Source organism: Cavia porcellus, unplaced genomic scaffold, assembly GCF_034190915.1.
Source record: "Cavia porcellus strain 051 isolate PalLab524CR breed Dunkin Hartley unplaced genomic scaffold, mCavPor4.1 scaffold_18, whole genome shotgun sequence".
In the NCBI taxonomy this organism is placed as follows: Eukaryota; Metazoa; Chordata; class Mammalia; order Rodentia; family Caviidae; genus Cavia; species Cavia porcellus.
Window position 1 is genome coordinate 29,233,227 of NW_026947501.1, and position 72,089 is coordinate 29,305,315.

At 41.5% G+C, this 72,089-nt stretch overlaps 1 protein-coding gene across 1 annotated transcript; it reads right to left on the bottom strand.

Moving 5' to 3' along the window:
* Positions 1-23,579: 23,579 nt before the first annotated feature.
* Positions 23,580-38,750, bottom strand: Eva1a (eva-1 homolog A, regulator of programmed cell death). The gene is made up of 3 exons (XM_063229634.1): positions 38,727-38,750; positions 38,381-38,551; positions 23,580-24,882 (listed from the first exon to the last, which is right to left on the bottom strand). The coding sequence occupies exons 2-3, from the start codon at positions 38,478-38,480 to the stop codon at positions 24,509-24,511; spliced, it is 474 nt and encodes a 157-aa protein (XP_063085704.1). The 5' UTR covers positions 38,481-38,551; positions 38,727-38,750; the 3' UTR covers positions 23,580-24,508.
* Between the last annotated feature and the right edge of the window lie 33,339 nt (positions 38,751-72,089).

The following is a 72,089-nucleotide window of genomic DNA, read 5'->3' on the forward strand; positions in this document are numbered from 1 at the left end:
GGGAACCAGAGAGAAATAGGGACAGCTCATCCAGCAGCTGTAGATAGGTTGGAAAGCCATGACACTTTTGTGCAGCTGCACAAAAACTGCTCAGAACTACTCAGCTATAAGGAAGGAAAACCTTGAGCTTTAGCAGGTGAAGGAATACAGCTCAAGATCAAGCTCAGGTGTAAAAAGGTCCAGCACCACTTAGGTAGATAGCTGATTGCCCCCCCAATCTAAAAACTAAAGGAGTTAGTAGGACCCAAAATATACAGAGAAAAAGGGAAAGGGGAGGAATTGTCTAAAAAAAGGAAGCAGAGGACATTGTTTATAGTGTATCAGGATTTAAAAGCCACATGAGTCTTATCATTCTATTTAGTTTGATTTTATTCTGTTCCAGTCTGTCTATTCATACTAGATTTGAGGGCACAGACAGCTATTCCCAAAATAGCAGGATATACTACAGTAACTATCCTTAATTTCCTATTAACATAACCTAAAGCCCTGTATTACTTACAGTGTCTATGACCGATCTTATTTGAATCTGGTTTGTTAGATTGCTGTTTGTCTTGACTGATTTTATTCGAATTTGGTATGCTTGATAGTATCAAGTCTAAGAGCAGAGGCAACTACTGTGAAGATGACAAGATGCAATAGGATCCCTATTCTGGTTTGATTATTGTTATAGTCAAGGGTTGTGCAGAGAACAATTAGAATCAGAACATGGAGTTTATGATATTATTTTTATAATGGTCACTGGGAGTTAATACAAGAAAATGCATGAAATCTATCCGCAACACCAAAGACATAGAATATTTAGTCAAGGGCCTACATCCCCCAGCTATGTCCCACATGAGTCCAGATAAAACCCAGAGTTCATGACAATACCTCCCACGAGTCCAACTGGAGGTCCAGAGCCCACAAGAAGAATTCACACCAGTCTCTTATGGATCCATCCAGGAAGGCCCAAAGGCCAGCAGCGGTGGAAGCCAGAAAGTCCATGCCAGTGGGGTGAAGGAGCTGTGCTGGTGGGATGAGGGTTCTATCCTAGAGCCGAGAAGTCACACTCACAACAAAGACTAGGGCTAGCCTGAAAGGCACCACAGCCACCCTCAGTGGAGGCCCTGAACTCCTCCAATGACAGGCACAATCGGGTCCATGCTAGGAAGCCAGCATGAGGAGTACATCCTGGAGACCACATCTTCCCCTCTGGAGCCAGGAAGCAATGCTCGATGTGAGGACCAAATCTTCTCCAGGAGAACCAACAGCTCAAACAGCAACTCATGGGGCTGGGGATTTAGCTCAGTGGCATAAGCATCTGCCTTGCAAGCAGGTGTTCGGGAGTTCGATCCTCAGTACCGATAAAACAAAAACAAACAAACAAAACAGCAACTCATAGGAGAACCCACAATGCCTCAATGCAATAGCTTCTCCTTCTTCAAGTCTCTATTTATGCTGGCAGTTTTCCTCAGGTGGGATGTCTATGCTCAGTGCCATGCTGATGTAATCCAGCTGGCATTAAGTTGACCACCAGTGCTTAATCCATAATAATTATTAACTGCTTTTGAAGTCCTATAATGTCTCCAATGTTTTGTTTGTATTAATATTGCTATGTAGTGCTATGTGCAATTATATTATGCCTGATGATATAGACAATTCTACTGAAAATAACAAGATACATCATAGTAACTACTTCACCTACTATTGTGGTTTTTTAATGTCTTTTTCATTTCATGTTTTTCTAGGAATTTGTTTTGTTGTCTTGTTCTGATTTGTTTTTCCCTCTAATACATAAAGGATAGGTATACATGTAGAGATTCACGCATGTGTAGAACTTCTAAACAGTGTATGAGAATAGATTATATAATGTACGATGTAATGAACAGATACTCTGAAGAAAAAGAGACACTAAGACACCCAGTGTTAATTCCATAGCTTCGTTATATAAAATCTAGCAATACTATTATTCTCTGCCCAGAGTGATATTAGTCTGTTTTCTTTTGTTTAATTTCAACATACTTAAAGATATGGACAGCTATTTTGAAGAGAATGAGAGACATTATGTCAACCACTGCTGACTTCTCTATTGTCTGGTCTTGAAGATCTAAAATGCCTTCATCATCCTGTTCTGATCAGTTTAGTACTATTTTGTTTGGTATGAATTCACTGTGTGGAGATATGGACACTATTTGGAAGAAAACAAGAAACAATATGATAGACAGTGAAGATCTCCGGTGATCTTGCTTTGAAATCTGTGTTTCATAAATTGTTTTCTTATGATCTGTTTTGTTATGCTTAATTTTACCCTCTTTAAAAATGGGGAAAAAAAGACTGTAATGGAGAAAATTTGAAAAAAAAAGAAAAAAGAAATGCAGTCTTTCTTCTAGTGAAGGATAAGTCAGTCCACTAAGGATTAGGACAAAATAGAGCTGCTTTCTATAATATTTTTCCTCAAAAAAAGAAAGAAAGGATACAGAAAAACAATTATAGGGCGGGCAGTGTGACACCGTGGAAGAGCACTCATCAGGTTTAATCCCCAGCCTGGAGAAGAGGTAGAAGAAGGAAAAAGCAGAGGAGGAGCAGAAGGAGGAGGAAGAGGAGAAAATGAAGTTTGACATCTATGTATGAGTTGACACTGACTCCCCAGTTTGGTCAGTGTGTTTGCAGTCATGCATCATAAGCAATACCTGAAGTTTCCTGAGGAAAAAGTGCAAATTCTACACCATGAGTGACCAGAGGGAGGGACCCTCATGCATACACTTATTCTCAATGAACTGCACAAAGAAGACACCAATGCCAGGAAGTGCCAAAAGTATTGAAGAAGGAAGGATGCTTATCCACTGCACCGCAGAACTCATTATAAAGTTAAAGATTGTACTAAAGGTGCAAGGATGGACAAACGTGGCAATGTGATGAATTAAAATTACAAAACATACCAGATAAGTAAGACAGACGACCCTAAAGAGAGGAGGGAGGATGGATCGAATATTTTAAAAAATGATTATGGAACAACTGGTTCTCCTGGAGAAATATGTGACATTAGACCCTTTATTTATCAGTAAAAATTAATTCTAATATAAGTAAAGTATGAAGAGCAAAAGTTTTAAACATTTAGAAGGAATAGAGGCTAACAATTTGATTTCAAATTGGGTAGGATTACTTCAACCAGGCAGAAGAAAGCATGGACCATAACAAGGGGAAAGACTGATGAATCTGACGTCTCTAAACACAAACACAAACAACTTTATTCAAAAAGACACACCGTGAAGGAAACTGCAGTTCAGGCCATGAACCAGGGGATTTACAAAACATATACCCAGCAGAAGATTGCAGCAGGAATTTGTAAACAACTACTATAAATCAGTCAAATCAATCAGAACAAAACAACCTAGCAAGAAAAAAGGGCAAAGAATACAAATGTGTAGCTCGTAGAAGGGCCCTAGATTCCTAGCAAACATGAGAAAAGATGCTGAAATCATTAGTAGTCTGGGGAATCCAGTTTACAATAACAAGGTACCATTTCACAGAGCAGAAAGCAAGTTAGCTGATTATACCAAGATTTCTCTGCTGTAATTGAGAGTGTATACTGATACAATCATTTTAGAGAGAAGTTTATCAATATTTCATAAAATTGACAAGGCATAAACCTACAACTCTTAAATTCAACCAAAGACTTTCACACATGCTCCAAAAGAAGACGTATAGAATTTTCATATTAGCATTGTTTGTGACAGAAAATAGTTGGATAAGCATAAACAAATAGAATAGAAGAGTAAATTGATCACAATTTTACACCATGGTGACCAGATGGAGAGACCTTCACCCGTGCACTTTTATGCATTGCTTAAAGTGAATACCATCTGACTAAATCTCTAACAACATGTTAGTGAGAAAGGGTAAGTTGCAGAGTATACATAGTTTTAAAGCAAAGAGAACAGTGCCACACATTAGACACTTACGATTTGTGTGTATGTAAAAAAGTATAAAAAATATACAAGGTTATAATAAATTCAACAGTGATAATTCAGGATGATTCTCTGAGAAGACAAGAAAAGATGAAATGGAGATGGAATATAATGAGTCCTACCTGAAGATACCACTACCTGCTAGATATCCACTAAGGCCAGCTATTATTTGCCATGTAATTTTGTATATTTAACAGTACAAGTGAAATATGTCATAAGAAAATTTAAAAGAAAGAGCTTGTCAGATACAAAACTTCAATAATCAAAGCTCTTGTAGCAGATGGTGAGAAGAAAATTTTGGATAGATTTTTGCTACCATTTGTTATTATTTGGATCTGGAATATTCCCCAAAAGACTCACATATTCATGGGCTGGGGTTTGGATGGTGATTGGATCATGAGAACACTGTACTTATCAGTGGATCCATACATAGATTAATCCATAACTGAATAGGCTGTTAGGTGGGATCTGGTGAAGAGGCTGGGTCCTAGAGGAGTGATGTGGAAGGGTGTGACCCTCACCTGCTCCTGCCCTTGCTGTTCCTGGGTACCACAATGTGAGCAACTTTCCTCTGCCAGACCCTTACACTGTGCCCTTCCTGCCTTCAAGTCCGCAGACTATGGACTGAATCTGCTAAAATTCATGAGGAAAGGTAAAGCTCTCCACAACTTAAAGTTGTGAGTGTCAGGTGCTTTGTCCTAGAGATAAGAAAGGAATAGGGGCCTCTGGTTAATGCTTAGAAAGAAATAATGGTGTCGACATACGCAGTATGATCAAATACATGGTGAATGTTTACATTCAAACAATGTGGTATAGGAAAAGACACATTGCCACTAATTCCCCTTAAAGTACTCCCCCTCACTTCACATGTGCTTATCCCCCCCATTCTTGCCACTGTCTGAAGCAGTTCTAGAAGTCTTCAGTGAGTGTCTTCAGTTGCACTGTACCAATGTCCTGAATCCATCCAAACCATTATCGTTAGTGGTCATCTTGACTTTGGGGAAGAGCCATAAGTCAAATGATCCAACCAGAGCCAGTGAATCTGTGTTTATAATCTTCTGTGTCTTAGAAAAAAGGACTTCCAGAACCACTGTAGAAAGTTGCAGCAATGGGGCTGGGGATTTAGTTCAGCGGCATAAGCACCTGCCTTGCAAGCAGGAAGTTGTGAGTTCAATTCCCGGTACCAATAAAAAGAAAAGAAAAAAAAAATTGCCAGAAAGTTGTAGCAACAATGGGCTAACTATGTTCAAAGTGAGAGGGAGTATTTTGAGTTGGGTTAATGACAATGTGTCTTTTACTATGATAATATTTTTTAATTGTAAGTATGCCCTGTGCTTTTGGATTGCCCCATATACATTCTGATTTGTATTTTTTGATCCCCCCTTGTACATCCCATTTGTCCACAGATATTTCCAATTTATGTCCATTGTATGATGTGATTATGAATATGTTGTATACCCTTTGACTTTCAGAGATACCTGAGCTTGGAAGATTAATGATACGGTTCCCTAGCAACAAAGAACCTTCAGCTCATGTACCTGATGAGGTCGGCTATGGGGAAATGGAGCCAGGAGCTCACCTGGTAAGGCCAGAGGGCTAATTACACAAATGAAGACCTAGACATGACAGAAGTTCGGAAGAGTAGTAACAATAGCCAGTCTTTAATAGGTATTTGAAGGTCCTGGGGCTACCACCTTTTCTTTAGAGTCACATCAGTTTGCAACACAGGTCTGTGGTCTTTTAATCTTCCTAAAGAGAGAGATGATTGAATAAATAGGCTACAGGTTAAGCCTGAAGAGCCAAGGGACCAAAACCAACTGTGGTGCTTTGGAAAATGGAAATCTTTGGACAACAATATCAGATTATTGATTGGAAATCTGTAGAGTTGTGGGCACAGGATCCATGTTTTATTGTCCAAGATATTCTGATGCCAGGATCCAGGGAATCTTGAAATAAAAACAGATCTCTAACAGTTGTGCTATGTTAAACAGTAACTATAACTGAGCACCAGTGTCTCATATATTAAATTTAACTCCTCAGATATCTGACACAACCTACCTTCATACCCTAATGTAATGAGTTTCTAGCCTCATATATATCTTGTGGCCAGTTTTTCATGTGACTGGGTCAAAGTAGACAGGTAACCACTATTGAGTAAAAGAGAAGACTGGGCCCAGATCTGGACCATCTTTACCAGGTTCTTCTTTAACAGCCTGACAATGAGGTAACCATGAACACAGAGAGGACAATGCCAGGTCAAGAAACCATGAACACAGAGAGGACAATGCCAGGTCAAGAAACACTGGACTAGTGACCTGCCCCAACTCTATGTGATTTGGATATTGGCTCTGAATATTGGCCTCCTGGACACAAGATGGTTCCCACTTTCTGAATGGGGCATCCCATAGGATATGTCTTTTCTGGAGGTCTCATGCTGTTTCCTGAGAGAATAAACTAAAAATTAGAGAAAAATCATTCCCTCAAATAAGTTATTGAGAAACAATAAAGGATTTTTTTTTTGCAGTTTTTGTTCTTCAAATATTTTTGCTTGGTTTATCTTTGTCCTTTTGTTTTATATTTTGCTTAATTCTTCTGCTTCAAAGCATCCTCCATTCGGCCAAAGGTTGCTGTATGTACTTTGCCATGTCCCGAGAGCACTCTGAATGCATGGAAATGTGAATCCAAGGCCGAATGTGTGCAGCCAGTGATAAAGCATGCACATCACTGGGCACACCTGAGCCTGGTTAATGCCTTTTCAGTGTGAATTAATCCACTGACATTAGATTCCTAAGGAATAAGATAATATAGGGTAAGAGTCATGACTGCAAGATACTGTTCTCATCTAATTTTCTGGAGAACTGTCTAAGTACAATGTTACTGAATCTCTGTGATGATTTCAGATATTTGATCTAATTACAACTTCCTTGTTTGCCTCTTTTTATCTTTTGAGGTTTGGAAGAGCATTAAACCATAAGTGCCTTCATTTTCCAAAGGCCTCTGAGAAATTGGGGTCAGGCTACAAAAAACTAGCAGAAATATATCTCATCATATCCTAATAAAAATCTTTAGTCACAGGCCTGATTCAAGGTAATTATCTTGTATCAGATAGTTTTAAACCTTGCTGTGAATCAGAACTTCCTGTGAGAACTCTTAAATGATGCTGATGTCCGGTTCCTACCCAGAACAGTGAAAATATAATATCTATAGAGGGCATGGACATGAACTTTTCAGTGTTTTTATAGAGATTCTAGGTGTGAGGTGACTAACCACCCAATATGACAGGGACTGAAAGGTTTAAGCACTAAAACAAGGGATGTTCTGAACAATCATGGTCCCTCTCAGTGGGCAAGGTTCTCTTTGGGACAGTTACCTGCTGGCTCCTTTTCCCTGTCTTACCTTACCCCGAAAATCCTGGATCCTGTACCTACTGCACAGATATTTCTATTGAGTCTCACCAATGCAGTTCACAACAACTGTGGAATAGAAGAGAGCACACTTACCTGGAATTTCCTAATGCCATTGACTGTAGTCTAACAAAAAGATGTAAGCAAAATGTTAGAAAAATAAGGAACCAAGAATATAACTCAGTAGCACAGCACCTGTCTGGTAAGCTTGAGATAAAAAAAGATGTTAGAAAAATAAACCTAACCTAAGAAGATAGGGGAAAAAAATCCAGTGGACCTACTCTGCCATGACGGGGGGAGGATAGCAAAATTTTGAGATGATGTGAAAGGAAATAAGGAGGGAATTTATGCTCATACTAATTTTTCTTATTCTTGTTTTTTCTCAGAGCTTTTTATGAAGAGGTCAGGACTCTGCAGTATTGAGTACTTTGCTACTTCTCATTTTAGGACAGTCAGCTTTTGTTTTCTTTTAGATGTTCTATCTCATAGCAAGCCTGAAGGAAGGAGAAAGGGGAAGGAAGGTTGATAGAAGGTTAAGCCTGCAGAGCCCAGGGACCAAAATCAGCTTGGTGCTTTGAAAAATGGAAATCTTTGGACATCAATATCAGATTGTTGATTAGAAATCTGTAGAGGGGTCAGGATGACCACTAACGATAGAAGGAGATCTAGCCACTACTGGTTAGAAAAGGTTATGAGGCAGCCCTGGAGAGCTAGGGTTTTTAGAAGGACCAGTCTGCATACTTGGGTAAATTTTGGTGTTAGGCAGTAACACATATGTTGGAACGAAGAGCAAGTTGATGTCTCTAGACCATCTACGGCCAGATGGCACAAAGATAGGATCCTTAATGCCAGAATGGAGGATGTTTTTGAAGTACAGTGAGAGGTTTGGAGAATATAGAACCCACCTGGCCGTGTGCTTTGTGTCATTTGGGTGAAAGGGACACCTCCAGCCCAGAGGGCTATAGAAAGAAGCAGCCTTTCTACAATCCAGCAAGAAATCAGGTTTCTGTTACTAAAGGTTGTAGAACTAGAAGTAGAAAATTAGTTTTTACCTTAAAATGGTGTTTCTAAAGAGTTCAGAAGACGTATGTCTTTTTATTTTGTGTTGCTATAACAGAATACCTGAGACAGGATAGTTTATAAAAAAGCAGAAACACATTCTCACTGTTCTGAAGAGCTGAAAGTCCAGGACTGAAGTACTAGCTGGTCTCATTTTCTGGGGAGATTAGCATCATCAGGAGGAGGGCAACGCTATTATTGCATCTTCTTCTAATAAATTATAGAAGAGCACTGGGTCCATGGTCTTTCATAAAGGCCTTAATTCCATTTTGAAGGAGGAGCCATAGAGGCCTAGCCACTGTCACTGCAGGTCACACCTTGAACTCTTTGGAAGGGCTACATTCAAACCACAGCACTTGGAAGAGAAGAGGCAAGAAGCAATGGGATTGAGAGCCCAGGAGCAGAAGGACCACCAGGGAGCTTGTGTTATGGGCATTAGACAAGTTGGGTGGGGTAGGGACATTCATCCTACAGGTCCCAGTGGGACTGGCACACAGGTAGAGCTTATTTAAGCCAGGTTCAGGGATGCTGATATTCAGTGTTCAGATGCCAAGGCAGAGGAAGGCTAGGGCCAAGGGGAGTGGTCTCTCCCTAATATGCATGGTTAAGGACATACAGTGGGTTGGGGAAGTTGTGTGGAGCAGAGAGAGCAGGGGGAAAAATGGTGCCTTCAGGCCACTCAGCCACATGCATCAGTTCCAAAGAGTCTGAGCAGGGAAAGAGACAGGTCCTCTCCCTGCTGCCGTACACACAAAGGTAGGAAGCAGAAGATTTGAACCAGAAACTGGTATGGACCAGGGACCTCTCCATAAGAGGTGGCACAAGTCTTTTTCCTGAGCTACAGGGAGACTTGTCTGACATAGGAGTGTTTATGCCAGGGCGGACTGATGGTGTGGTCCAGGTGCTGCCTGATTCCTCAGTGCGGGAGTTCCAGTGGTTTAGGGTGAAAGGCAGCCAGAGCCTTTCCACTTGTGATAGAAGACGGCCTTACCTGCTTTTGTTGTATTTATTTATTTTTTAACTTTCACAAGCCAGTGCACTCTAGGTCAGTTTTTTTGACCTGAGTGTGAAACCCGATCCTCTTCATCAATATTCTCCTCCCAATCCTCCCCCAGCAGAAGCCAAGCATGGTTTGTTGGAGGGCCAGTTTCTCCAAGTGTGGTCTGAGGACCACCCACAGGAAGGAGGCCTTGCCTGGTGCCTCATCATTTTCAAGCTCCTTGAAATGCTCTCAGTCACATTCCAGTTTGAAATAAAAGACTGGAATGCCCTTTCCTGTCACCTCTCTTTGCTTTTTAATTGATTACTCATGGTTTCCTCCCTGACCTTTAGTCATTCACTTACCAAAGCCTTTGAGAAAGTGAGCTCTGTCAGGACAAGGAGATTTGTCTCTATAATTCACTGATGCGCCCCAAGTTCTTACCACAGTGTCACACATCTGGTGGTTACTTAATAAATATTGCTTAAATAAATGAAATGGTTCTGGAGGGCTTACTCTGTGGCAGCTGGGGGGGCCAAGCACCTGTAGGTGACACAACAAGCTGGTCAGGCACAGGTGACCCTCTCAGCATACGGTTTCTGGTACTTGCAGGGAAGGAACAGCAGACAGATTGCAGGACTACATACACAATTTTAATGAAGTGCAAAGCGTAGCATGAGAAGGTGTAGTAAAATAATATCAGGCCATGAGGATTGAAACTAGGAAGCGATTAGAGAGAGGGGCATGGGCGTACCCCATCTTTACTGAGATGAGGATGGGAAGTCTGGGATGATTTTCTTTTCAGTCTAGCAACAGATACAAAACTTTCCAAAAGATTTGTGGCCTCACCCAATGTAACATATAGTAAAAAACAGAAAATAAAAAAAGAGTGTGGGCCCATATACAGCATAGCAGAAAGGGGATCCAGAGGGGCTTACATGACACAGTGCAACAAGCAGCCAGACCAGTGGAAAAAAGACAGACAGACAGACTGTGTGGCCAGAAATGAATGTGCAGTGAGCCAAGTTGAGGAGCAGAGCTCGGCCCACAGGCAGGGCCATTTCCCATTCGGCTTCTCCCATTTTTGCCACATGCTGGTTCCCTTCAGCAAGGTTCTCCATCTCTTCCTCCTGACAGATACCATTCTGGTCACTTTGCAAAAGAAAAGTTTCGTTTCATCCTGCAGCTTTCTTTTCTTGGCTTGCAAGATATCAAAAGCCACCCCCTACCCCGGGCTACTAGGAATTTCAAAGCTAAAGTCAATGTCCAGTTAAAATAATGAGGTCTCCCTAGGAAATGAGTCACTTTTGTTACTGTTTCTTCTCATTTAAAAAAATCTTTCTATTTTAACAGCTGCAGAGCAATTGTTTCTGTTCTCCAGAGCTGCCATAACTCGGGGATGTTTTATGCGGATATAAATTATGATGACATAAAACACATGTGTCCATTTTGTCCTGCTCACTGAGTCCTTAATTCTTCCCCAGGGCAGGCATATTGTCAAGGGATTGGCTCCTCTTATTGCTTTTTCCCAATCTCCATGACAATTTTTGTTGCTGTTCACTGCAGACACCCACATATCTGGGGAGTTTCTGTGCACCCTTCAGTTCTCCCTGATTTCTACTTCTGGCTTGGCCGGAGGTACCCACCCCTCCCCTGACCCTTAAAGATTAATGCTCATTTCTCTTCCTTGACACTGAAGGCCCTCTGTCTCCCAGATCCTGGCCACCATAAGACACATGCCACTTGAGTGTAATTGGGGTCACCTCTTTCCAAAACAGATCCCTCCAGAAAAATCAAGCATTCTTTAAGGTGGGAATTAAGTGAAACTCAGCTCAATGATCCCTACACCCTGTCCCTAGTCTCTGTGAGCAGTGAAATAAACTCAGAGTTCTTCCTTTGTGTATTTCTGTCCTTCTGCTTGGTAAATGCATGCACCCTTGTTCATAACAAAGGCTTCTAAGCCCAGCATTGCTCATCCTGCATTTGACAGTTGTGCCTCCCAAACCCTTTGAATCTTAAATTAGTGTCACTAAATGTTATGATTCATTGCCCTAACTTTTCCTCTTTTGACATGGGTATTTCTTTTAAACAGCTCTTCCATTAAGGTAGAAGAGCCAGCATAGAACACACACATATGTTATCCCAAATCTCCTACTCTGTGGGTGGTCCCATCATTTTTGTTCTAAATACAGTCTCTAGCAGAGAAAAGGAAGGAGAGTTGGGCTTGTTTGCCTGCTCCTAAAACTTAATTTTCAGTGGATATCAGAACTTCTGCACAGAATGAAAAGGATTCTACTCTCCTCTTACTAAAAGTCAATAAGAAATAACTTTTAAAATGCATGTACCTGGCTGTATGCTGTAATATCTCTGAGTTCTGCAATCTCAAAGATGAACTTTAGCTTAGCCTATTTTGGCTAATACAGAGCATAGTGACCACTCATCCATTTAACAAATGCTTGTTGAAGAGGTTCTGTTTTGGTGCTGGGATACCACAGTAAGCTCCTTGTTGAACTTAAAAGTGCAAAGGAGACGAACAGTAAAACTTCTTTACATAGTATAATGTTGGATCATGCTGTGTGTTATGAAAACAAAAACCAAGAAGATAATTTTGGATACAATGAGGAAAGGCTCCTGAGAAAAGTCCTATTTGAACAGAGATCTTCATAGAATGAGAGCTCTTTCTCTGTTCCTTTACCCACAACAAACATTGATTCTTTTCTACAGAATAGTTAACAATCCCCCATTCAGAACTCCAGGTCCTCAGTGACATTTGGGCAGTGTTAACATGCATAACAAACCCACTTTCGATCCTGCTCCGAAAATGTCTGTCTTGTCTGCCGCCAAGTGAAGAATGTAACACAGAGAATGAATATACAGAACAGCTTTTACCCATTATTCAAGAGTCTAGTGATGTAGGATCAATTGTCTTCTCTTGTCACAAATACATGGCGTTTCTATCTCTTTGTGATGCCTGCTTTATGTGAGTTTATAACATCTCTTGAGTAGTTAATGATTCACTTATAGTAATAGATCTCTGCAGCTACCTAAGCTGGTCAGTCCTAACTATGAACTTTAAATAGTGGGTGTTATTATGCCACGTATGCATGCTCAGATTTCAGGTTTTCTTGGATAAAATACATTTTCATAAATAAAAACTCTGTGCACATCCTTCAGTCTTTCTTTCTTTCTTTCATTTTTGGTTTGTCTATTTTATTTTGTACTGAGACAGATTCTTACTGTATTTCCCAAGCTGGCCTAAAACTCAGAAACCTCTTGCCTAAATCTCTCAAGACCTGGAGCTCCTCTCTCTCTCTCTCTCTCTCTCTCTCTCTCTCTCTCTCTCTCTCTTTCTCTCTCATACTTTCTCTCTTTGTGTGTGTGTCTCTGTCTCTGTCTGTGTCTCTCTATGTCTCTCTCTTCTCTATGTCTCTCTGTCTCTGTTTCTATCTCTCTGTCTCTGTTTCCTTCTGTCTCTGCCCTTGTGTCTTTTTCTCATCTGTGTGTGTGTGTGTGTGTGTGTGTGTGTGTGTGTGTGTGTGTGCTGACTTTCTATGTCAGCATTCCATATTGTAGCATGCGTAAGCATCAGGCTTGTCTTCACTGGCTTAGTAAGCCTAGAAGAAAGAAACAACTTGTCTTTCCCAGTAGTTCCATCAAAATCCCACAACTGAATTTAATTGTGCTCATTTGGGATGCTGGTCATTCTGTAACCTATCATGTGACTGAAATGTGAAAAAAATCATTGAAGTCTAAATCCTTGGAAGCTATGGATAAGTTTCAGTTATTAAATTGAGAATGGGGAGCTGAGCCCTCTGTAGAAAACCTGAGTAAAGGGGAAAATTAAGCTAAATAGGTAAAACCCACAGATACCAACTAAAATACACCTTGTAAAAATCAATGCCATAGATGTTATTTACTTTAGTACTATAATTTTAATGATATTACACATGTAAATGATTCAGGCTTCAACCTACAGTTTTTATTGGCAGCCTCTTGTTCCTTGTTCTTTACCAACATGGAATCCATGGTCAGAATGCGAAAGTCTTCTACCTCAATCTCTTTCCACCAAATGCCACACTTTTAAATTCATATGAACTTATTTTGAAGCACAGCACTCACTGTACTCTGGTTCATAAAACTTCCATGTTCTCCCTGCCTAAGGACAAGTGACCATTATTAGCCATTTCTCAAAGTTCAAACCTCCAGAAACCAGCTCCAGCCACCTTTCTGGATGTGCTCCTCACCACGTCTCCAAATGAACCTTATGGCTCTAGCTGATAGGATCTACCTTCCGCTCTGGAATCACTCTACCTTTGAAGCTTTCTCTGGCTACTTCCTACATGGATCATTGCTTAGTTCTCTGCCAGTGTCCTGCCATTCTTTGGACTCAACTCTAGCATCTCTTGTAGATGTTTCATAAATGATTGTTATACAGTCTTCTAAATTTTTTCAAATGAACTGAAAGTCTGTATTGGACACATATTTTCTACTAATCCGAGAGAGTGCATTTCTGTTTTAGAATCTTCTGTGTCTAGATGTGGTGGTGCAGGCCTAGAATCTCATCTACCCACTGAGGCTGAGGTAGGATGACCCCAAGTTCAAGGCTAGCCTAAATAACCAAGCAAAATCTCATCTCAAAATAAAATTGAAAAAGAGCTAAGAATCTAGTTCAATGATGGAGTGTTTGTCTAACGCATAAAACCCTTAGTTTAATTCCAACTAACAGAAAGTTTCTCTAAATTATGAGGTTACCCACAGAAGGCTTTGGTAAGCAATAGAGTAAGTTGAATTTTGAAGCTCTGTTTCATGCTTAACCAAGATCTCACACATCTCACACAGCCAACCAATGATCTCACACATCTGGCACATTAAGGAAGCGTTTAGCAACATTTACTGCTTTCCTGGTGTCTAAAGAAGTCAGGCTTATGCTCCCATCACCTAAAGGACCTGCGTATGGTGACTTGGGAAAGGGACATTACTCTTCGCTGTACCCGCACATAAATTGGATTACAAACTTCAAAACCTATTCAAGGATTTGGAGAGAATTTCTGAAAGTGGATTTGGATTTTCATTGACACCATTCATTAATAATTCAAAGGCATTTATTAGTATAGAATAAAATTTCTAAGAAAGCCTTAAGGAATCCTACATGTTATAATCTCTCAAAACCTATAACACAAAATAAGAATGCACTCCACATCTCACTTTTAACCTCCATTCTGCAATCAAAATGTTTTTGTAAGGCATTTCCCTAACTTTGTCCTATGGATCTTTACTTCCAAGGGATGAAAACTGGTGATTTGGAGGACATCATCTGAGAAACATTGTCTTAAGAAATGCTAGCCTATTTAGTAAATAATTTCTAGAAATGGACATGATTTTAAATTCTAAATGTTGCATCTACCACAAATAACTGGTTGCCAAAGATACCACTATGTGCAAATTACAAAAATATTATGAGCTGATGAATTCTTGGTTGAAGGCAGGATAATTTATTTGAATTTAAGAGGAAGATGGAAAAAAATATTCTCATTGGAAAGGAAGTCTCGAAATTTATGTGGCTCTAATATCAAAATAAAATTTAAGAAGAGCTGGGAATATAGCTCAATATAGCTCAACACACATTTATACGCTGAAGGGCATTTTCTATCTAGGCCTTTTGCCAGTGCAGACACCATTAGGTTTCAGCTGAATGCCTGGGTGAAGGCAAGTTGGCACCGATAATGTAACACTCACCTCCCTTGGATTTCACCCACACTCCACTCTGTAGTTTTTCTCTGTGCATCTGACCTTACAAGTGAGTTCTTCCATAGGTGAACTTTCTAAGTGCTTTTTATAACCACCGTTCTGTTCTACACTCTGAGCTTACCTCTCTCTTTACCCAGCTTGCCTATCAGAAGAACTCTCTGGACTTTTGGAGATGGTGGTGAAGCCTATGATCCTCCCCCATGTAGGAGCATAGAGCTCATAAAAGTATTCACTGCCTTACACTGCTGTAGGTTTACAACAGGGGACTGGGGCCCTAGGGATCTCCTGTGGCATGATCCCCACCCCGCCCTGCTTCTCCAGTTCTTGCTGTCACACTCAGAGTAGGAATGCATGAGTGGAGCCAGGCTGACTTAAGCCCAAAGGTCCCTCTGATGCAGAATAAGAAACTCAAAGAACAAACGTAGTATGAAGCAGAGGTTTACTGACAGTATTGCAATATTGTGAAGGTTGGGACGAAGCCGTCAAACGAGTTTGCTCAGTAGAGCTCAAAAGCGAGCTTCTTAGGAAAGTGTCCTTAGGAAAGTGTCCACCCATTTTTATAGGGTTTTTAAGCCAATCTTGGTTTTAGCCTTTAATACTGGATTGAGGTTGTTGCTAGGGTCAGCTAAGGTTTATGGTGTTTTAGGAAATTTCCAGTGTAGCAGGTGTCTAAGAATACTGCTCTATAGCTGTAAAGGTTTCACAAATGGCAATTCCCAGTAACCAGGTGATCATTTCTATAGCCATCTGCCACATCAGCCATGCCACACTAGTGTCCTAGGTCTCTGCCTATCTCCCCTCCTCGCTGCCTCTATGTTCTCCTCTTTGACTGATCATCATTCTGCCATAGGATGGAGAAGAGGTGGAGGTCTTGACTTTACTCCCGGAAATTGATCGGATATTGATATTGGTCTTGTGGGCTAACAAGGGGAATTGGGGTAAGGGCAGTGCTGCCTGCATAGAGGCAGGCAGTAACACCCAGACTGTCAGCTCTAACTGCAAAGCTGCTCAAAAATTGCCTATTGCTGATAGCCACAGAAAGCCTGCATTTTCTACCCTTCAAAAAGGGTTTTGATCTTTTCAACTCCCCCAGGGCTCCTGTCTGACCCCACATGGCTGTAACAAATCACCATAAGTTTAGTATCTTAAAGTTAATTATTTTCTTACGGGTCTGAATTGAGTCTTGTGAAATTAAAATAAATATTTCCACTGGCTGTATATTACTTCTTGTGATACTAGAATAGAATCTTGGTTTTTGTTTGTTTGTTTTTGTTTTGTTTTGTTTTGTTTTGTTTTTGCCTATTCCAACTTCCAAAGGCCACCTGCATTCCTTGGCTCATGGCTACTTCACTTCAACCTCTCTTCTGCTGCCATATTCCCTTTTCTGACCCAGGCCATCCTGCTGCCTACATGTAAGGACTACCCAGAAAATCTGATCATCTGCCTACTTCAACATCCTTAGCTTAATTTAAAAAACATAGGTTTTTCTTCTTCAATTATAATGGCTGTTCCTTTGCCATATAATATACTCACAGATTTTCAAGATTCAAATATGAATGTTTTCAGGAAAAAGGCATCATTATTCCTTAGTCACAACTGGGGACAAGGGAGATAAAGTTTTGCCTTAGTGTTGTTTCTATCGATCTCCTCAGATCATTATTCTATAGCAGGTATCTGCAAACTTTGTCTCTAAGTGTCTGTATAGTAAATATTGTAGCCTTTGTAGGCCAAAAGGTAAAAATCAAGGATAGGTGTTTATATAATCACTTAAAATGTTGCAAGTACTTTGATAATCATTTTCAATGTAACTATTTAGAAATATAAGGGCTATTTTTTAATTGATTAGCAGTACATAAAGAAGTGGTAGCTGGATTTGGCCTATCGGTAGTAAATTGTTGAATTTTCCTCTTTCTTATGAAATACGTCTTCAGAAGCTCATTTTATTTAGCTAACCTCTTAGGCTTTATTTTGCCTTTGTCACTTAGGAACATCCAGTCACTCTTCCACACATATTAAGGAGGAATCACCCACTGGAAGAAGTATCCAAAAAAGCAGAAAAATTTTCCTGGGTTGTGGATAGACTTTTCATTAATCCACAAAGTGGGAATAACATATTAAAGAAAAAAATACATTTCTATCCATGCATCTCTTTTCTAACAAAATTTCTGATTCAAGAATGTGCTATTCTCATTTAATAAATTCATTTGAAAATATCAAGACGTTGTGCTGAGAAGCCTTTACAAACATTTGATGTGATACAGGGAATATGGCATCAGATACTCTGTATAAAAAGGCTAGAAACTATAACCACAGACACAAATTTTTAGGATTATAAAGAGAAATTTTTAATCACTTTTTTGCTATATGGATCTGGATTTATGATTCTAAGTCTGAATGTGTCCTGACCTTGGGCCCAGAGAAATTTATCTTCTTAGAACCTCAGGAGATCCTTGTGCCTTTCAAATGATAGCTGGAAGTGAAGGTTATTTTTAATTTCACTGTCACCAGCAGTAAAGCCTAAGACTCTCTACTACTGAAAAAAAGAAAACCAAATGGGAAAAACGGCTAGAAAGAGACTTTCATACAGCAGTTTCTCCTCCCAGGGACAGAATGATGGTTCTTCCTATAAAAAAGAGAATGTGTCTGAGGGTCAAGTGTCTCAGACCAGATGAATGAGTCTTTAAAACAGGAGTAATAAAAGATATAAGAAGTAGCTATTTTGGAGACACAGAAGAACTCACAGGAATTAAGTTTAGAAGTTCCCTTTTAAAAAGTTCCCTTTTATTTGTTCAACCCTTGAAGGACTAGAAAACTGGTCATTAGTAAGGTCAAGAACAACTATTACATTCTGGGGATATAGCTCACCTGCACAGTGCCTGCTTGGCGAGTATGAGATTGTAAGTTCGATTCCTGGTACCAGAGGCTGGAGGTGGTGGTGGAACAGCCATTATAATTCAAGAAGAAAAACTTACGGTTTTTAAGCTGTATGAAAATTAGAAAATGCATCAAAATTACATGTTCATGGTTCAGTTAAAGTAGAGGAAGATGGGAAAGACCTTAAAGCTGAAAAAATAGGAACAAAGGAACAAGAAAAAAATAGAGAGTTGAAGGAAGCATAGGTTTTGTAAATGAAGTGAAGGAGGGGGGTTAAAGGGAGGGGAGGGAAAAAAAAGGAAGCACAATATATCATACAAATTCCCTGTGATGAATGCAATCATTATATATATCTAAAATACCAATAAAAGAAGAAGAGACAGGAAAATGGTTAATGGTAAGGGAAAGAATAAATAAAAGCAGATAAAACAAATATTGATAAGCTTGAGAAGTCATCCTTTTCACAAAAAATTCAAGCGTTGGGACTCTGTGGTGTAACACACTGCAGCAGGTTCTACCGCATTCTGTAGCTTTATTTGTTGCTTTTATTAAGTAAAATACATTTAGTTGGATTCAGTGGCACATACTTGTGGTCTCAGCTAATCAGGAGGTTGAGGGAGGAGGATCATTTGAACCCAAGAGTTCAAAGCCAACCTGGGCACCAGTGAAACCTCATCTCAAAAAACAAAGATAGATAGCAAGAAAAAATATTTAAGGAGATGTTAGTGGGAGACAGACAGGTCTTGGATGCATGCTGGAAATACAGAGGTAAATAAAATATAGGACACTGTTAGAGGCTCAGACTCTAGAACAAAAGCCAGCTGCAGAAAAATGACACATGGAAGTAGTGTACCAGAAATGTAGGGACACCATGGAAGCATTGGATTGTATCTGAAAAAAGAAAAGTATTCTTATTCCAGCATAGAAAAGCAACTCATGATTTTCAAACTTTTTAAAAAAGTCATAGATTTTCAAATCTACATTTGACAAAGCAAAGTCATGGTACAGATTTTCAAAAACAAACCTGGCAAAACCATCTATCACCTATAAAGCTGTATTTACAGTGTTCAACCCAAAATTTAGAGCAATGAATTAATGTATCCTGAGGTTTCTTTTTTTTTTTTTTTTTTTTTTTTTTTTGAGCTGTCAAAGAATGAGATCAACCCCCTTTATCTGGTCCCAGTTTTTGAAAAGAGTTCACATTCCTTGGGCAGTCACAGTATAGATTGAAAAGAGGAGGGAAAACATACGAAATGAGGCTGATTTTTCTTTGCATGCAGCAGATTAAGAAGAGCAAGTTTAGCTCTTCTTAATGGTAAAGTGATGCTGAAACTTTCACAACAGCTACGATGATGGGACTGGTATTGCCTGTACACTTTACTTCAACCAAGCAGAATTCAAAATATGCATGCATGTAAATGAATGCTAGAATAAAATGGAGTGTCATGTATAAGTAAGACAATATGTAGTACAGGGAGGAAAAGCAATGAACAAGCTGACTTTGAATCAAATGTACATTATTGTATAGGGAGATGGACCAACGTCCTTTATAAGGGAATTTCAATCAAAGAGTAAGAATGTAAAAGTACAGCTTGGCAGAGTGCCAAGCACCTGTCATCCCTGTTCCTTGGGAGGCTGAGGTAGAGATCCGTGAGTTCATAATCACCTTGGGCAGAACCGTGAGACAGATGTTCTGCCATTAAGGCATAGGTAAATACCTCACAACATTACAGTGAGAACAGTGAGCCCAGGATTTGTGGAATGAAAGGACACTCCTAGCATGGCCTGGATAAATCTTCAGAGTCTTCCTGGTGGAGAAAATATGTATCTTGAGTCTTAATGATGGGTTGAAAGAAAAAGAATGAGGGAAAAGACTCTTAAAAAAGAGTCTTAAAAGGTCTCTGGGTCCTGACTTGGATAACCATGCTGACCTTGTCATTAACTGACAGACAAGATGGATAGAGTGGTAAGTCCCAGAAAAAGAGGGTGTGATTTAGGGATTTTCTAAAGTCTTTTCCCACTGATACAAAAGAATGGCACAGACTGAGTGAGTAAAGGACCAACAGCAGGAGTTGGTGGCTTCATGGTTCTGGAGTCAGGGAGACCCAACATGGATGGGCCACATCCGGTGAGGGCTTTCTGCTGTGTCATGACATGGCAGAAGGTTAAGTACTCACAAAAAGAGAAACTGGACTGGACTCATTCTTTTTATCAGGAGCCCACACCAGAGTAAGATTAATCCATTCATGAGGACAGAAGCCACGTGACTTAACCAGCCCTTATAGGTCCTGTTGATATTACAATTAGATTTCAACCTAAGTTTGGAGAGAACATAGAAACCATGACAGAGAGTTGTATGCTTGTCTAACAAATGATGTTTAACACTCAAATGATATAAAACCACTGGCGCTTTCTTGCTCTTGGATGCTATTGACTAAGAGGTTGGAAAGGGCTGTATTCGATGTTGTCTGGGACTTTGACTGGGAGGAGTCAGGTGTCTGGGGACTGCAATGAACTTGGAGGTTTCTTCTGTTATTACTGGGACATGGGAAAATGAGGTCCAGCACTGTAGAATGTTTAGTAACATTTCTACCCTCTAGCCACTAGCCTTAAGAGCAACCCACAGACACAGCAGTGACAACCAGAACAACTTGAAATTGCCAAATACCCCTGTGGAGACCTTCTCCTGTGGTTTAGGGCCAGTTGGCCACATTAGTCTAAAAGTTTACTGGGAGGAGAAAGAGAGAGACAGAGAGAGAGAGAGAGAGAGGAAGACAGAGAGAAAGAGAGAGAGAGAGAGAGAGAGAGAGAGAGAGAGAGGCAGAGAAACAGAGACAGAGAGTGAAACAGAGAGACAGAGACAGAGTAAATCATTAGATAAGATTCCTCAAGGTATGGAATAAGATCAGTGGCTCAAAGTTAGAGGATAGGTTCATATTGAAGAGAGTGTGAGTAGAAGACATTAAGAAAAAGTTAAAAATACCAAAAGAAATGATAGGTGTGATGGTTAATCTTGATTGTCAACCTGATTGAGAAACACAGGAAATTAGAGTATTTCTAGAGACAACTGGCGTGTGGAACAGTAAAATATGGAGATAGACCTGCTGTGAATGTGGGAGTGTGAGTAGAATAAAATAGAACACTGTTAGTTCATTCTCTTTCTCTTTTTCTTTCCCTCCTTTCTTTCCTCTCTCCTTCCCTCCTTCCAGGCTTCCGTGAACAACTTCCTCTGCCAGGTCCTTCTGCCTCACTACCATCCTAAAAACCCTAAAAACAATGGAGCCAGCTCACTGCACACCGCAGCCACTGAAACTGTGAGCCAAATCCAATGTTTCCACCTTTAAGTTGGCTTTCTTAGGGAACTAACAGAGAAAGAGAATCAATAAAAATTATAGGTAGAGAGGTGTGGTGTCTACTGCAAGTGTCTGCTCAGCATCCCGTGTCTACACGCATCTTAGCACAACTGGGCCACGCATGAGCACATCACACAACTAAGGCCACACCACCCTTCCCTGTGGTTTTATACCCTGAAGCATGGAGCAAGGTGTTACATTCCTCTTGCGGCCTTGTATTAGAGAGGTATAAATCCACAGATGCCACAGTGTGCTCCTTGCGTTCAGATGTGCCATAAGTTAATGGTGATCACTCATGCCTGGAGAAAGTTCCCAAGGGAAGTTGCTGGGGCCTTCCTCATATTGAAGGGCATTTCTACCTAATGTTTTCTCAGACTTACCGTCTGTGTTTCTAAGTGGACTCAAGGAAGACCAAGAAAACTGCACTAAAAGCACCCCTTTCAAGATGCTTCTGTCTTCTGCTGACTTCTGAGCTAGATTAGCTGTGACATTGTGTCATCTATACAAAGACACAACCTGTGAGCTGTGTGGGAGCTTGATTCATAGTTACCTGAATGTCCCCTCAAAGTCTCACATATGCAAACGTCAGGATTTGAAAGGTGACTGTACTAATGTGGGTTTTATAGGTAAATGTGATGTTAGGAGATGGTCAGAATAGGTAGTAACCAGGTCCATGGCCTAGAAGGGTGGATCTCCTTTCCAGCTTCACCCTTTGCTCTCGCTTCCTGGACACCATGACATGAGCAGTTATTCTTTTGTCATGCCCCTGTGCCATGCTGTCCTGCTTTGGAGCCAGCTGACTCTGAACTGAAAGTTCTTCAAACTGTGAGTCAAAACAAACCTTTTCTCCTTTAAATTGTGGGTGCTGACTATTGTGTCTTAACAACCCAACACACTATAGTGGTACAAGTGTGGTGGTTTCACCTTCAGCAAAAGAAAATAAGCACAACAGCAGAGAAAAACCAGAGTAGAAGAACTGAGAAAGATCAACTTTTGCCAGCATTTGAGCCCCTGAAATCAATCATCCCTAAAGTGAGATCCAAATCTGTCTTTCAAGCTTTGCGAATCTTTCTGTTACAGATGCAAATGTCCTCTACAGAAACAAAACCAGGAGTACAGTGATAAACCTGAAATGTGAAATGGGTGAGTCACAGGGAAAGTTGAAAAGCTGGAATTCTCATTATATGAAGTAAAGCAGCTGGTTAAACTATTACCTAGTATATTTTGTGGCTTAGATAAATACCTTCACCGCTTTACTAATGAGATCAACATGGTCAGTAGAAAAGTATCAGGATAATGGAGTGAGGACCCAGTGCCCCAAAGTCCTCTCAAGCTCCTCCTCTAGTATAGCAGCTACTTAGCAAAGGTCAAAAAATCTCTCCTTCTAGGCAGCCATGGAGAAGAAAATAACTCCCAATTGGACCTCTCCTCTGAGAAGCAGAGAACAAGACTGATGGTATCAGCCTAAAATGCAGGAAAACGGGATGAATCGTGCTATTGTTGCTACAGGATTAAAATTACCATGGTGGGGCTTGCAATTTAGCAATATAGATTGAACAAGAATTTGGCACTTGTTGCTGGCCAAAATGAGGCCACAGAGGCCAGCCTCCAAGGGTCTCAGCCATGCTTGTCAACCAGGGATTATGACTGCTTGGTTCTTAAGGAAGCCCTAAAAAGCTCTATCACTGAGAATGAATGGATGGCTAAGGAGTGGAGATTTCATTGGAGGAAGTCTTCTGGCCATCATCTTATCCCTAGTGACAATCAATGAGCAGGAAAAAGCCTCCCAACAGGAAGCCTTTAGCTCATCTAGGTAGGCCGACTAAGGAATGCACTCTATGGCAAGAGCAGGGAACCAACATCTTGTGGTTCCTGGTTACCCATCCAGAGGAGCCATCTTTGAGCCATTGCTAACACAGCACACTCTTCACTCTCTTCCTCCTCTACTGACTTCCTGTCTCCAAGCGGGGCCTTCATCTGATCTCTAGCATTAAAGAAGCCTTCCATTTCTCCATCTGTCTAACAATAACTCAACTGTATTGAGACTTAACATGTAATTTACAGAAAATGAGAAGCCCATAATCACACGGGAATCATTTCTCCACTTTAATCCTTGAAGGACTTGGCAAAAGCCTATACCCACCTACATATAAAGGCTTCCATTTAAACTAAGTGTAAGTGAAAAGACAGACATAAAACAAATAAACAAACAAAAAACATTTCATGTAGCATTTATTTTTTTTATCCCATCTTAATTTTTGCTTTAACTCTCATCTCCCATTATCCATTTGGTCTTTAGAAATCCAACTTTTTCAAAAACGAAATGTGTAAAGTCTTATTATTTAGAATCATAATAAACTTTTCTTCTCTCCAGAGAGGGAGGATACACAATTCTTATTCTTATGCAGCATTTCCAAATATGCACGTCCATATATATATTTCATAAACTATTTAAAATAAAAACCCTTCATCCTCTGAGATTATTGATATTTTCTAGTCCACTGACACTTCTCCCATAATACAATAATTCCATTCATTTTAATGAATGAGGTGGGGACTGTACTAAAAAATAGGATTTTAATCCCTGAGGTGCCAGTTAAAATGGAGAGGTTGCCATTGCAACACAAAATTTTTAAAAATTTAGCCTTAAATAAAAAGCATGGATCATGCTACCTAGATCAGAATCACCTCCACAGCATGGAATCACTTAGAAAATTGCATTTCCTGGGTCAAGGTCACCCTGATATCTCCAGCTCTCATACTATGAGAATCTTTCCTTTTGTAAAGGAATAACACATAGCAATGAAGTCTGCAGAAACTTCTGAGATCCTCAGAAACTGAGAAACCATAGTCCTGTTTCTCAAATCTCCATCCACAGTGTTGGAGACGGGTTTCAGCACCATTCCAAGACCTGGACAGGTTGATAAACCAGCTTGGTTTTTCTTCTACTCCACAGACAAAGTTAAAAGGAGAAACCAGTTCTGACCAGAAGACTAGCAGGTCCTGCTTTGCTCTGCCGCCACATTAGCAGAGCTGAGTTCAGCTCCTTGTGCCCACCACCTCTGCAGACTCTCCGCTTTCCCGGCCGCTTCCAGGGGTGCTGGGTGTGTGTGTTGAAGCGGGAGTGGGGGTCCATCTGCGCCCCTAGTAGTAGCGGTTCAGGCTGCGAGTGCCGGGGACCTCAGGCTGACCATTCATCCAGATCTCCCTGATGATGCGTTCCCGCTCCTCCAGCCGTTGGGCTCGCTCCAGCTCCTCTGCAGATGTGAACACATTCTTGTTCAAAGTCCTCTCAAAGCGGCGGTGTCTCCGCACTGACCTGTCTGATGTGGTGTCCGAGCTGTCCTCCTCGCTGTCGCTGCTGTCACTGCTGTCCTCGCCATCCTGCGGGAACCTCCTGCGGGGACCTCGCCTGCAATCGGTGTGGCAAGAGATCTTCATCACCAGGGCAGCCAGGGTCACGACCAGGCCGATGCACACGCCGGAGACAAAGTACAGAGCAGCTCGCTCAGGGTTTTCTGGAGGAAGAGAATGAAACAAGTCATTTGAGAGATGACAACTTCACATGCAGACCAAATAGGAAGGACACCTGTCCTCATCTCATCGGGGTGCTAGCTTTTATGAACACCAATGCTGCCCTCCTGTGTGACAAATTTCAAAATCTCATTATTGACAAATAATGATATGAGTTTATTTTTACTCTTCTTTCAGTTTTAACTTTAAAATTATTTTCAAATAAAAAGTTAAAAGACAGAAAAATTGTAATTATCTAGCACTGACTATGCAAAGCCTTTGTGCCTATGTGTCATTCTTGTTAAAGAGCTAAGAGTCTGAAGAGTCTTTACCTGTATCAGAAGTTTTTTGCTTGTGAATTTAGTCAGGCAACCCTATGAGTTTTCTTTAATTACTGTGACAGGCAGCTTCTGGGATGACCCCATCTCCTGGTGTTTGCAGCCTTGCCACAACCAAGGTCCTGCTCCCTTAAAGGCTGACCTAGAGGCTTATTTCTTAGGAACAGAATGTGGTAAAAGCAGTGGGTGAGTCTAAAATAAAAGTCTGTGACTTCGTCTTGCTCAAGCTCTCTTTCATCTTGCTCAGGCTCTCTGGCTTTTCCTATTTGCTAACTCTGATGAAGCCAGTGGCCATGAGAGCAACCATACAGAAAGCCTCAGGTATCAAGGATCCAAGAGTGGACTCCAGCCAACGTCCTTCAAGAACCTAAATGACGCAAACAACCATGTGGATGAGCAAGGAAGTGAATCATTCCTTGGTCTCTGGCCTTGCAGCAGCCTGTTAGGAGACCTCGAACAAGAGATCATAGCTAAATCACACTGATTTCTGAATCATAAACACTGAAAGGTAAATGCATGTTGTGTTTAAACTATAAAGGTATAGGATAGTTTGTACATAGCAACAGATAACTTACACAGCCAATCACACATCTGTAGCCAGTGTAGATATTTAGGAATGAGCTCAAGTGAAAGAGGAGGAAGAATTTGATTAGCTCATGTCTGCCTGATTGTAGTTAATACACGTAAAATACATAACAACCTGCTATTTATTTGCTGACAGGTTAGAATGGGCATGAATCTCATTTAGGTTTTAGAGAGAAAATAGAATACTCAGGCTTTCTGATATTGGACATGTGACTTGGGACAAATAAAGCCTTGGATGTGGCCTTTCATGATTCAGTTAAATCCAATTTTTGTCTTTATTTTAAAGTACAAGGAGGCACTTTATTAGTCAAGTGTCTTGGTTACTTTTCTTGTTCCTGAGGCAAAATACCCAACAAACCCAAAGTTAAATGGGGAAAGGCTCATAGTTGGTAGAGGTTTCAGTTAACTCCAAGGCAGGGTGGCATGATAGACAGGCATCACAGAGGAGAAACAGTTCATGGTGGGCGGAAGACAGCAAAAATGCAAGCAAATAGGGAATAACCACTGCTCTTTCTAACTCTCATGTCTTATCCAGGGTACTTAGGGCAGATAGTGCTCACACCCTTCATCTTGGTGCCCTTGAGCCTAGTTTTGTACCAGGATCAATCCCAGTGTCACACACTCTAGATCCAGCCATCTCTGAAAAAAGCCCCACCTATGGCTGTACAAGGCTTTCGGGGGACATCTAAATACAAGCCATAACATCAAGTGACTTAAGGCAAATCCCAACCTCACTAAACCTCCAAGTCTGATAGGAAAAACAGGCACAGGACAGCCAGAATCAGATCCAAGTGTGTCTGAGTGAAACAGTGGATGTATGAAATTATGGAGCAGCACTGGGAAAGCTCAGAGTACACAGGACTGCTCAGAGCGAGGGGACAGAAAACCAAAAAGGAATGAAAGGGCTGCTCCAGGATGGGGCTGTATTAAGCTCTAGTTTCAGTGATAATTTAAAAGTAAGATTCACTCAAAGCCAAATGAAAATCCACTTGCTGGGAAAATGGGTTCTGTTGTTTCTCAAGTCAGTTTCTCTCCCAAGGGCTACGTCTTGGCTTGTCTGGTTTATCCACCGTTCTCTAGGAACTCTTTTGCTCTAAAATAGGCTTGACTTTGCTGTAGAAGTCCATCCCTAATGACTGACAGAATTCACTTTTTGCCACCAACTGCAGGACTACAGCCATTGTACTTAGGATGACAGCTGGTCAGGGCCCTCCTTCTGTCTACATATCTACTGTCCTTTCAGGCCACTGACTGTCTAAATCTCTGTGAGTCTGAAAAGGCCTTAGTGACCCTTCACTGCTCGGTGCTTTTCCCCAGAGAAGTACTCTTCACAGTGCAAATACATGGCTAGAAGGCAACCAGGCACAGATAATTTTAAAGGAATCAATTTCCAGAACTTTAGTGGGCATTTTCCTTGTTCTTTCTTAAGCTGGATCTATCTAAAGAGGTACCATAGCACCATAGTTGAGAGACATGCTCACCTGCCTCAGACCCTAGCTGTGGCCCTTTCCCTGGTCCTTCCCTCCACATAGATTCCTGTCCCTCATTACACAGAACGCTGAAACCCTCCCACATCCTGAACCCCATCTCAGTGCTCTGCCCCTGCATGCGAAACTGGTCACCAAACAAAATAACTCAAAATATTAATGTCAACGTTAGAAGGCAAATTTTGCCCCAGATGACTGGGCAATAAATCCTTTTCTGATTTTGCTTCTAATTTTTGGTTTCCAGCAAAGCAGAAGAGAGATCTAATCACGTCACTGTCTGATAGATCATTAAAAATAATTTTGGATGACAGACGACTGATTTTTGGCACAGAGCACAAATTTGACTCAAAGACTTGAGTAACCTCATTATAACAAAGCCTCTTTTGTTCTTGTCTGGGTATTTATGTGAACAAACTTACTCAACCACTGCATCTGTGAAAACTGAAAACTAGTAATAGAATTTTCAATGAATCACACTGCATTCTTACAAGAAGTCATATTTACTCACCAATGCATAAACCAAGGGGGTGGGTTATCCATCTCTTTAAGAGACACATTTCCTATACATTTTAATATTTTAAGTTTAAAAATTCTCTTGCAATGTCCAACCTCACATAGACTGTATTTCCTACTGAGCACATCTTCTTTTACTCCAATCCATCTAGTTTCCAACTCTCCTCTTCCCTCTTTTCTTTTCCCTCTTTCTTTCCTTCCCTTTCAACAGGTCCTTTACTGTCTGAGACATCTTTCCCAATCTACCAATCGTCTAAGCCGAAGGCCCAGGATTGTCTTTGCTCCTGCTCCTGGATTAATGAATCTCACCCATTCTTCTTTATCTTCCACTCAGTTCTCACTACCATCTCCCCATACTTGGACAATTCCTGCCTAGCTTGACAATTGGATTCTAGGTCTTCCATCCCCGCTGGATTTTTCACATAGCTATTAACACCACATTTTAAATTGTGACTTCTAATATTGGACATATTTTTTTGGAAGAATTTCAAGGCCCTCAAAAATTTGGTTCTGATCTCACTCTTTAGTCATATTCCAAACTCCTTCACATCATCCTGTACTCTAGACAGGCTAAAAGCCTCATTATCCATTCTCAATTTACGAATATTTCCTCTTCATGTTTGTACTTGAATCTTTTGCTGGAAATGCCAGCAAAGCCTCTGGTTTTCTTCCAATGGATAATTAACCTTTGATACAACTGAACCATTCTTTCTTATATTAACATAATGCTGCTTAAAGACATGTGTGTTGAACTTCACAAACATTTCATTTTCCTTTTGACAGTATGAGGTATTCTAAATAAGTTTTCTTAGATTTCTATTAAGGACTACTTCATTATGAATATAAGAAAAATCTCTACAGAAATTTACTGTAAAAATTCTGTCATAGGAAAATAATTATTTAAAATTATCTTGACTGTGCTTTGATTTAGGAGCTATGTTTTTGAGTACATAAACTAGGTATAAATTCCTGCTGCTCAGTAGATTTTAGATCCACCCCACCATAACCGAATCACTGGGACTGGGCAATCCCTTTTATAAAACTAAAGAGATTGGTCCAATTCCAATGAAGCTACAGCTTTTCTAAGTTAGAATGAAATACACCCAGGAGAGGGAAAGGCCAACTTATGATACAACACCCTTGAAGGAGACACACCAACAGGAAGATGGACATGGACGGCAGAAGGGATTCTCTAAGAGGAGGGACTGTCCTGTGGATGACCCAATTCTTGTCCTTAGCTCTCCTACCGGGGCTGAGGAGATGCCATATTTTGTTGGCATCGGTCCTTAAACTCAGGGAAGAAAATTCCCCAGGCCAGGATTTAATCTCCTTGGATCCTATAGTGGGAGAAAAAGGATCAAAGTGGTCAGTTACACTATAATGTCCGACTTCCCCAGTAAACCAACCTCCCTTTTATAAATGCTTAGCATTAGAAGAACTTCATTCAACCAACACACATTGATAGGTTAGAAAAAAACTTGGGATAGGCTGCCTTTTAAGACTATTTGAGAGCTCCACTAACAACTAAGGCACCAAACAAGGCCTTGTTTCTGCTGGAGCGTGAGTCTGGAGCACCATGATTTCATACGCATTTCTTGGAGACTTGATTACTTTCCCTGAAAGTGTTTTTGGACCATGATGGTTTTCACCATTATCCCATTTTTACTCCAATGCAGTAAAAATTAAACAAAACCTATAAATCCTGAACAGACAATACAGAAAAGTTTGGGCAACTCCTTTATTTACTGTTAGGGCTGTGTCTAGATGGCGCCTAAAGCCTCATGCAATCATAGATGGGGCTGGATCTAGAGTATGTGATGCTGAGATTAAGGGTATGTGGTTACAGCAATTCCCTGACTAGTTTAGTACCACCCTAATCCCACTATCCCAGACAGAATATAAACGGGGAAGAAAGAAGCCACTAGAGCCCTTTGCTTGCTTTGTTACCTTTTGCCCATCATGAACTGCTTCTCCTCTGGATGTCCATCTGCCATGCCGCCCTGCTTTGGAGCCAGCCAACTATGAACTAAAACCTCTACAAGCTGTGAGCTAAATAACCCTTCCTCCTTTTCACTTTGGGTGTCCAGTATTTTATCTCAGCAACAAGGAATGTAATTGAAGCATGTACTAAGCCCATCACAAATGGAATCTTTTCACACCTACTTGTCACCAGGACCTAAGACTGTAGATAGATAGATAGATAGATAGATAGATAGATAGATAGATAGACAGACACTCAGGGCTTTTATTTATTGAATCTCTGCCAAGATTTGGGATAATACTCTGTGCTAGTCAAATATTTTCAACCATTACCACAGTTCAGGAGAGGAGGTAAATATTGTTATTCTTGTTTAAATGATGAGGCTGGGATGAGACATGTCCATGTTTTCATCAAGAAGGAAAACTATATTTGACACTAAAGCTTCTATAACAAATCATCCTGTTTCTATCCCTGCCTCACCTCACTTATTACATCAGCCTCATTTTGAAGCTCTCTTCCAAATACTGTTTTAGGAACTGTGATTCTCATCCCAGTCTAACTAGTTGACCTCATCCTGGCTCTCAGATCAGATCATTTCCTTTTTTACCTACGTATCCAAGACATAGTTTCAGAGGTGTCTAGTAAGACAACCAGACAGGGCAAAGGAGTTTACTGGATTTTACTGGATCCCAAACTAGTGCCTCATGGCAGATTTTCATAGTTAATATGATTTGTGTCAAATTTCTTCATCGTTTTTTCTACAATCAGAACTGGAGCTCCAAAGTGGTTGTTTTTTCTCTCCTGTAATACTTTCTGTTCCAGGTCACTTCCTCTTGGCCAATGATCCACCCTGGTCTTGACCAGATCCAGACAGCTGTTAATTACCCAGGAAGCAGAGTGGGAAGGGCTATTGTTGTTTGTTTTCCCTTAATAAATAAAAATAAATGTATCGTTATATCTTGTTTCCTGCAGGGTCATTGTTTTCATGGCAGGAAGACCATCCTATGTGGAGGTCATGTGGCTAATGTCATTTGCACCTCTGAACATCAGATTACATGCAGTAGGCTCTTCAGGAGAAGGCAGCACCAACCAGCCCAGCTCAGGTCAACAGCTCTCCAGGCAAAGGTAACATTTTCCCTTCCTGAGCTTTCTTTTACTCCCAAAGTTTCCGTTAAGTAGAAGGATAAAGTTTTAAATGGGCTTTAAAGACAATAGTGGGTTGGGCCACAATCAGAGTGCTCAGCATAGCGCCTCCTCTGAATTCATAAGGCTTAACACTCCACCCATGGGAATGGCAAAATGCTCCAAAACACTTCTATTTGCTGTAAAATGTTGGAGGAATGTCCCTTCTTCTTCCATCCTGGCAGGTCAGCTCTCTACTCCTTGATTTCACCCCTTTCCTCTTCTCCTTTCCACCTCCTAAGCAATAAGCTCTGCATAAGGAAGCTTCCACTTCCCCAATCCTCCCTCACCCTGCTCCACTCATTCACTTTCCCCGCTGCACTGGGAAGTTCCTGTAGTTTTATAGCTCTCTTGTGCTGAAGTTTGCATGTGGGTTCACACAAAAGTTTGCTTGTGTGACCCTTTTGCGAGGTGGTAGAACCTTAAAGAGGCGGCGCCTAGCGGAAGGAAGTTAGGGTCAGTGAGCGCAGCCCTTGAAGGAACTGGTGGGCTCCCAGGTTCTTTCTCTCTTCCTTGCTTCCAAGCCACAATGAAGTGAATGGGCTTTTGCCATGTGCTCCAGTCATTTTGTATTGTGCTGTCCACAAGTCCAAAACAGGGACAAGCAACAGTAAATTGAAACTTTTGAAACTAAGACAAAACGAGCCTTTCCACCCTTTAAGTTTATTATGTCAGGTATTTTGCCACAGTAATGGAAAGCTCACTAACATACTCTGGGACTTGAGGATACTAGGAAAGAATGTTCTTGTATTTAATGCCACTTTCTTTTTTGCTTGTTTGTTATTACCTTACAGTGGCTTTTCATAAAAGAATGTCCAGGTCAAACAGGATACACATTATAATTCAACACTCATTGCCACGTGGTCTTTCAAAAGTGATACGTTGATTTCCTTTCCATTGGCTATGTGTGAGAATAGTACTTTCTCCAAACTCTCTTTTACCAAATTGTGTCTAGCAGGAAATATTCCAACCAATAAAATTTTTTCACAAATTGTAGTTCAGTGAAAGGTTACTTTTGTCCACAAATCTTACTGTGAGTCTATAATGCCTTGGACAATGTTTAGGGGCTATTGACCCAAAGGTGTCCACAGGATTTACAATATAATAGGAATAACAAAAAACAGAAACTACATTATTTTCTCAAATGTCCTCATAGCATCAATTGAGTTATTCAGGGCTACATTCCCATACTCCTGGGATAACACCAACTTCATATCAAGCTCAAAGGAGAAGTGATTTAAATTCTAGCCAGTTGCTATATTATGGCAGTCAGTAAGGCTTATAATACTTGCAGTTACACATTTAAGGGGTATTGGTCAAATGAAAAAATATATATATTTACATAATACCCAAAATTTCTTATTGAAAAAAATACTGTAAGCAAAATTAGAAGACAAATAAAAGTATTTGTGCTAAGTAATAGCTACAAAGCCCTGATACATAAAGAACACTCAGAAACAGCATCAAGAAAAAGACTGACAACCAATAAAGAAAATAAACACAAGAACAGTTCATGGAAAAAGAAAGGAAATGAGGTTTTCAACATATGAAAATACACTCATCCGAAACAGGTATTGGTATAGCATAGTTCACAAGTCAAATCTGGAATTCCTTCTTTCCATAAAAAAGTTTTATGGAAACACAGCCATGTTTTACATATTGCCTGTCTGTTTTTGTGATAAAACAGTAAGTTGAATTGTTATAGCAGAGACTGCCTCACAAACCAGAAAATATTTATTATCCAGACCTTCACAGAAAAAGTTTGCTGACTTCTAACAGAAACTTAAATGAAATCACAGAGATGTTTTTTTATCTGTTACACTATCAAAATTCCAAAACTTTGAAAGCATAGTTATAGAGGTTTCTTATACATCTTTTAAGAGTAAATTGGTAAAACTTTTAAAATGGCAATTTGGCAATGATTATCTTAATAATTTACATTTACTTTAATGCAGCAATTCTACTTTTGAGAATTTATTCTGCAAAGGTACTTGAACATGCACATCATGGTTATTTACTGCAGCTTTGTATGTTGCTCTGTTTTAGCAGACTTAAACCACTGCCCATCTGTACGGGGCTGGTCAAACTATGGATGGTCCATTTTATAAGGGAACAGTATGTTGTTGTCTAGAAGAACGAAGGTCCAGTACACTCATCTCTCTGTGATACACTGTACATGGGAAAAGTCAACCTCTAAAAACCCAGTCGTATGCTACCTCTGTAGACAATGAGGAGAAAGTGACTACACACTTATTTTTTCCTGTGTCATTGTAAAGAACTCTGAAAGGATTGATTGAATCCTGGCTGTTAACAGCTCAGGATTAGAAACTAGATGGAAGGGGCAGCTCTGGGGTTAGACTACTTGCTGTATGTCTTTTATACTGTTTGGTTATTGAACCATGTTCATTTCCTCATTTACTGAGCATCTGATAGGTTGCAGGTACTGTTCTGCATGTTGAGAACACAGCCTTTACCAAGGAAACAAAAACTTGTCTGTTCTTGGGAGTCTTTTTATGTTCTAGTGGGGGAAAGAGATAATACACAAATAAAATATGTGGTATATTAGATGATAATAATAAGAGGAGAAATAAGGTGATGTGAAGTATCAAATGTGTCTCAGTGGGTGAAAGTAACCAGCACAAAATATACTGAAAGTGATTTAAAAAAAAAAACCTAAAGAAAATAGAAGGGTGAAGTTGGCAAACATCTTAGACATTCAAATTATTAAATTAAAATGAGTAATTGTTCCATTGACTCTAACAATTCTATTAGAAGTTATTAATCAGGTAATTATTATTAAAGGGATTATTGTCCTCATTGTAAAGTATTATATTCTAGTTCCAATGAGTAGCTTACAAATAGTTAAAACATGAAACATTAATTCCTGCAATCCAAATGCTGAGATGGAAGGAAGCAAAACACATATGGGAAGAATATGAGTGAGAGGTAAATTCTATCTCTTTAGGTCACTGAAGCTAAAGTTTTTGTGTTATTTGGGACTGAAAAATAATCTTAGCAGTTGAGTCATGCAAAAGTGCTTGGATTTTATCCCAGAGATAAAGAAGACCCACTGAAGCATTTTGAAAAATAAAAAAGATTGCTTCATCACACCTGCAGTGTGGGAAGATCATTTCACTCCAAACAACAGACTCTAAAGCAAGACTGAAGTCTGGAAGTGTCATTAGGACAAGCAGGCAAAAGCATGTGGGATTTGAACCAAGTCCATGGCGGTGGGAATTAGAGGGAAAGCAACTGAGGAGCCACAGGGGAAGCCACTGGCCTCTAACCATGGGATACAGACTGTGAAGAAGGTGCATCAAGGTTAAAAACCAGCCTTCTGGATTATGTGATGCTCTAGAAAGAGCTTCTTTAAGGCGGACACAATCCATTCTAGGACAGGCTGAATTTGAAATCCAGTAGTACATCCAAATGGTTGTTTTCAGGATACTTGGATATAGAGATCAAGGAGTTGGAAAATGTAAGGGAATGGTAATGGTCTCACATATGATTTAAACAAAAATTAATATTCCAATAAAATAATATTTGCTGTTATAAAATGACACTGATAAATTATAATACTTAAGGTATAGCTAAGTGAAAGGAAATAAAAAAAATACACAGACAAAACCCCATATAATCCTAGTATTCAGATAAAAATTACAATGAAATATGGTTATTTTATATATAAATACACATAAATAATGGGATTATATTGCATATGCTTTGTAGTACTTGGTTTCATTCATTTAACAGCAATCATAATCATCTATTTCAATTAATATTTGCTTTTTATTTTTCAATATATAAATAATTCTGAAGTTAATTCTCTCATAGCAGTATCTGTGCTTAGATCCCTAATTATTTTCTTAGAAGAAATTCCTAGCACCAGGACTATTGACTAAATAAATGATATATTTTTTTGGTCAGTTTTTACTTTTATTAGTACATGTTTATATTACGTAGTAATTATAATCCTTGGGGAGGTTGGTGCAGGTACACAGCAAAGGTCAGTCCTCTTAAGGTTTTTGATAGATACTGCCAAACCATTCTCTAGAGCGGCTACAGCAATTTACAGTTCAGTCAGCACTGTGTGCAAGTACTCATAGTTTCACAATTTCTCCAAAACTGAAGTTACTTATATACCTAGTTGCTCAGTTTTAAGAATTTTATAAAACAAAAATGTCAAGTGCACTGCTGTTTCCATTTTGCACCTATTTGCTAGAATTTAAACTACTTACATTTTATTGATAATTTGTATTTTTTCTTTTGCAAAATGCTTAATCTTATCTTTTGTTACCCTTTTCGTTGGGACACTGACTGATTTATAAGAGCTCTGTATATGTTATAAACACTAACCATCATTAACGTTGCAATTTTTCCTTAAAAATAAAAACATGTTTGTCACTTGTTATTTATATTTAGTGGACACTTTTCTAAATAGATTTTTTTTATATTATTGGACTAGTCAAGGACTGGAATGGCGATTATGAAGGATAAGAACAAGGTGTATGCAGGGGCAAACAGAAAAACAAAAGCAATTGGCTTCAATCTGCAAATGACAGCATCACTTGGTAACGTGGTCACAGAAGGAGAATATCAACCCATATCAACCCCGTGTAGAGAGTCAGAAAACGAAACCAGCCTGTGTCAAAATTAAATCTAATCAGAACCGCAGTTCCTTCCTTTTCACACCACATCCAAATGCATCAGGCAAAACAAAACAAAAGCAAACTATAAAACTATAAAAGATTAAAAAGAATCACAGGAGCGGTTTAGTCATTCAAAACATGAGGCATTTCCACGTCTTGTTCAACAGTTCCTTTCCTGTGAATGGCGCCTGGTCTCATCTTGAAGAGAAAGCCAGACTTCTTCCTAAAGAGCCACTTTCCTTGGAGGGTGCAAATGTCAGACTCAGCTGGACTCCCAAGTTCTTTTCTCCCTCTCTCCCAAAGACAGAATGCACATACGTGTGCGCACACACACACAAAGACACACACACAAATAAGTCAGATTCACTCAGTGAGGGCTTCATCTACTGATTTAATCAGAAGCTGGACAGAGGAATAGGTGCATGTATTAGTTTGTTATATAAAATTATATACATTATGTATGTAATCATAAGAGCGAAATTTTCAAATATATTTATTATTACACAATCAGAGTCTGAAGCACCATTAGTCCCTGGAGAATGAGGGAAACCGGTAGATTCTCAGTGCAAGAATCTGGAAACCTCAGAACAAGAGGGACGGAGGGACTGATGACAGCGGCCCGGGTGGGAAGCTGATAGCCTGGACGCTCCCTAGAGGGGTGCTGGCGAAGGTCTGTATCCAAAGGCTAAAGAACCCGCAGCCTGATGACCACGAGCAGTGGCCACAGTGAGGAACGCCCTGGCTCTGCCAGCGGAGTGTGGCGGTGCATAGCCTGCCTCTTCCACCTTTCCTTTCCTACTCGGGGCCCTCCTCCACAGCTAGGGGGGTGCCCCCCACCCCTTAATGCACTGACGCACCTGACCTGGTTTATGGGAACACCCGGAAGTGTGCCTTCACCAGTTTTCCAGGCCAGTCTCAATGGAGTCGGGTTGACACTCAAGATTAACCATCAGATAACTGATGTGCTGGTGGGGAGGGCCACAGGAGGGGTCAAGGTATCAGCTTCGGCTCCGGCCTGTTGATCCCATTTTAGTCACTCTACTTCCTTACCTTATTCTTTACACTTCATCCCTACTACTTTAAAGCATGGCTTCCTGCATCCCATGCAGTATTTAATTCCAGGGTATGAGGTGGAAAGAAGGGAGGTTGAAGGGGACAGTAAAATACGGTGCTGTACACTTCCAGGCTTGAAAAGATCACAAGGTAAGAAATACCAGGCCATTCACTGAGTTGCCACATTCAGTTCAGGGTCACGCTGCCCTAAGTGGAAAACTGCCAGGTACTTCTGTGCAGAGCAGGGCTCCAAAGTCCGGCACTCTGTTTGGTTAAGAGACATCTTTAATTTTTTTTCTTTTTCTTTTTTTGTGGCAGGCTCTCACTCTGTAGCCCAGGCTGGCCTTGAATTGACATCTTGCAACAGTTGACTTTCAAGTATCCTTAAGAACCTTGAAACTGCAGACCCTCTCTGTCCTCTACTTCCTTTTGTGGTGAGTTCACTACAGGTCAGCACCTTCAAATCGCTTATGAGAACAGATGGCAGAGTTTCACAAATCACAACTCCTGCTGGCAGGTCCTTTCTCCCCAACTCAGCCTCGCTGAAAGAGCAAAACTGAACCACACGTCTGACATGTGAGTGCCCAGGGAAAGGGGGGCCAGGTATAGGACTTCTTTGAGTGGGCGAGGAGCTGGTCAGTAGCCTGGGCTCTACTGAGTAAGGAGGCAGAATGCTGGCACATGGGAAGTGCATGTTGCATTTTTGCCAGGCACAGAGGGAGTGGCTGGGTATAAGCACTGAGAGGTTTCCCCAGTGAGGCTGCAGTCATCCAAGATCCTCTTACTAGAAGCCATGAGCTTCCTTTCCCCGCAGTGTTGGCTCAGATTTGCCATTGTGTTGATAAAAATGTCAGATTTGGTTTTTAGATTTACACTCTGAGGTCACCCACATAGCAACCCTATCTAAAGAATCAGAAAGTAAAACCAGCCCTTGCCTGAAGAAAATCTAATCAGAGCTCAGTGGCTTCCTTTACGTACAACATCCAGAAACATCAGGCAAAACAACACTAAAGCAAACTACTGAAACATTAAAAGCTCAGTTAAGCATCCCAGAAGCAATTGGATCACTCAAACCATGAAGCATTTCTACATATTTATTAATGGCTCTTTTTATAGAAACAGCATCTGTCTCCAGAAATGACCTTGAGGAGAAAGTCAGCCAACTTACTAAAGAGTACAACGTGGAACCAGGGAAGGGGCAAATGTCAGACTCTCTCAGAGATTTTCTCAGACATACGTGTTTCTCTCTCTCTGTCTCTCTCTCTCTCTTCCTGTCTCTTCCCCCCAAATGCCTGACATAGCCCTCAAACACAAAACACATGCACACACACAGGCACACACACACACACAAACACTTACAACCTGTCTAGGGTTGAGAACAGAGCAGAAGTAGCCAAGATGAGGTTCTCCATCAGTGCTTTCCACAGTCTTCAGAATAAATACATAACAACACAAGTCAACAGTAGCCCCAGGTTACTTCACTCACTCACTGGTGCTGGAAGGAAACCAAACATTTCCAGCAAGATAAAGCTCTAGGGCCCCTTTATCTACCAAATTAGAGAATGGCCATCTTAACTCCTTAGCAGAAGACCTTTCATCCCAGAGCTCAGCACAGCAAACCGTTGGTCTGACTGCACAATGTTTCTCTCCTAGGACAAGACCACAGATGTCCCCCCGAGCCCTCAGCCCTGACCCAGCCTAGCCCAGGCACCTACTGGAGACAAAGGAATAGGTTGCTAGGACACTGCTGAGGAAATTCATCTCCGTGTGCTCCGTGATCACTGGCTCTGCGGTGGCGCTGAAGGGCAGCCTCATGTGGCATTCAGAGGAGGACTCCTGGAGACACTCAGCTGCACCGCCGTGGCGCTCTGTCTGTCTCTTCCTGTCTGGAAACAAAGTGGGTGATGAGACACATTCACCACGAAGATCTGAGGTCTTACTCTCTTTCTTCCAGTGAGCTTGTTTTCAAGGCACCAGCAATTCCTTACTCCTATTCTGCTCATCTTTCCCCCTTTCTCTACTCTGTCTCCTCCAACTTCACACTTTCACACTCCTCCTCACCTTCCCTGGCACTCTTTTTTGTCTTCTCCCTGGCTCACCTTGGAGGCACAATCCCTCCAGTTCCAGTGCTCATCTCTTCAGTCACTGCTCTTTAACCTCAAGCCACAGTTCACTCCTCTCCTCTTCTGATTTCCCTGGAGCCTGCACTGACAACATATGTGTACCTTGATCAGTTTGCCTCACTGCTCAGATCCAAAAATGTGCACCTTTAGCAATAAGTCAGGGCTGGCTATCCCCAAACTGCAAAAGTGGTAGCGTTCTAAAATACGCAAATTGGAGACTTCAGCCTGCTTGAAGCTCCATGATTTCACCTGTGATGGATCAGTCTCTCCTCCACTCCATATAGACCACCCACAGACAGAACCACCCAGGAGTCAAAACAGGGATGGGGATTTTGGTTTCCAGATGTGTGGTCTCTCGCTAGAAAAGCACTTTCTTTACTAGTGTCTTCCTCAGACCCAGCATTTTCATACCTAGTTCTCTCAGCAAAGGCTTCACAGAAGGCTGTTAAAGATGGAGCAAGAGAAGTGCCAAAGACTCAACAACTGGAATTCACCGCTGCTGTGAGCTGAGGACAGGGAATTGAGTCACAGGGTGACTAGAAGAACAGAAGGCTCCGATGCTTGGGTAAGACACTTGGGCATTTAGTGGGTCACAGAGAATAGCAACATAGAGTGGGTGGAATGGGTTACAACAGCACAGAACTCTCACTGTAGAACATTCCAGCTTCAGGGAAGACCAAAAATAAGGAAAAACAGATTGACTTACAGGTTAAGACAAAAATAACCACAAGATTCTTGGAGCAACCAGAGACACTGAGAGTGGCAGGAGGAAGAATGGAAGCTTCAGGGGCTCTGAGAAGGAGTTGGCTGCTGGTGACAGTTCCCTGAGCCAAGGCAGAGGGTCCTTCAACAGCCATTTGAATTCCTAAAAGGAGATGGTTGAGTGACACAGGTGAATGCTGACAGCTATCACTCTGTAGGTCTGTGGATTCCAGGACCCAAGAAGAGAATGAAACCATTGGTATCTCTCAGGTTATCTCAGACTCTTTCCTCCCTACCTGTCCCTACCAATGCTACCATACTGGGTGTCTCCTCACTTCTCTTCTGGGAGTCTCACCACAGTCTCCTAATTCTCTTTTGCTGATACCTTCTTCCTGCTCATTTTAGCTCCCACTCTTATTAACAGGGTCATCTTTCTACAAGTACAACTATGCTCACTCACTGTGCAGCCCAATCCTTCAGCTAACTAACATTCACTTAATTTCTTAGCACCATATACATCCACTGTTGTAATATCTGATTATTACTACGCACTTATTATTACTACTCCTAATTATTACTACGCACTCACCTACATATAGGCACAGAACTACAAGTTTGCTTAATGTTCCAATAATGTCACATTACTTTTAGTTCCCCAAGCTTTTTAATATATTTGGTGGCACTTTCTTTTACCTAAAACGTGCTTAGTAAAGGTTTCCTTTACAAGAGAGTTCAAAAGTTCTAAGAAAATATCAAAATCCCGATGATTTTTTTCACAAAAATAGATAAATGCATACTAATCTCAAGAGACCCCAAATAGCCAAAGCAATCATGAAATTCTTGAAAAACAAATAACAAAGTTTGAGATCTCATTATTTTTTATTTCAAACTTTGTTATGATGCTACAGTAATCACAACAGTGTGGGACTGGCGTAAAACAGATACTTGGATCAATGAAAAAGAAGTCAAAAAATAAATCTTTACATACACAATGATTTTCAACAAGGGTGCCAAGACCACACAATGGGGTAGATTTCTCTTTTTAATAAACAAAATTGGGAAAACTGAATGTTCCTATGCAAAAGAATAAAACTGGACTCTTAAACTTATTCATAAAAAGTTAATTAAAATGGATTGATGCCAGGCATGGGGCACACCTGTAATCCCAGCACCTGAGTGGCTGAAGCAGCAGGATTGCCTGTAATGCCAGCACTCAGGAGGCTGAGGCAGGAGGACTATAGCAAATTTGAGGTCAGCCTGGGCTACATAGCAAGTTTGAGGCCAGCCCGAACTATAGAATGAGACCTTGTCTCAGAAAGGAAGGAAGGAAGGAAGGAAGGAAGGAAGGAAGGAAGGAAGGAAGGAAGGAAGGAAGGAAGGAAGGAGGGAAGGGGATAAAAATAAAAATGGATTGATGATCTAAATATAGTAGCTAAAATTCTTACAAAAACTCTTAGAAGAAAACAGAGAAGAGCTTCGTGGCATTAGATTCATATTGATTTCTTGGAAATAACACCAGAAACACAGACAACAAAGCAAAAGCAGACAAAATGGACTCTGTTAATATTAAAAATGTCTGTGCATCAAACAATAAAATAGAATGAAAGGCAACCCATCAAATGCAGAAAATATTTGTAAATTATATATTGGATAGGGGCTTACTGTCCAGAAGTCCTATGCCTCATCAAAACCCAAAGACAAACAAACCCAACTGAAAAATGGGCAAAGGACTTGAGCAGACATTTCTGCAAAGATACAGAAATAGTCATGTGAAAAGATACTCAATATCACTAATAAAGAGACACAAATCAAAACTACAGTCAGATACTACCTCACCTTTAGGAGAGCTACTATCAAAAAATAAGAATCAGTAGAGAGGAGGAAGTAGAGAAGCTTTATACTTGTGCACTATTGGTGGGAAGGTAAAATTGTATAGATGTCAGGGAAACTAGTAGAATAGTACCTCAAACATTTAGAATACAATTATCAACGTGACCTGTCAATTCCATTTCTGGATATATATATACAGAGACCAGAAAAAAATGTATATATGCTTCAGGAAAAGAAAAATAGTATGACGTTTTTCAACAGATGGTGTTACTCTCATAGTTACCCTAGAGGATGCTGAATATCACACAGAACTCACTACACTGCTGGGCCTTAGAGAAGAAATCGAGAAATGTATGTGTAGCATCTCAATGACAAGCTACCTAAGCAGCAGTTCACGCTATTAGTAAATGTCTGGAAAGGAATGGCAAAGGTAACTTCTATGAATCGCATGAAGTCTCAATTAGTTTAGTATTAAAATATTTATACAAGTTTTTCTTTTCCCAAAGGGGGTATACATTTTCTGGGAGTCTCCATATATATATATATACTTTTTAGCCAAAGGTATTAGCAATCCCAGTGTTCATCCACAGATAGACAGACATCTAAGGGACTATTAAATATTATAGCCTTAAAAAGGAAGGAATTCTGGCACATGTTACCTAGGTGAACTCTGAAAACATTATGCTAAGTGAAATGGTCCAGCCACAAAAGGACACAGGCTGCATGACTCTACACGTGTAAAATACCTATAGTAGGCAAATCCATATAGAAGAAAGTACAACAGTGGTTTTCAGGGACTAAAGGAAGCGAGGCAGAGAAAGTTACTGTTTAATGGGCACAGGGTCCAAAGTTTCCATTTTGCAAAACCAAGATGAACAGCGGTGATGGTTGCAAAATACTGTTGTGTATTTAAGGCCACTGAACCGTACACTTAAAAATAAGCTAAGATGGGAAATAATGTGATTATCTCATATCACAGTTTTAAAACTTAATACTGATACTACCACTAATAAAGTACTGATGAGGTACAGGAGTAAGTTTTGAAGGTTACTTTATTCAGAGAACCCTGCAATCAAACTTTTATTTTTCAGTGAATGGGAACAGCAGCAGAGCTATATTTTAGTGGTATTAAAATTGAAACCATGCCTATAAACCCAGCACCTGGGAGGCAGAGGCTAGTTGGAGGCTAGCCTGGGCCATGTTGTGAGTTCAAGGCCAGCCTAGTATACATAGCAAGATGTTGCCTCAAAAAAAGAAAAAAAAACTTTAAAATTGTAATTAGTAAAATTCTAAGCTGTATCACATACACATTTAATACAAAAATGTTCTCTAATATTAAAATACAGACAAATAAGCATAATATATATTTATATACACTGATCGAAAAACATAATAATAGATGGAAAATTTGTGTAAAATGCAATAAAAGTTAATAAGGCCTACCTCGCCAAGCTCTCTCTCTCTGAATCCTGCAGATGCCTTTCTTTAGCTATCCATATCGTTGTACCTATAATATTGCATGTCTGCCTCCTGAAATGAAGAGGCAGCTTACAGCTCCTATTTGCCCAGTGACCTCATGTGATGCCTCACGAGAGGAAGAGCTCAAGGCTGGCTAGATGAAAAGAGCCATCGAGCATGAGTTTTATAGCTCGAAGCCTCTGGAAGTGTTTCTGACAGGGCTGAGATGAAGCCACCTGGAGACTAAGGACACTGAGGCTCTGAGTGGGCAGCAGGCAGAGCATGTTCTCGGGGCTCAGAGGGAAGCACAGGCTCCTCCCGCAGCGCTCCTATGCCCCCAGTGCTAACAGAGACATTGGCAGGTGCAGAGAAGGCAAGCCAAGGTTGAAAACTGACCATCTTAGAATGACCCAGGCTAGAGGACAACCTCAGTGGCAGAGCCTCCACGGTCCACATGGCACCACCTGAGAATACAGGTTGGTGCATCTTTACCAGAGAGAGCTGGGAGCAAATATTCTAGGCTTTGAGAGTCACACACTCTCACAGATACTCAGCTTCATCACATAGTACAAAAGCAACCACAGATGCATCAATGAATGAGTGTGGCTATATTTAGAAGAAAAACAAAATCTTTTATTTACCAAATAGCAGAGGTCTCAATTTGACCCATGGGCCATAGTTTGTAGAAGCCTGGCCGATGTCCTTACTCAAGGTATGATCCAAGACAGCAGCAGTGACATTACTTGGTAGCTTATAGGTCTGTGTAAGCTTGAATATCACTCCAGGTCTATTGAACCAAATTCCCAATTTACAGAATGCCTCATTGAATTTGCTCTTTTTTTTTTTTTAACTTTTTATCAGTACCAAGGATCGAACTCACGACCGCCTGCTTGCAAGGCAGGTGCTTATGCCACTGAGCTAAATCCCCAGCCCCTGCCCCATTGAATTTGACAAGTGCTGCTCTGTATGACCTTTGTGATATCCCTTCTGGGTGGGCACTATTATTATACTACACAGGAGCAGAAGATAGTTTCACAGAGTGCCTTCTTCATAAATCTGTCCTGGGCAGGATGGGCTCTTCCTCACTGACCCTACCAAGCACCACAAGGTTTTAGGTGATTACAGAATCTGAGTAATGACACCAGGCCAGAAGACAGGACTCAGCAGAGATCATTCATTCTGGGAAGCTTCCAGGGAGAGAAGTTTGTGAAGTTAGAGATGTCATGAACCCAAGGCTAAACTCTACTCTCAAATTCTCCCCTCTGAGCCTTCCTTTAACAGGATGGACCAGCTCCAGGTGGCTTTGCACACTTTCCAATGACAGTGTGTCCTACAACTAGAACACATCCGTATCTCCTCCCAGAATATGAAGCACTCATCTCCCAAGTGCAATGTTATCCTTTCTTCTTCCAGGAAACCCCTCATCACTGGTCAGCTTCTGGAATAGTGGTGGTTCTTAACCCCATGACAGTTTTCCTTCCAGAGAACATTTGACGATGTCTGGGGACATTTTTGGTCATCACAACTACTCTGTGTATTGATGGTGATGATACTGTTGTCTCATGAGTAGGGCTTGGAATACTGCTAAATATTCCACAGTACATAGTGTAGAACTCTGCCACAAAGAACTTCATAGTCCCAAATGATCACAGTGCCACAATGAGAAACCTATTCTGGAATGAACATTACTTTTTTTTGGCCAGCCTGAACAAGTCTCAGGATTTATGAGCCTCACGAGCATCACCAGAATAGAAAGATGTCAAAGAGGGATGCTTGACAGCAACCAGGGCCTTGATCAGGGTAGCACAAGTCCAGACCTCAGGCCAGCAACTCAGTGTTCCTTGTGACTAAAAGTGACTGGACAATAACAAAGCCCTTAAAAGCATACATCACAAACCAACGCTAGGTCTTAACTTCTATCTGGATCACCACCTGGCACAAGATCTAGGTCAGGTCCTTCTCTACACACGACAATGCTGGGAATCATGGCAGTTGGGATAGAATTACAACTAAGGAGCTGCCACGGCTTTCTGCTAGCAAGAACTCACTGGATTAACCCCACATGTCTGTATGGGAAAATCATTTCTAGAGAACACTCCAAGATTAGTCAAAAAGCATCACAGCATCTACACATTCTTATCTTGCGCTGCAACAGCTTTCTTTAGCCATGGCTCAAAATTCCTTTATCTAGCTGCAGACAAACTGCTGTACAATTGGAAAAAATGTCTTCTTCCCATCACTTATGTCCTAGAATATTGTTTTCTTGACCACATGCTGTTATTTTGATGAAGACGACAATAAACTGTCTTGTTAACCCTCTTAGATTAGATGGGCAATTGGACGCATGGTATGTTATTCTTACTGGCTTCTATTTTAGAGGTAATCTCATGTTCACTATCACAAATGTATATTCCCTGCAACCTTCAGTCCACTCATTTAGACTGTGTGTATGCAGTGAATGGCAAAGGGCAAAGTGAAACATATCTGATGAAAATACAGTTCATCTTATATTTCAGGAGCAGTGGTTAGCGTTCCCCGCCATACAAATCCTTGTGCAGGTGACTGTCTCATTACATAGTGCTTAGCAAGTACAATCTCATTGCTGTAGATACCTGGAGTCAGATGTGTTGTCAGGAGCAGAGAATTAGCTGGTAAGAACAGGTCATCCCTGAAGGCATTGATTTCGACCAGTAAAGGTTCTAAACTTGCTTGGTCCCAGTTGGCTTCCCAGATGGCTTCTGAAAGAAGAAAGAAACAACACAGAAAACATCACACACCTCAGAGATCACATCATGCCTTGGATCTGGTGGTGTCACGATCCAACAGGAAAACCTTGGTAATGAGTGTTTGGATGTTTGGAGAGAAGGGCAGTCTCCCCTCGGAGGACAAGACCATTCCCAGAGTTTAGCCCGAAACTTCTGTTATAGAAACCAACCTCCCAGGTCATTGCAGAAATGAAGAAAGAGGTAAAAAAACCTAAGACACGGGCTTCCTCTTCCTTCTTATCAGCCAAAACTCACTAACTATGGTGATCTGTCCCCTCCCTCAGTGAAACCTGCAGCAAAACATCTCTGGAACAGGAAAGGAGGGAATTCAGTTCCCAGACAGCAGCACCCAGATGGACCATGAAATGAAGTCTCACAGGACTGTGTGCAGGCACTAAACACCTGTAAATACTGATATGAGTATTCCCCCAGCCTGTTCCCCTAGATGGAAGGCCTCTGCCTAGCCCAGCCCAGGAGGCCCCTTTCTGTCTACAGCTTCATTTTAAGTGTGAAGGAAGAATGAGCTCGGTTCTGAAGCTCCCGGAGCTCTGAGCAGCCCCACCACGTGCACACACACTCATTCATCTGTCCCCGTGGCGTCCCGCCAGCTCCTGCAGCATCTGACTCCTGCCTGTTTACAGCTTTGTAGATAATCATCTCAGCTGCTTCTGCTTGACAAAGGATTGCAGCACCCTTCTAAGTCCTTTTCACTAGTCAAGAAAATAAGGGCAAAAGAGAAAGGAAACTTCAGGCATGAAATTGGTAGTTTGTTACAGGCTTGTGTGCTCTACGTGCAGAAGCAGATGGGGAGGCGGTCTGGTCCACTGCTCTCCGGTGGTGGTACTCTACTTGGAGCCACTTGGTGGCTCCAACACACAGGTGGGGAGAATATACCTGTGGGGGCCACAGAGAAATGACTAAGCAGAGGGAACTCCTGATTTTCTCCCAAGAACTGGTAGGTATCTGTGGACAACACATCTGATGTGACAGCCTGCCAGCCCCTTGGCTTTCTTTGCTCCAACAATCACTCCTCCAATCTACTGCAGCAAGTCATATCCAGGGGCCTGGTCATCACCTGGAAAGGTGATACAGTCACCTGTGAGGTCACAGCTGTGAACCCCTTAATGAGAAGGACAGTATCTTCATTTGTTTTGGTTCCCAGAGCCTCCTACAGTAAGTGCACAGAGCCAATGCTCAGTGACTGAGAAATGACACATTTGGAAGGCCCACTCTTCAAGCAGAACTTTCTAACCCACTGCTTCCATCTCTGGAATCAAAGTCAGTGTACTCCCCAGCCTCTCGGAAACTTCTCATCCTCTTTACAATTGGTCTAGGTTAACGCTCTCACCCCTGGTTCACCTTTTCTCCATGTAACCTGGCTGCTAAATGTGTTCCACATCATGCTTTTACCAGCACCCTACTGGTGCTCTCCCCTAGCCCTGGGCCTAACCCCAAAACACACCAACTCTAGCCTGCTTGTTCTCCTACCCGTATGTCAAGTGCTTTAGAAAAAAATCACTTGAATTTATATAATTGCAAATATGTGGTTTACAAACTCAATCAATTAATGCCTTCAAGGCTGCTAAGAGATCCTAAAGGTATCCCTGGCATCCTGATCCCTTATTTCATCATTACCAAGAGAAGATATTTCATCTTTCATGAGCTCTAGATGCCCACCTTCCCATCTCATTCTGACCTTCCTACCTCCTGCCTTTAAGGAGTTATCACCTGTACTTTTGATCTTTTGATCAAATCATTTCCTCCTTTTTCCTATAGGATATGCCTTATCAATCATTCTTTCGTCTTTCACTTTCCCTTCTTGAACTGATCTCTCTGTAGATAGATAGACAGATAGATAGACAGAGATACAGATATATATCGTAGACAGATGAACAGATGGATGGACAATAGCAATTCCGTACATACATGTATGTATAATTCTCTAAACTTTCTTTCAGTCTCTATCTTTCTAATCATCTTCTTCCCATAGGATCACTTCTTGGCCTTTTGGCTAAGATTTTCTCATAGGTGGTATGATGGAAAAGTACAGAGATTGCCTTAATTGTTTTTGAAATTGTGCTGTAGTGAACAACCTGCTGTCATTAATCTCTCTCCCAATCCTCCCCCTCACTTTGAGCCCACTTATCCCATCATTCTTGCCACCCTCGGAAGCAGTTCTGGAAGTGGTGGGGTGGTCATTATTGAGGTGGTCACAGTGAAACAATCAATTCTGCGCTTCTAATGGCTACTCCAAGATGGAGACTGTGAGCTGGTTGTGGAGGATCTCACGTCCCAGCTTCACCTAGCTGTATCTGGTACATAACTGCTTTGAAACAAATACCATCATACGGTGGTAGTTAAACTTTGTGGGGCCAAGTCTGCCACACACAGGCTTTAAAGGAGAATCAACAGTTTCTGAACCACTCGTGGAATTTACATAACTCCAGAGACATTAACAAGAGCTTTGTCTCGGTTTACATGTAAAAGCTGATTTACAGAACTGGAGTTTACACATGGTTTAGCCCTAGACAAGACTCCCATCATGGCCACAGACCACGGGCACCCCAGTGCTGTGACAGTGGGGATCTAACACAGAGCTAGGGCTTTCTTGTGGGATTGGCAGAGATCAGTATTAGCAATAGCTTACTAAAAGATTCTAAATTTGCAATACACTGTGGTGTCTTCTAGTCTGGGATCATGCTGCCTTTCTATCCCAAAGTAGGGCCTGCTTGTCTTAAGCCAATAAATATTCAGGGGATCCCACTAGAACCATATATTTTGTAAAGTATTCTCCTGCTAATGCAGGACTGAGAATGCCCTAAAGAAAAGTCCATGACATAGTCACCTTTGTACCCCATGCTTGACTCATAGTAAGTGCTTCCCTTGAATGAATGCATCTAGGAAAAGATAACTGTGAACAGTGAGACAGATTTGCAACCTAGTTACAATGCAAACCAAACAAAGACAATGTAAATTAAGTAATATAGGGGCATTTGGGAATGAGTATTAATTCCAATAATGGGGAAACAATGGTGAGAATCCATAAAGAATTCATAGAGGATAATATTCAAATTGAATGCTGAACTATATGATATTAATTTAATTACTAACCAATCCTACCCCTCACATTTATTGAGAGCTTCCTCTGCAACCATGCAATTCGCTGAAAGATTTATGAAGAATATTTAATTTAAGCCTCATGTCAATCCTGTGATGCAGGTGGTATGATTTTCATTTTTCAGAAGAGAAGACCATGGTATGCAGAGATAAAGTTGCTCAAAATCACCCAACTAAAAAAGTTGAAACTGGCACTTAAAGGTATGCATCGCAAACCAGTGACTTAACTTCTAAACTGTTCTTTCCAAGAGTAGAGAAAGACACTGAAGACAGAAAGAACAACAGGAGCTAAAGAATGGCATATCTGAAGCAAAGGAGTAGAAAAAGAGACTCAACAGAAGTTGCTGCTGGAAAAACAAAGTTGGAACTGGAGGCTCCACGGTGCCTGTGGAGGTTGGACCTGATTTTATGGGTCATAATAATATTGGCAGCACAGTGATGTGGTCAGTTCTGCTTTCCAGGAAGGAAATGCTTGCAGAAGGGTAAGATGTCAGAGATGTCAGAGATGGTCCAAAAGGTTCATCTGGGGGTGAAGCAGTCCTAAAGAATGATGAGCAAGAAATACTAAGGGTATAAAGTAGCTAAAGAAACCAGCAACCCAGAAATGCAGGTGCAGACAAAGAAACACAAACTGCCAACAAAAACCCTGCTCTCCCAGTCAAAATACCAGCAAAGAGCTATCTAGGAGGGCAGGAGACTTCTTTTCTCACACCCTTTTGTTCTTCATTCTTCGTCTCCTATTTACATTTCATAACCATCTCAGTGATGAGATAGAAGTATTAAGAGGTGTCAAATAGAAAAAAGAAAATAACTGATCTAGCCCAGACTTGGGCTATTGACATTTTTCTTTTCTTGATTCTTCATTCTTTGTTCAATTGGTACATGCTTGGAGTACATAATGACATTCATCATGGGGAACCAGGGAGTGTGCCTAACACTTTAATGCTCTCCACTTCCCCTTCTACTACGCCCTCCTTTATCTCAGGGTCAAAGTAGGAAATTCTTAAGCACCCACTCTACTCCAGTCAAAAAATGGTGGCCTCGCCCACACCCACACCAGCAAAGCCTGAGTCAAGACATCCACCCTCAAGGAACCACAAGAAGAAGCCTCAAAATCCATGCCAGACTGATGACAAAGGCCAAGTAGAGACATGAGCCTTGCATCCCAGACAGATGGCAATGAGTTGTACTTCTTGGCAATACCAGGAAGTTAGTCTATTTTGTGTTGCTATAACACAATACCACAGATTGGGTAATTTATAATGTGTTCATATGAAATTAGTTTCATAGGTCTCGAGGCTAGAAAGTCCAACCCTGAGGTCCCATCATCCGGTGAGGGTCTTTGTACTGTGTCATGCCATGGGAGAAGGAAGAAGGGTAACAGATGGCGCAAAAGAGCAAAGGTGGGATCCACTTGCTTTTAGACCAAATCCACTCACTCAGAAACTCACCCCCTCCTGCAGTAGCAGCATTAATCCTGCCATGAGGACAGCCTGCAAACCTCGCCAGGCCCCACCTCCAACACTGGGGATGGTGTTTTCCAACACGTGAACTTCGGAGGATGCATTCAAACCACTTCTACCAGAAATACCTCTGAGCCCCTTCCCATCCCTGCCAGGGATCATAGGAGGCTTTGTGATGAGTCAGGACTCTCATGACTACCAGGGTGACATATCAGAGAGACCGCACAGGACCCAGAGCTGCCATTCTCATCTGACATTAATGAGGAGCCAGACAATGCACGCCAACATGAAGGTGACAAAGAGACTAAATCATGTGAGAAAAATGTTTAAACATCCATGGTAAAAAAAAAAAAGAAATTAATTAGAGAAATAACCACTTAAAAATTTCCAAATTAGGAAATTTTTAAGTGGTTAAGAAAATTAGCCAGGAGTGGTGGTACATATATCCCAGCACTCAGGAGACCGAGGCAGGACGATTGCTGCAAGTTTGAAACCAGCCTAGGATACAATATGAGCTCAAGGCCAGTCTGAACTGCATAGTGAGATCCTGTATCAAAAAAGGGGGGGGGGGATGGGGGAGAAACATAAGCCTATTGGTAACTGAGTAAACCTCAGATAGAGTAAACTACTCTACCATCAATGCCAGACAAATCTTAATAAAACCTTTGAAAATTAAAAACAAAGGAAAAAGAATCTCAAAAGTAGCCTGAGAAAAGTGACATTTTAGTTTTAGGGAAAAGGCAATTCAAATGACAGAGGATTTCTTAGTACATATGTACAAGGGAGGCCAAAGGCACTAAATGGTGATAATTTCAGGCACTAAAGGAAAAGAGTCATCAACCAGAGGGGCAAAAAATCCTTCAAAAATCATACTGAAATCCAGCCCTTCTCAAATTTAAGGAACGTGTCACCAGTAGGCCTGCCCTCGTAACTAAAGGAAGTCTTCTAAACAGAAGGAAAAGGATAAAATAAGTTTGGAATATCAGGAAGGAAGAAAGCAAAAATATGGGTAAATACAATAATCTTTCCTTTTCCTCATGAGTTTTAAAATTTTATTTCACAGACATTGCAACACTTTAACAATTCTTGATAGATTCTAAATATATACAAAGGAAATACCTAAGACAATTACAAATGGAGAAAGCAAACAGGACACGTAACAGCATAAGACTGAGGTTCCTTGTACTTCCCCCCGCTGATAAAATGATGCCAGTAGACGCTAAGTTATGTATATATATGTAATGTAATACCAGATCAATCATCAAGAAAACTCAAAAAAGAAATACACTCTAAAACACTACAGCGAACTCCTATAATCCCAGTACTCAGGAGGCTGAGGCAGCAGAGCGCTTCAAGTTCAAGACCAGCCTGGGCTACACAGTGAGTTCAAGGCCAGCCTGAACAACATAGTGAGAGCATGTCTCAAAAAACAAAACGCAAAACAACAAAAGCCCAACAAACAATTGGCTCTAGTGGCATATGCTATTCAGGAGGTTAGGGCGGAAGGATAGTAAGTCTAAGGCCAACGTAGGAAACTTAGTGAGATTCTATCTCAAAATAAAAAATAAAAAGGGCTGAGCATGTAGCTCAGTGATAGAGCACTTGCTTAGCATGTGTGAGGTCCTGGGGTTAATCCCTGGTATCACAAAAACAACAGCAACAACAAAAACACTATGTACAAATCAAACTGGAATTGGAAAACATGTTCGAGTAACCCAAGAAAGACAGAAAGAAAAAACATTAAAATTAAAAGGCAAAAATAAAAATGGTAGATTTAAGTTTGAACCTATTGATAATTATGTTAAATGTATATGATTAAAATATGCAAATAGCTATTGGAGAAATAAATTTAAAAACATGACCCAAATACATGCTATGTATAACTTCAAACAGAACAATATGAGAAAACCATGAAAGAGGGTAAAAATTCATATCATGGAAAAATTAGTAAAAAATGTAAGAAGCTATATCAACCAGATAAAGCAGACTTTAAAGCAAATTAGAGATTCTTTGAAAAACATCTTTATAATGCATACATCCTTAGCAAGACTCATAAAAATAAAAAGCAAAAAGATACAAATTACCAATATCAGGAATAAAACAGAAGCTATCACTCATGGACAAAAGAATTAAGGAATAGTAACACCACCACACATACACTTTGTAATTTGAATAAAATGAACCAATTCCTTGAAAAACACAAAATTTCAGAATGCATTCAACATGGGATAATTTAAAGAACACCATAACTATTAAGCAGTTCACTTCATAAGCCCCCAAACCCAGATTGTTTCACTCAAAAATCTTATCAAGATCTTAAAGAATTCCCATACATTCCACACAATCTCTTATAGAAAATCAAAGGAAAATACATCCCAATTCATTTTATGAAACTAGTATGACCCTGATACTAATCCCGGACAAAAACAGAACAAAAATATAAAATTTAAGCTGGGATTGTAGCTCAGTGGTAGAGCACTTGGAAGCATACACAGACCCTGAGTTCAACCCACACCTCTACAAAAACAAAAACGAAACCCAGAAAACTAAAAATCCTCAGGAACACTGAGAGAATCCTTAACATAACACCCACAAGCAGAATTCAATAATCTACAAAAATAATTTTTTCTTATGATTTTTTTCTGCTATGCCTCTGTAGAGTTTATGACAAGAATATTAGGATTGTACAGTATTCAAAAATTAATGATGTAATCTGCCACAGTAGTAGGCTAAAAAGGAAAAGTCACATTAATTGATGCTCAGTTTTGGAGACTGGAGTCCAAACCATGCAGCATGCAACATGGCAAGGGTCTGCAGAGCCTTTGTTTCCTGGAGGATGGCACTGCAAGGTAGAAATGCACGTGAGAAGGGCAATCACATGGGCACACATGGACGCCAAAGAGGGACTGAGGACTAATTAGGGTCCCATGAGACCTACCTGAATCCCCTCCAAGGACACTCCCCTAATGACCTAGGCACTTGCGCTAAGTTTTCCCACTTAAAAGTCCCATTACCTCCCACATAGCCAACTAGGGAGCAAACCTCTACACATTAAGCCTGCAAGGGGACTATCCTTAGCCAAACCATAGCAGTGCTCGATGAATAGTAATTATCATTTTTATGTGCCAATGGTAAATGATACCATTCAGAACTATATTTTTTAATTATTTTATATCTGAATAGATAGAAACACAAGCTATGGCTTGTGCCACACAGACTCTACCAAGAGAGTTTACTTTATCAAATGAGTAACATGTCCCAAAGATGTGAAAAGCAGCCCTGTCCTAGAGTTTCACTGTACAAAGCCAATGTTGAGTTTCCACAGCTGCTGGCTCCAGCCTACCCAGAGGAATACTTCAGTGAAATATTAATCTCTAAGAAAGCCACACTGGGATAAGATTGCACAGTAATTCAAGCAGCATGTGAAAAATTTATTTAGTGTGGTCAGGAATGGTTTTTATTATGTGAAGACTTTAGAATGAGAATAAAGTGATTGAAGATGTTTAACTAAATCAGTCCTACAAGCTTGGGATGCTCCCAGGCTTTTCAAGCTTTAGTTTATTTCTACAGTTCCCAAGTCATAAACACAAAGGAAGTTCACAGGGAATTGAATGATGACACCACTGAACCAAAATGCAGCCCGCAGCAAAAGCAACCAAGGTAGCAGACACCAGGGCCAGCAGTCCGAAGACCTCCTCTGTGGCATGGAGGTCAAACATCCAGTAAACCATGATGAGGATAGCGAGATGAGAATCCAGAGGATATTCAGACCCTGAATGGTGGGTGCAAGTTGTTTTCTGTTATTTGCTAGCTCACATTTGCAGTACATAATGATTTCATTCATCATGGGGAGTTGGTGCACGTACACAGCTAATCTCAATTCTCCTTTCATCTCCTCTCCTCCACTCTCCCCTCCATCATTATCTCAGTTCTCTTCTTGTTTGCAAAAGATTTATCTCTTTTTGTCCTATTATTAACCTTTTATTTGCCCTTTATTTACATTTTTCATTTAAGAGAAATCACACAATATTTAAGCTTGTGTTTCTGATTTATTTCACACAGTATGGTCTCAAGGTGCATCCATTTTCTTATAAATGACTCGTTTATCCTTCGTAATGGCAGAGCAGTGCTCCATCGTGTGTAAACACCACATTTCCTGTATCCATTCATCTGTTGATGGATACATAGGCCAGTTCAGCACTTAGCCGTTATGAGTTGTGCTGTTATAAACATGAGTATGCATGTATCACTATACAATGATGTTTAACTCTTTTGGAAAGATACCTAGAAGAGAAACAGCTGAGTCAAAATGATTTTCTACTTTTAGTTTTTTGAAGAATCTCTATACTGATTTCCATAATAGTGGTACTAGTTTATATTCCCACCAACAATATAAAGCATTTCTCTTTCCCCAAAGTCTTATCAATATTTCTAATTATTTGATTTATTGGTAGAATCTAAGTGTTGTTTTTACTTGCATTTCTCTAATAGCCAGAGATATTTATACTTTTTTCCTGTACTTACTAGCTATTTGTACTTCTTCTGAGAGGTATATTTATTCCAGTCACCCATTTTTTGATTGGGTCCTTTATTTTGCGAGGGGATTCTAATATTTTTGAGGACTTTGTATATTCTAGGTATCAGTCCTTTGTCCAAGAAATAGCTGGCAACCTTTTCCCTCTCTGTAGGTTGTCTCTTCTCTATGTTGGTTGTTTCCTTTGTCGTGCAGGGGCTTTATAGTTTGATATAGTTTATGATCCCATTTGTTGGTTCTAAGAACTATTTCTTGTCATGAGGATCTTATTCATAAAGTTCTTGTCTGCGCCTGTGTCTTCATGAGTTTTATCCATTTATCTTCCAACATGTTAAGTGTCTCTGTTTTAACATTTAGATCTTTAATCCATTTTGATTTTAGTTTTTTAGTACATGATGATACAAATGGATCTAGACTCAACCTGCTGCAGGTGGCTAACTGGTTTTCTCAGTACCATTTATTAAACAAGCTATTTTTTTCCTAGTGTATGCTTTTGGCTCCTTCATCAAAGATAGATAGCCTATTAAGCCTTGGGTTGTTTTTGTAACCTCTATTCCGCTCCATTGATCCATGTCTATTTGGTGCTAGTACTATGCTGTTCTTATCACTATAGCTTTGTAACATGACTTGAAGTCTGAGACTAGAATTTCTCCTGCTTTGTTCTACTGACTGGCATTGCTTTTGCCATTCTGGTTCTCTTGTTCTATATGAATTTTAGGTTTATTTTCTCTAGCTCTGTGAGAAAGGTTACTAGTAATCTGACTGGGATTGCACTGAATTTATGTGTTGGCTTTGGAAGTGTGATGATTTTGACTATACTCCTTCTACCTGTCCAGGAACAGAGGATGTGTTTGCATTTTCTCCTTTTTCAGAGAGCTGTAGTTTTTATCATAAAGGTCTTTTATTTCCTTGGTTAGCTTAGTTCATGTGTAATTCTTCTTGATGCTCTTTTGAATGGTATTGTGTTGGTTTGTGTCTAGATGTCCCCTCCAGGCCTCATGTGGTCATAGAATTTTTTTGGAAGTGACTGAATCCAGAATGTGTGATTGATTCATAGTACAATACTGGGGTTAAGGGTGCTGGGATTAAGAAGGAGTAATTGCTGAATCAGCCCCCTTATTGGATTGGCACTACCCTAATCCCAGGAGACTGAATACAGTGTAAGGGATAGAAAGAGGCTTATCTCACTCTCGCTCCCTCTGTCTGTCTCTATCTCTCCATCTCTCTGTCTCTTTCTCTCTCTCACACATTACATTTGCTGCTTCTCTCGCACTGAACTGTTGAACCTCTGCCATGTGCCACTATGTCTTGGAGCCAGCCAATTACAGACTGAAACATCTACAAACTGTGAGCTAAGTAAACTTTTCCTCCTTTAACTTTGGGTACCAGGTATTTTGTCTCAGCAATAAGAAAAATAAGACACTGTTTTCATAATTTCTTTTTTAGTGAGTTCATAGGAACACTACTGATTTTTGTGTGTTGATTTTGAAACTTCATACATTCCTGAGTTTGATTACTAACTCTAGGAATCTTCTGGCAGAATATTTGAGGTGATCTATGTAGAAAAGCACGTCATTTGCAATATCAACCTGACAAAAGCCATTTATGAAAAGTTTACTAATATCCTATTAAATGGGGAAAACTAAAAGCTTTTTGTCTAAAAATCAGGAACAAGACAAGAATGTCCACTATTACCACTCTTATTCAATATAGTAATTGAAACATTAGCCATAGCAATCAGGCAAGAGGAAAAAATAAAAATCATGTCTACAGAAATGCAAGATAGTTTATCGAAGACCTCAATTGAATGCAAGATGTACAGTGTGTTGTGCAACTGCTGGATACTTCACACTTCTCAGAGTCACCAGAAAGGAGTGGGTGGAAGCTTAAGTATCGCTTGGGAATGAGAAGAGGGCCAGGGCTTGTCCCTTGCATTCACTAGGTACTAATCTTGGCACACAGAAAAGCTAACCAACCCTATCGAACCTAACATTATCAATAACCAAAAGCTACAGATGTCTCCAAGACAGATGAGTCAAATGAAAACCCAGGGAATTATCTTTAAAGACAAGCTTTCAGCTTCTGGGTTCTGTCCATGGGTATCAAGGACCTCACACCTTTGAGGAAGCAGACGTTTCTTCTCAGGAGTACTTATACCAAACGGAATCTCAGGACTGTCAGGAATAATAAAAACCTAGTCCTGTGAGTTAGAATATACAAGTCAGAGAGAGGTAGCATAGTTCTCATCCTCAGCCTTGGGTTACCCCACCAAAATTGGTGCCATGATGTCTATGCCAACCTTATGGACCTGCTGAAACAATTACAGCCACCAAGGGGAGCTATCCTAGCTGGGAAGTATGGAAGAAGAATTTTTTTGACCTGAAAGGGGAGTCCAGACTACCAACGACGGGGTGAGGGTAGGAATATCCACCTGTATTTCCTAGAGATCTTTACAGCTCAACATATCTTAAATTCATTTGTCTAGCCCATTTCTTATTTTCGGTACTAGGACTCAAACTCAGGACTTGTGCTTGCCAGGCAGGCACATGTGCCACTGAGCTATATTCCCAGCCCTGTCTAGCCCAGTTCATGCTTCTTTTCTATACAGTACTTGTAACATCCCTGTGTCCTAAACACCCAACTCAAACCTGAGGACCACCGTGGGTTCGTATTATCCCTGAAAAATCCTACCTCACATCCTTTTTAATTCACTATCTGCACTATCACTCCCGTTTTGGGAATTTCTCCTTTTCTTACCCTTTCTGACCCCCAACTCATACAGTGGTGCCAGTCTGAGCTTTAGAAAGTAATATTCAAATAATGCTGCTTTTATGTTCTAAAACCATCAGTGGATTCGTATCATCTAACATAAAATATAAATGTGGTATTGTAAATCAAAAATTTTCATAAATTCTCTTTAATCTACCTTTTCAACATAGTGCAACCTCCAGTCAGATGGAATCACTTTTCTCTGTACACTTCCCACCAACAACCAGGGTAGAGATAGAATGGTGAGATCCAAAAGTGTTCTACTTCTGTGTTTTGCTTAATATACCCCTCTGCATCATTGTATTTCTGAGTTATGAAGATCTACCTCACATTACATCCTGCAAGAAAATTCTCAGATTTTACTGAGATGCACAATTTTTTTTAACTTAAAAATGCAAAAAGCTCTGTGCTTTTATGTTCTGTTATGGCTTGTACCTAGATGTCCCCCCAAAGCTGCATGCAGTCACAGGTGGGGAACTTCAAAGGGGGCTGGGTTCAGGTGTATAAATGTGGATTAAGGGTATGATGCTGGGGTTAAGGGTGTCCCACCTTAGGTACAGGCAGCACCAATCAAAAGGCCTGCAGACTGGATGGAATATAGAGGGAGAGACTGGTTTGCTGCTTCTGCACTGCTGTCTCCTGCCTGCCTTGGCATGGACTACTTCTGCTCTGCAGTGCCCATCTGCCATGCCACCCTGTCTTGGAACAAGCTGCTTTTGGACTGAAACCTCTACAAACCATGAGCTATAATAAACCTTTCCTCCTTTAACTTTGGGTGTGGATATTTGGTCTTAGTCACGAGAAAATTAAGTGAGACAAGTGCTCTGCACTGAGTGAAATTATGTTCTTTTTAATGTTTCCATTGGGTTGGAAGGTTTTTTGGTTCTTACATCAGGTTTTTCTGCATGAGGGAGGCAGAGGGAGATTGAAGGGCACTGAGCTTGACCAGTTTGTAAGAAATATTATAATAAGTTTTGGGGATAACTTTGGGAAAATAGACTGGGGTCTTATTGTGACCCCAGAGTGATGATGAAAGGCATTTGGGTGCTATCAGCAAAGGTATGGAGCTAAATGAAGTAGCCTGAGAAAGGATATCAGATGTGAGGGGAAACAAGCCAGGGCTGGGATCTTAGAAACACCAGCCTGCAAGTGTCAGCTAGAGAACAATCAGACCATCGTGGAGACTGGCAGGAGATCACTGTGCGGAACGGAAGACAATCACAGTATCCATATCACACAGGAAATAAAAAGAATTTCACCCACACCAACATGTGCCTGGAGAATCCTCACCGTACTCTCTACATGCTTGTTACCTCTAGAATTGTGAGTAGGACACACTGGCAGATACGTGGATTCTTACGTCAAGACATTAAAAACAAGGTCCACTAACTAACATTTTATTCCTAGCCAGTGTTCCTCAAGCAAAGTCTTCAGTCTACTCCTCTGGGCCTCCCCAGGCCAGCACACCTGAGGCTCTTACAGATGTGGAGAACTTCTGGGAAAACTGTTTGAGGAGGAACATGCAGATGAAAACAAAGACCGTTCCCAGTTATCTTTTCACAGAATGGCAAGTAATTTGTAAGGACCCATCAGCGATTAGAAACAGACCAGAAGATCAGGGATCGTGAAGAAGCTAACAAGGGATTCAAAACCCCTGACTAAAGGGACCCTGGAAGCTCAGAAGGCCCTTGGGGTGCTGGAGGAAAAGGGATGTTCCAGGCAGGGGCTGGTTATGTGGGTTCTTGAGAAGGCAGGAAGCTTGGGCCTGAGGCTTTCCCAATCCCTTCTCTCAGCACGGGGAGTTGTTCCACAGCCCAGTCACACAAGATCCACTCTGGGCCAACTCACTTCACCCACTGAACACCTGGGAAGTGAGAAGCCCTGAAATGGGCACATATTTATCTGATCACAATAGGGAGCCCCTCCCAAACCAGCCCAGCGACATGGCCCATGTGACACCACAACTGTCTTATTCCAGTGCAATGCTCAACCTGTTTCTTTCTACAGACTTTTGATTCAAGACACATTTTAAAAAATTCTTTTACCTGTAAATAAGTACACTCAAGTATGTAACACCAAATGTAAATCATCCAAGGCTCAAAGTGTAACTCAGGATGAGTTGTGTGCTTAGCACGCACAAAGCCTTTTTTAATCCCCAATACTTTAAAAAAAAAAAAAAAAAAAAAAACCCCGAAGAAACAATCATTGGTTTACCGGCCACAGGTTAATATACTCCTGCCCACACTTCAGAACAAGTGTTCTCCTGCCAAAACCATGAATACGTTTGAACACAGATGTGTCATTAATTAGGAAACCTGTAGTTCCAAAAAGGTCTTTCAATAACTCAGATCCTCCAAGTCTTTTCATGCTGGAAATCTGTACAAGCCAGTACACTGTCACCACCCTGGTTCCACATGCCAGGTTCAAAGAAAATGCCAGGCAAGGCCCAGTGACTTCCACTGAATGCACGCTCTAATAATGTTCTCATCAAGATAAAACAGCAAACCATACCGTAAGTGACTGTACAGTATGATGCACCACTGTAAGTATGATTGTTAGCTTCAGTCTTTCGTGGTTTGGCAGACTTTTACAGATCTGAACAAGACCAAATCAGCAAGGCAGGTCGACTCTGTCAAGTCTCCTGTGACAGGTAAAGCATCAGTGACGAAACTAAAAACTGAAATTTGGGCTCAACGTGCCAAATTAAGCATTTTATGCTCTGCCAAAGGCTTTAAGAGATTACTAGCCAGAAAAAGGTACTGGAGTTTCTGGGAAAAAGTTTAATAACATAATTAACACCTCATAATAACACAGTATAATATAAGGTAGTATTTTTAGCCAAAGACATAAATTGTTGAAAGAACCTGTTCAAGTATTTCTTTCAGTTAAATCTTCTAAAGTTAAAGAATGCAAACATTGCTACATAGTGTTAGTGCATCAAGATTAACACTAACTTTCCCTCTATTCCTCTTTCAAGTTTCAAGATTGTTTTAAGCAGCCTGAGCCAGGTGTGGTGACACACCCTGGGGCATGGTGGCCCATGCCTGTGATCTCAGCACCCAGAAATCTGAGGCAGGAGTATTCCCACAAGTTCAAAACCCACCCTTGGCTACATAGTCTCAAAAAAAAAAAAAAAAAAGACACAAAACAAAGAAAAACCAGAATAGCCTGAATCCGCAAGATATCCCAGCATCTAGTTGTCAGAATTTTCCCCCAGGCTAAAGCAACCAGTACTGAATACAGGGGTGCATCTGATAGTGAGCAGTCATGAAGTTGCAACTGTCACTCCCGATCCTCAATTTCAAATTTCCATCTTCATCATACCACTTTCATTGTTCTCATTAATGAACCATAATAAACTAAAGTTATCAAGTAATAATACATGTATAACAAAAGGTTGGTTTCCTTGGATCCATTCACTGGCATAATATGTGCTAAAACATTTTAAAAGCCATGGTACAATTTAATACCTGGGAAAAGCCCAGTATATTAAGCAAGAAAAGTTAAGAGAAACAGATCTTTTTTGATAAGAGAGCAGAAACCAGGTAAGAGTTAGTATGCCTTTAGCACAGCCCCAGGTATAAGTTCAAAGCTCAAAACCAGGCTTATTGAATTCATCAATGAAGCAGTAAAAATTGTGTATCCTTTGTTCCTGGAGTTGGGAAATGGGGAAACTTCAGACAGGATGAAACAAGGAAGGCCATGAAGGGAGCTCTGCCTTCCCCGGGGAAGCACATTCCTACAGACAAGCATGCAGCTCAGAGATGCTGGTCAGGGCTAGTCAAATGCGGGCACTGACCCTTAAGACCAGCACAGCTGCGGTGTCAGTGATGCAAAGAATGTCATGAGCAGAAAGATCTCTGGACTTGGGGCAAAGAAAAAGTAGTGACCAGACATGAGACTGTGGGGGAAGGAAACCAAAAGAAAAGTGCGGGCTGGAAAGCAAAAGTGTAGGACTCATTTACACCCTCATCCGGGAGGCACAGAGGGCACGGGCATCACATTAGGGCGAGGGCAATAGTGGCAGTGAGCTTCACTCAGTGCCCCTGCAGGAAGTGAGCTTGTCACCACTGAGAGGAAAGCAAGGGAGTGGGGCCACACGTGGCTTCTTGGAAAAGGCAGCTCCAGCAATGAATCTCAAAGAAGTAAGAGTTCATCAAGTCAATAATAGTGGAGGGCAGGGGCTGGGGATTTAGCTCAGCGGCATAAGCGCCTGCCTTGCAAGTGTTCGGTTGTGAGTTTGATCCCTGGTACCGATAAAAAAGAAAAAGACAAAAAAGAAAAAAAAATAGTGGAGGGCAGAGTAAGGGAAATGTGTCCCAGGTGAGAGAGCATTCACAGGGACTGATGAGACCCTCTTTGTTTGAGGAAGAAATGTATAGAAGGGAACAGCAAGTACATCAAATGAATAAAGAGAAAAAAGAAGAGGGGAGGGGAGGGGAGGGGAGGGGAGGGAATGAGGACCTTTGACAGGCAGGGGCCAGGTCATGGGAGGCCTGTTGATCTTGGACTCAGCACTAGCATGCCACCAAGGACGACCTAAGTTGGCAGTAGCACAGTAAACACCTGCACACACACCCCTATTCAGTTGTTCCTCACTGTTTGTTCCTGTGGCGACCCATAAGAACCCTGCAAGAACAGGAACCTTTTATACCAGGTGCAGGCTTGTAATCCCAGCACTTGGGAGGCTGAGGCGGGAGGATCATTGTGAGTTTGAGACCGTTCTGGGTTACAAAGTGAGCTCAAGGCCAGCTTGAACTGCATAGTGAGACCCTGTACAAAAAACAAAACAAAACAAAAAAAGGGAACAGGAGCTTTTTCCTATTGTGATACAAACCAATAAATGAATGGTCCAAGTGCAAAGAGAAAAAGATGGGAAACAGATGTGGGGAGAATGGCCTGCAGAACACCAGCAATAGCACGGGCTGAGCAGGTAGGACAGGAAACCCTCTGAAAGGTAAGAATGGAACTCTTAGCACAATCTCCACATCCAAGCAGCGCCGATAGCAGGATAGCAGGGGACGGAAAACTGAGCACATATGAAGATGCCTGTGTAGAACTTGAGACTCAGGCACTTTGATCTGAAGAAGCTCCTGAACTGTTAGGAAAGGGTTGTGTCGTGGTTGGAACTGTATCCCCTGGCACCAAAAAAAGACATGGTGAAGTTATTCCCAGGATCCCTAAACGTGACCTCATGTGGAAGTAGTCTTTGAGAGGGAACTTAAATCAGAGATCCCATAATCTATAGCCTATTACCAACCTGCCTTCTCCATATGACAATATGCAATATGCAATGTACATAATGAAGCTTGAAATGTGAGCTCAGGCCCATGTGGTGCTGCCCATTCTTACAAACACAGAACAACCTGTTACCTGCAATTCTGCAGAAAAGACCACCAGAGGTGAAGAAACTTAGAGGGCTGGATCGATATTAAAAAAAACTGAGGGAAAAAGGGAGAAGAAGGGGTTGTGTAAGCCTGGAGATGGGGCTCCATGCCACACCATAGAGGGAGAAAAAAGAATCTGCCTTTCAGGAACGGTCCAGGCTTTGACACTATACTCAGGTTAAATCTCAGCTGCATCATTTACAAGCTATGTGACTTTTCTCAAACAATTTATCAGCTCTAAACTTCAGCTTAGAAACAGAAAAGAGTACTTAATAGTCTTAAGAATTCTTAGGAATTATGCCTAACAATGCAGTAATCTATATAATGCACCAAGCACAATGTCTGATGACCAACAGGTCCTAGGATATATGCGTGATTCTGAGTCACATGCCCAAAAGGCTTGTGGTTATTTTTTTTTCCCTTCACTGAGAGAATCAGTCCATTGAGCATTAAAGAAACAAACAGACATGTTCTTATCAAGCTAGTCATGGAATCCTGGCATTTTCACCTTGGAACATGTCACAAGCCATTTCTCCGTATTGTTCCTTCATTAATTGCTCTGAATTAGAGCACAAAGTCTTCACTGGCCACCCTACCTTCATTCTCTGTCTTCTAACCAACCCTTACCAAGCCACCAGCAATCATTCTACAGTAGGTGTAGCCTTTGACAGCTCATGGGTCACTCCAGTCCTGTGGCTATTTTTATACATAAAGTTTTATTGTAACGAAGCCAGATTCACTCACTTACATACTGTCTACAGCTAATTATGCACCACAGTGACAGAGCTGAATAGCTGTGACCAAAATTGTACAGCCCACAAAGCTTCCTTTACAGAAAATGTTTTCTGGTCCATTGCTAGCTCCCTCCCTCCAGTGGCTTGCATCCAACAACTATTAACCATGTTAGCTGGCCAGGCTCATCTCTTGCCACTACCCTGTGTGTGGCATAAACTCCACCCTTACCACACATCCCATAATCTATATGGGATAAGGGTAAGAGTCCTCTCAAACATACCGTCTTCCCTCCACTAAGGATCACTGCTTCCCTCTTCATTTAGAAAACTCCTACCTATTCTTCAAGATTCTTTTTAAATGTCCCTTCCTGATGCTTCCAGAACTCCTCTGTTGGTCTTATCCAAGCATCAGGCACCTCTTCTTTGGAGCTACTTTAACACAATCTAATGTCTATCCCTCCAATAAGCAGCATGTTGAATGCAGCCTACCTGTCTGTCTACATAGGGACCTACATATCTGGCTTCTTCCCTAGACACCCCCAATCTAGACTGACTTCTTTCTCATTCCTTCCTAGAACACCCCATCCTTTTCTGACATAGCACTTACCACAGATTTTTGGTTTTTTATTCTGTACTTATCTGTGTATTTATTTCTCTAAGCTCTATTCCTTAAAAACTGTGATTTCCAAAAAGGCAAGAATCGCCCCCACTTTAACATCACCCAGCCTGGAACTTGGCGGCAAGCAGTTGTACGCACGCCTGCATGAATGAATAATTGGTTCAATGAAAATAAAACTTTTTGGGGGGCTGGGGATTTAGCTCAGCGCCATGAGCGCCTGCCTTGCAAGCAGGCAGTCGTGAGTTCAATTCCTGGTATCGATAAAAAAAAAAAAAAAAACAAAAAAAAAAAAAACAAAGAAAAGAAAACTTTTTCTAATGAGTCAAATGCAGGTGAAAATCTAAGCATTCATTATCTGAGGACACACATACTGCCTTCTGGATCCTTCTGACATCCCACAGTGAGCAAGTTTGAATGGACAGGAGTACTCTGAGAGGTTGATGGACGTGGCCTTTTGTGATTATCCTCAGAATAGGTGGGAAACATGTACATGTGTCTCTCCCTTGACAGAAATCTCCCAACTAGGAGAACTGTAGTCGAGCCAGCATATCCCAGCCACAGCCTCCTGGAGAAGCCTGACCCTCTCTCCTTGGCTACTGAAGAAAGGTATGGCACGACCCACAGTTCCTTCCCTCTGTTGCTAGGGAGAGATGCTTGTCTGTGCATCACACCCACAAGCAGCCAAAGACAACAGCAAATCCAAGTGAGAGACAAGCTGGCCAGGACAGGAGTAGAGATGGGGGCTAAGCAGAGGTGGCCTTGTTTGTTTCCCAGTGTCCTCCAGGAAGGGAACTTCCGATCTTTAATGTCATTCTTGAAAGATAGTCTGTTCATTTTTCTTGATACCTAAAGGCTTAAGATCAAGCAAATAACTCATGTGAGTTGTTGTTGTTTCAAATGGAAAAAAGAAAACAGAAAAATATCCAGAGGCAATTTTCTATGTGAACTTTCTGATGCAGGATGGTATTTCTTTGGGAAAGCCCCATCCACAAAGACCTAGTGAAGGTGCGTGCACTGCACTGAGATCTTTCCAAGAAGAGCACAGATGTCACTTCAACCAAGACAAATGCACGAAGTTGGCAGCCAATCCCTAATTCTAGCTCTGAGCCTCGGGGATGTCAGGGCCATGAACCAAAACAAAACTGAATTTCATGTTTAGGTCAAGGTTTTAACCCTCTGTGGCACCTGCCTGTGGGTTGAATAAAAGAATTCTAGATATTAAAATACAAAGATTGCTTTTGCCCCTAGATAAATACATCATCTTGGAGTCCAGTGAAACTGTGTTCTCTAAACCTGGGAAATGTCAGTCTTTTCCTTGTGTAAGTGCATGCATCTGAAGGTGGTGTGTGTGTGTGTGTGTGTGTGTGTGTGTGTGTGTGTGTGTGCGTGCGTGCATATACATCAGGGAGTGAAGCCAGGGCCTCCACACTGAGCTCCAACTTCAGCCCCTTTTTAATATTTTATGTGAGGCAAGGTCTCCCTAAGTTGCTACATTACAACTTTGGACCTTCCGGCCTCACATCCCAGAGTGCTGTGATGTGCCACCATGCCTGCTTAGTCTTTTCCATTAGTAACAACTTAAATGGCAGTAGCCAAATTATTCATGGTCATTCCAAGCAGACAGCAGTTACCCCAGTAAACATCTTTATAATATATCTCCACTTCCTCTAGGACACAAGCCACCTTCTGTTTCTTTCACATATTTGCTCAGAAGATCAGGTGTTTTGTGTCCAGTCCAAACCTGCTGTCCCTTCCCCACAGCCTCCCATGGTCAACACCCTCTTCTTTCCCCCTCAGAGCCTTGTGCCACCTACCAAGCTCACTGTCCTGTGTCCACAGACCAGACACTGATCCCCATGTGCGATGTGATGCCCAACATTTTATGCTGTCTCAGAGAATTTTGTAGGTAAATTCAGTGAATGACATACTGTGCATCAATCTGAGTGTCTGACTTTAACAAGCAATGACTCACCATCGGGCACTGGGAAAGAACGTTTTTCTACCCTACTTGTGAAAGGCTGAAGATGGGAAACATCGTTCCAGGACTTCTTAATGATGCCCAACGGTCAACATGGAAGCCAGCCAGAGAAGAGGTAGAGATAATAAAGGTCTTTGTTGAAGTGGACAGTGAACATGGAGACACTTTTCCTGGGTACACAATGCATTTTGGCCCTTGGACTCCTCCCTCCCTCTCTATGTGTGGTTTTCTTCTCTCAAAATGCGCCTCTGCCTAATACCTGTAGCTATCGTCCCTTCCCTTCCCACTTCTATAGCTGAGCTCTGGAAGCAATTGCTTATGCTTAATAGCTCCACTACCTCGCTTCACATTTGTTCAGTCGTCTGCTCATCTCTCTCTATCCCCCCGCACCAGGTCAAGAGCAGCTTTCTAGTTCCCAAATCTGTGGACATTTCAGTTCATTTGGACTTTTACACACTCTGATGCTGTTGATGATCCCGCCCTCCTGGAATCTCTCCTCTTTCACACTCCAGTATTACATTTCCTTCTGCTCCTCTGCATGTCCCTTTTCTTTACTTTCTCAGCATCCTCTCTTTCCACCCCATAGGTGTCAGAGATGCACCCAGAACCTCCAACTCAGAGCAGTCTAGCACAGGCCTCAGAGCCTGATAGCTGGGCTAAAATCCTAGGACCACTGCTGATACCTGTGTGACCTTGGGCAAGCCACTTAGTATCTCTGTGCCTCCACTTACCCCACTGCAAAATAAGTAAAGTAACAGTAGTCCTTCCCTGCAATGGTTGTTGGATGGATTATTACACAGAGAGTTGCAAACACCTAGCACATAAGTTGAGAACACCTAGCACATATTCAGTAAACTTTAGCCATGATTCTTCTTCCCACACTCCACAACTCTCCTGTGATCCACAACTCTCTGGATTGATCCACACCATGACTTCATTAAGTCCTGTTCTGTTTGCTTGTGAATCTTCTTAAGGATCTCTGTCTGATGGTCAAATCTACAAAAACATCTTCCCACAGACATCTCTCTCTGGCTTCTCGCTGCTTCAAAGTCAGCATGTTTGAAACTGAGATCACCGCGCTCTCCTGTGAACACCGCTCCCTCTTCCTCCTCCTCCATCACCTCTCCTATGAATAGCTCCACTATCCTTCCTGGCCAAAATGTCACAGTCATCTTACACTCCCTGCCCCTCCCTTATTCCTCCAGCAAAATCATGTTGACTTTGTTACTCAAGTATTTCTTGAATTTGTGCCCAGTTCTCCACCCCAACAACCAGTGTCTTAGTTAGAACCTCATTATTTCCCACCTGGATGAAAATAAATAATAGTATTTAAAATAATACTGGCCAATACGGTCATATAATGGATGGCTTATTGTAGAGGATAGTTCACATATTTCATCACACACAATCTTGACCACCAAGTTCCTATTTTCAGAGAAGACAGAGGCTGACAGGCATTTACTATATAGCAAGCGACAGAAGGATGTCACAAGGCTGGAAAGTACACTGAGGTGTTTGTGACTCCTGACTCCACCCAGGTATTTGCCATACCCCTACACTCCAAGGGCATCCTTATTGGTCTTCCTACTTTCCATCAATGTCTCTTTTGTTGCAGAAAGGTCTGGCACTGCAGTGTAACTCTTTAAAGTAAAGGCCAGATTCATTAGCCAGGTCCTTCTTGATGTGGCCACTTCAGTCCTTAACAAAGTCACTCCTTCCTTTCTTGCAGGTGTGTCAGCTCACCTGGCCGGTACTCCTCAGTGCTCCTCACCAGCTCCTCTGTCTGTGTTCTCATTCTTTCTCTTTCCTCCCTCTCCCCTTTCCTCTCCTCCTCTTCTTCCCCTCTGTCGCTCTCTTCAGCCTGAATGTCACTGTCTCAGCCGCCTCAACAAATGTGCTCCTGCTATGAACCTGAGTTGAGCTGTCCTCTTTGGCAACATTCATGGTCATTTGTGATTGCCTCTAGCACTGCATTTCAGGGTGGAATCACTGCAATAGTTTGAGTGTGTCATCTATAACTCATGCGCTGGAAACTTAATCCAGCAAGGTCATGCATTAATGGTATTTGCAGGTGGGTCCCTTGCTAGATAATTAGGAACACATGAGCTCATGGGGGTAGGATTCCAGTGACTGCATTAGCGGATTTGTAAGGAGAGGCAGAGACGTGAGCTAGCACCCTTACTCTGTCTTGCCATATGATACCCTCCACCGAGTATGTCACAAGCCAGTGGGAAGATTTCCATCATATGCCAAGCTAGACTTCTGACCATGGACTAAATAAACATTTTTTCTTTATAAAATACCAAGTCTTTGGTATTCTGTTACAGCAACAGAAAATGGACTAAGGCAACATTTATTGATTACCTACTGTATGCTAGAGTTCTCAATGGGCCCTGACGAACAGGGAGTCAACAAGGTCTATCTCCCACTTTTAGAGAAGATACTTTAGTGAAAGCTGGATGGCACAGTAGTGCATTACCATCTCTGATTCCCTTCTTTGTCTCTGCAATGCATGCAAGGCTCCCTGGGAAAAAAGAGTATCTCATTCATCTCTGTGTCCCCCAAGCCTGGAACTACAGGTGGTACATGACAGTATCAGCAAACACTGGCTAGGCAGACATATAAAGACCACCAAACCATCTCTGTGAGCACAAAGTTCCCCTACAGGAACACTTCTCATTTTCCTATCTTTTCCAGACTAAACGTCATTGTCCTCTGAACATCCACAGCATTCTCAGGGTATAAGGCTGAGCAGTATACAAGCCAACCATCCTGCTGACTGAGGCTGACTTACTGAGGGATGAAAGGCAGTGATTACCCTTCAGCTGCTCATTCCACCCAGTCACAGATTCACTTTGCATCTCAGAGCAACAAAGAAGGAGCTGCTGTCCAAGGTTACTCAGCCAATGTGCATTCAGCATAGTCTCAGGAAAGTAATGCACTGCACATGTCTTCCAATAAAAGACCCTACCTGGCCCTTCTGATGGGTTGCGTGGCCTGTCTTGTCCTGACAGGATGAGTCAACAAGAGAATAGAGAGCTATTTGTGCAGGTGCCCCAGACAGGAGTGGGAGGGGCGGAGATTAGGCAGCCCTTGTGATCTTGTGGCCTCAAGCAGGAACAAGATCTCCTGGAGTCTGTGCCCTGCAGCTACTCCCTTCTGAGTGACAGGCAGGAGGGTGCAGGGCCAGGAGAGGCTTTATATACAGCAGGTGTTCTGCAGAAAGCCTCGTTTTCTTCCAAAGTTTATGGTGGCTTCTCTACGTCCTCTTCCTGTGAAGGACAAAGTACAGGCTGCCTTGGTGATCAAACAGGGGTAACAGAGGAAGAGTGTCACTGAACTCTCGGAGCAGAGGGTCTGTAACTGCCTCAGGGTCAGCTTGGCATCTGGCAGTGTGAAGCAAAGGTAGAGAGAGGGTGGAAATGGTCATTCTCACCCCAAACACCACAGCCCACCGTCTTATACTTTCTTTTCTGAAAACAGATTTTCTAAAAGCATCTTTGACGGATCACACTTTATCCTGAGACCATCTCAGACAGAGAGAGGAGGCTCAGCATCAGCAGCCTGGATTTGGTCACAGGTCTGCCTGTTAGCTGTGAGTATAACCCTATTTATATCTGTACCACCAACTGTAGAGGATGTTTGTCAGGATGAGCCAGAGCAACTAAATTCCATAGCACTGGCCTGGACTCCCCTCCAAGTGCTGTTACAGTAATTGACCACCTATGGGACCACTTTCACTAGAGAAAAAGACAGAAGAAAGCACCCTTCTCCCTGTGTCCATTCCTTGATCCCTGGCTTGATTGGGTCTTCCTCTGCACTCATTGGGAGGGATCTTATCTTCATGGTGACAGCCCACTGTGCTGGGCTCTCTCTTATCATCTCCTCATTCAGGCTGGAAAGTGAGGCATGTGACTTCTGTGCTAGAGAATTCACTCATCTATCACTAAATGCCTCCTCCCTGTCCAGTGATCACTGAGTGGTAAATAAGCAGTGAAGGCAGTCTGGGGACCTTATACCTCCCCTACCCCTCCCTTTCTTTCCCTTTCACCTTAAATCTGGAGAAACATAGCAACTAGCATTTCATAGAGACTTTTACATGTTCTAAAGGCGATTGTCTCAAAGCCCATACTCTGGAGGAGCCATCCCAGTTTATCAGCCAGGGCTTTGAAAAGAAAACAAAACAGCCACCCCGAAGCACCAAGCTCAGCTTTGTTTTGACTGTGTTTCTTTGCTTAGTGGAGACAGTATCCCCGCCTGACCCCTGGGGTCTGGTCCCACTGCCTCAAGAGGAAACAAGGCTAGCAGAGATAGGAGCCAGAGCCACCGTTCAAAAACCCTGGCACACCTGAACTGTAAACTCTCACTCCATTGTCTCCCCAGAGTACAGGGACAGACACCTGGACTATTAAAAGGTCAGTTACCTCCCCCAAACATTTCTAGGCCTCCAGCCTCCGCCCTATACCTATGCATCTGCCAATCCTTTTCTTGGCTCTCTATCTTATGTATGCTGTTTCTTAATAACTATGGCCTTCAATCACCAGCCTTAGTACACTCAAAAATCCAGGAGTTTCCCACTTGTGTGCTAAGTCCAGCTCAAACATCCCTTCTGATGCTTCTCCTGGCTTTAGCAAAATGGTAGCTGGTTCCTTTGAGCTCCTATAGTTCTCTACTGAGGGGTCCTTTACTTTACTGAACACATCCTGATGGCCTCTTCACGTGTCCACTTTATGTCATGGACTGTGATCTGATTAATACGGCCCATGACTTCCTCCTCTCCCTGTGTCTGGCACCTGCACTCCAAGTCCACTCTCAACTTCAAGTCACTCTGCACTTCAAACTACCCTCTAATCCCATTCCCAAATGTCCCTTAAACAGAACTTCACACAAAGTCAAACAGCAGAGTACATTTCACAGAGAATATAGCCCAAGACCTCGACAGGGCAAAATGTGTCTCCCAGAACTAGGAGCCAGCTTCAAGAGAAATGTCAGTTAGGAGGAGTTCCCCCAAAGAGAAAGCCAACAAGTGTGACATCAGAGACCTGAAGGTGGGACACCAAGTCTGACATCCCTACCTTGCCTACCCTTGACTAGTTCGTCCTCCAGGCTAGGCTGTGCAAGCCTCAATATAAACACAAAAAATGCCCAAAGGTTCTAGGTCTTTTACTCCAGTCACTGACATCCTGGGGCAAAGTATTTCTCCACTCAGCCAGCTGGTGTCCTAAAAAGGGAATAACACCAGGAAATGGCTGAAGTTTGGGGAAGGCAGTGCTTTAGGGCATCTGTAGGATCTGGGATGTGTCCCTGGACAGGCGTGTTCTCACCCTGCTCCACCCTCAAAAGCAGCCCTTCCTGGAGTGTTTGTGCAGCCACTCACCAAACTACTTGCATATGCCAGGTGACCTCACTGCACTATAGTTCGGGGGCTAATCTGCCAAAACAAGCAAACGCAGGGGGATTACAGCTGTGTAGGACAGCTGTGAAGGAAGCCAGAGCCCACAAATGGGCAGATATTTGTGTAAGGCAGTCTGGCCTACGGAGCAAGTGCCCTGAGGAGCTTGACTTCAAAGCCAGTGCTGCTTTTGGGGAAGTGAAATTCCAAGATGGTAAAGTGATCAGTTGTGACCATATCACACGTGACTCATACAAGGGACAGCAATAGCTCCCAAATCTGGTTATCCAATATGCTGTATGGGTCATTAAATTCCCTTAACAAGTTTTACCTATTATACATAAATATTCCTCATAATACTTGGAAAGAAGGCATGCTCTCCATCTGACCAAGTAAGAAGTGTGAGGAGTGCCAGTTGGGACATTCCCCATTCCCGTTCATTGATGGGTTGTGCCATTATTTTTAGATGCTCACTGCAAAGCGCACATGCTTGGTAAAGGCAAAGCTGGAGACAAGAAGCTCCTGGCTCCATGTCTGTACCTCTCTTCTCCAG

Excerpts from the sequence above, each read along its gene's own strand:
- Eva1a (XM_063229634.1), bottom strand. The coding sequence starts at position 38,480 with ATGAGGCTGCCCTTCAGCGCCACCGCAGAGCCAGTGATCACGGAGCAC. Across the intron at positions 24,883-38,380 it reads AACCTATTCCTTTGTCTCCA|AAAACCCTGAGCGAGCTGCT; the intron begins GTAGGTGCCTGG and ends CTCTTCCTCCAG.